The 72,089-nt window shown below is 45.7% G+C and overlaps 1 long non-coding RNA gene across 1 annotated transcript; it reads right to left on the minus strand.

The window, feature by feature from the left end:
• Positions 1-1,761: 1,761 nt before the first annotated feature.
• On the minus strand, positions 1,762-53,883 carry LOC144761476 (uncharacterized). The gene is made up of 4 exons (XR_013595738.1): positions 53,780-53,883; positions 38,694-38,845; positions 38,128-38,249; positions 1,762-2,377 (listed from the first exon to the last, which is right to left on the minus strand). It is a non-coding gene; the product is annotated as an uncharacterized LOC144761476 (long non-coding RNA).
• Positions 53,884-72,089: the final 18,206 nt, after the last annotated feature.

Below are 72,089 nucleotides of genomic sequence, written 5' to 3' on the forward strand. Positions count from 1 at the left end.
AAATACCACGTTTCAGGAGCATGTGGTAATCAGGAGGAGTCTATATAAACAGACCCAAAATGCATCAGTGTGAACACAATGGCAGGCCTCTATCTCATAGCAAGGCGGCTACGCCTGAGAGCAGCAGGAATGAGGATCTTGAGACGTGAGGAGCAGGTGTACAGAGTACGCATCAGTCTGTTCCAGTTGACAGACGCAGAAATACACGAGAGATACAGATTGCACCCACAAACCATCCTGGAGCTAATACGGGACCTAAGACCCTATCTGGAGCATCAGACGCCAAGGGCCCACGCAATCCCCACCCATGTCCAGGTACTCTGCTGCCTGCACCTCCTTGCATCAGGAAGTTTCCAGGGTGTGATAGCAGCAGTGGGTGGAGTATCACAGAGCTGCCTATCCCGGTTCTTCAACACCTTCCTAGACGCCATGATGGACAGAATGGAACATTACATATCCTTCCCCAGTACGCAGGCGGAGCTGCAGAGAACCAAGCTGGAGTTCTATCAACTTGCCCACTTCCCCCACGTGATCGGCTGCATCGATGGGACCCACATTCCCATCTGCCCACCTGCAGCAAGTGAATACATTTACAGGAACCGCAAATCCACCCACTCAATCAATGTGCAGGTGATCTGCAATGCCAAACACATAATAACAGACATCGTGGCAAAATACCCCGGGAGTACCCACGATGCTTACATCTTCAGGAACAGTGGCATACATACAAGTCTGCTTGCTGGTGAATTTGCCGACGGATACATACTAGGTAAGTAAATGTCACACACCCTGATGTACACCCTGGCACAAGCTGTTGGTCACACCAATCAATGCCACTTACTTCTCATCATAGGTGACAGCGCATATGCCCTCCGGCCTTTTATCCTCACACCATATCTGAACCCAACCACCCGAAGGGAGAGGAGATACAATGTGGCACATAGGAGCACACGCAACGTGGTGGAGCGCACTTTTGGTTTGCTCAAAAGCAGATTCCGTTGCCTCCACAAAACAGGAGGTGCGCGTCTGTACAGCCCCATCAAATGTTGCAAGATCATTGCTACGTGTGCAATGCTACACAATCTGGCCACTAAAAAAGGAACAGCAGTGGAACTAACTGAGTCAGAGGACGAGGACGAGGACAACCCTCAGCCAGAGCCCAGCGCGGCTGGTGCTGCTATTGAACATGATGGGAGACATAGACGGGCAGAGATTACATCACACTATTTCTGAGTGAGTAACGACACGGAGGCATTTCAAATTACATGTAGAGGTGTTTATTTGGCACACCTCCAGCATTGTGAGCATTGTCCAATTGGACATGGGTTACATCACCCATCACATGCATGTGGACAGCCAGTGTCCTTCACTTCTTGCGTCCCCGTGCTGCACGTGCATGTTCCCCATCGACACAGACTTGTGAGTCGGACCGTTCCTGTGCTGGGACATTACGTCCACTACGCCTCCTGCACTCGGTGGGTGAGGGTGTAATGCTACCACGGCTGGTAGCCTCCTCACTGTCCCCCCCCCCCTTCCATATTTGAGGCCTTAGCATTCTGCATGAGCTCTAGCACTGAGGTCATGGACACCATCCCCCTGGCCACATCCCTGCTGCAATGCGCCATCTCCTCCTGCATGGCGATGGACCGGCGACACATCAGTGATGTCGTGGTGGCCAGCCGGTTCACCGACTTGGTATAGTCCTGGAGTCTCTGTCTCTCCCGGCGCATGCCAACACGGTCCTGCTCCAGCTGGCTGCAGAGGTTGTCCACCGAGGTTGCTACCCTCTCCATCCCTGCAGACATATTCTCCCCCATGGCACTGATACCCTTCTCCATCTTGTGCATATGTCTGTTAATGTTTGCCACCTCCCTGTGTAATGACTTCATCTCCCTCCATTGCAGGCGCTGGACCTTCAGCATGTTGCCTTCCAGTCCAGCAAACACACTGTCACCCTGCTCAACTGCCACTGGACTGTCTGGCCTTGCCCTGCGGCGTCGTGATGAGATGTTCGCACCCTCGGATGCAGAACCAGCCCGCTCCCTGTTGGATCTCTCTACGATAGGACTTTGTGCGCGCTGGCTGCCCTCCTCCTCCGATGCCTCCATCTGCTGGAGGGTGTTCACGGCATGCCTCCTGCCTGACTGTGGTGGTGGTGGTGGTGGTGGTGCTGTTGGTGAACGTCGCAGTGGTGACTGAGTGAGAGGGGATTGCGGACCTCCCTGGCGCTGTGGTGATGGCTGTGGTGGAGGATTGGCTGGCTGCGATGGCGCAGAACTGGTGTTTCCTGCAGGCATGCTGTCTTCATCCTGTTCACTCCCCTCTGGCCTGGCTGACCTGCCTCTGCTGCCCTCAGCTGCACTGCGAGATGACTCGCCTGAAATGACACAAATGTAAATATTCTCAATGCTCTGTCTGCAATGCCATTGCATTAAAGTACATGCCAACAGTGCACAGTGGTTATCCTGACCTATCCAATTCTATTACCATGCTATTGTGTTAGCTGCCCTGACAGTCCTGATCATGATTTCACACTGACTACATCACCCAGAATGCATTGCAGGTAAGCAGTAAGACATGGTGTGGAGTGGGAGCACATTTACCACTATGGAGGTTGGGGTTGGGGAGGGGGTAGGGCAGCATGCTGGGCATGCTTCTTACCTTGTTTTCTAGCTGCTCTGGCGGAGCTGTCTGCGTCTCCTATGCCACTCACACTCTCCCGCTGGATGGTGGACTCTACCATCTGTTCCAGTGGTGTTGGCACTGGGGCTCGATTTTTTCCTCCTCCAGTTTTCCAAGCCAGCCTATGTCTCTCTGCCATCCTCTGTTTTGCTGTTTTTCTGAGGTCGTACCACCTCTTTCTGATGTCCTCTATGGTGCTCAGGGTCACACCTATGGCATTGATCTTGTCCCGAATGCCACTCCATATTTGCCTCTTCTGTGCGTCTGGCACTTGTTGGGACTGGGCTCCAAACAGCTTGTGGTACTCTTGGGTGACATCCTCGATCAGGATCTCAAGCTCCTTGTCGCTGAACTTGAGTTTTCTTTTTCTTTCACCTGCCTCCTTCTCCTTGTCCTGGCTTGCCATTGCAATGCTTGTTCAGTGGTTGTTTTTTTAATTTTCTTGGCTGTGTTGCTGCTGGCTCCTCAGCTCTCCTGCCTGCCTGCCTCACAGTGTGCTCCAGGCCCTGTGCACCTGGCTGGGTGTGGCAACTTCCTGTTTGGGGAGTAAATGGGTGTATCAGGATTGGCTGATTCACCAAAACGCTATTTTTTGAATTACCGAATCGGTAATTCCGATTTTGGGTGTGGATTCGGTAACACCGATTCGGTAATAGCCTTTCGGTATGTGTTTTTATTACCGATCAGTTCACAATCGGTATTTAATACCGATTTGCAACGAATCGGTAATGTTTAACGTTTTTTTACATACATCACGTTTACCTCATTCTTAATACCGATTCGGTATGAATCGGTATTAAGGATTCGGTATTGGCAATTTACCTACATATGGCCCTTCATCTCCAGCTCCCCCCTGAATTTCCTTGCTGTGAATTCTAACTGCAGAAGCCTGCGTGTCGCTGGGAGCTGGAAGCGCGACGCATCGAGAAGAAGCACGACGCCAACGCAGCTGAAATCATCGCACCACCGGAGAAGCGTGCTGCCGCCGCATCTCCCAGAAAGGGTGTTTTCGTCAAAGCTGCTGCTCTCACTTCACCGAAGAAGCGTGACGCCATCGAGAGTCGCCATTGCATCACTGGAGGAGCGTGTCGCAGGGCCTGTCGCGGCTCCAGAGTACAGAGTCATCACAAAGCTGCCAGGGCATCTACGCATCGTCATCGTTGCATCAAGGGCGCCATCTTCTCGCATCGCACCAGGATTATCGCATCGAGGTGCCATCTTGCGCATCGCATCCGGACCGCAAGCCGAGATTCTACGCATCCACCTCCCACCGGTAAGGATCACGATACATCCCATCTACTCTGCGCAAGCGTTGAGGTGCGATGCATAATCTCCACCGGATCATGGAACCGACGCATCTCACCTTTTGGAAGCCTTTAAATCATTTTGCGTTACGCATCCAGGTACTTTGTTGAGAACTTTGTCGCATTCATCACCAGCTTGAACTAAGTAACTTTTACCATCTTTAAGTGAATCTTAAGTACAGTATTGTGGATTGTTGTCGTTTGCGGCCTTGTGTTAAGCCTATATAAAGAATACTTATTTTTATAAAACCTGTGTTGTGTCCATCTGTAGTGTTTTCACTGTATTACTGTGTATATTCACAAATGCTTAACACACTGCCTCTGAGATAAGCTTGTCTGCTCGTGCCAAGCTACCAAGGGGGTGAGCAGGGGTTATTTAGGAGTGTAATCCCCTTATCCTAACTTAGAAGTAAGGGTCCCTATTTGGACAAAGCTAAATACCATTGCCAACTAGAAACCCCCAGATCTAACAGGTACCTTGAGCTCTTGAGCATGGCCATCGATCTTCCGATCAAACTACTTCTTTGGGGGGCTCTTCTGTCGCAACAACAGGGGCCGGTCCTCCACCCAAACCTGTCCAGCCTCCACCTCCTTGCTTGGGGATTGAGCAGCAACAGTTGACAGCTTTTGACCTTTCTCTCAAAGTCTGTAAAGTCATCTTGGCAGCCAGGCATCCCTCCACTAAAACGGTTTACGCGTGTAGATGAAACAAATTTGTGGCATTGTGCACAGCAAAGGATGTTGATCCCCTTTCTGTCCCTCTCTCAGAGGTTCTCCTCATCATTCTATCTTTGGCCCAGAAGGGCTCTGCTCTGGGCACACTTAAAGGCTACCATTCGGCCATCTCTGCCTTTCTGCACCTTCCTGATCAGCCTACTTTTTTCAAGTCCCCCATTGTAAATAGATTTCTAAAGGGCATTACTCATCTCTTTCCTCCTTCACCTTTCAAATGCCCAAGTGGGGCTTGAATCTTGTTCTTTCTTAACTCATGTGTGCTCCCTTTGAGCCACTACATAATTGTCTTCCTCGTCTTTTTACCGTAAAGACTGCTTTCCTGCTTGCCATCACATCTGCTCGCAGGGCGAGTGAGCTTCAGGCTCTTTCCTCTAAGCCTTCTTTTCTTCCAGTTCATCCGGGGAAAGTGGTCCTTCGAACTTGGCCCTCTTTTCTGCCCACTCTTTCCACATAGGTCAGACCATCACACTGCCCACCTTCTTCCCCCCTCCTCATCCTTCCAAAGAGGAGGAGAGACTCCACCATTGGACCCAAAACGTGCGCTATCCTTCTCCTTTGACCGCAATAAAGGTTTCTGGGTGGGCAAACAACTCTTCAAGGGTTATGTGGGCTCCAAGAAGGGTCGGGCCATGCAAATGTTTACCATCTCTCGCTGGGTTGTCCTATGCATCAAAATTTGCTATTCTTTGTCAAAAAAGGAACTTCCAGTAGGACTGTATGACCACTCTTCCTGGGCGACGGCAGTCTCTGCTGCTTTGGCACGTGGAATTCCGCTGATTGACATCTGCCAGGCAGCCATATAGGGATCCCTGCACACATTCACAAAACATTACTACCTGGATAGCCAAGTATGGCGAGATAGGTTTTTTGGCCGTTCTGTAGTCCAGGACTTTAGGGTGTGAACTTAGTTTGCAGACCCACCTCCAGGGTTGGCATTGCTGGGGTATCTATTCTAAGGTAAGGAATGTATAACTAATGGTCGTTTTCAGATGAACAAGTTACTTACCATCGGTAACGATGTATCTGTAAGAGACATACATTAGTAATAGATTCTTTACTGCCCCACCCATCCTCCCTGTTCTGCGAACTGACTTCTTGGGATAGGGACTCCCCTCCAGGGCCCTAGTTTTGTGTACTAGTGGTCAGTGTCTTCATGGCTCTGTGCTTCTGGTGTGGAAAGTCGTTTCAGAACTGACGCTTGCTCGTAGGGGCGGCGTCTATGTAGACACCACAATGTCATCCTGGCGACCACGATGCCAACAACAGACGCGGAGTCGACTGACGCCAACTATCGACGCGCATGGGTACTGCTACAAAAAATTATCCGGATCCAGTCGGACACCTAAGGGTAATTCTAAGGTAAGGAATCTGTAACTAATGTATGTCTCTTACAGATACATTGTTACCGAAGGTAAGTAACTTTTTCGTCTATGTCATCCCCTACTACATAGCTGGGCACCATATTTCTGGGTGTATGAACCTTTTTGTCCCCTTCAGGCACTGCAGGTAAGCTGCCACCATTGTTGCTCGACTCTGCTTCCCCAGCTCTTACGTTCAGCTCTCCGAGGTTCCCGTCATGAGCCATTTTCCTCTCCTCTGTCTCCTTGGCCAGTTTCTTCTTCTCCGTCTTCAGTTTGGCCATTAGCAGCTGAAACTCCATCACTGCCTTCCTGTCCGCCAGCTCTTCTGGGGACAGGCCATGTGAAGATACACTGCTTTCCATTCTGGCAGGGAGTTTGAACTCAGGAGATGAGTCGCCCCCATACTTGAGTGCTGCACCTCAGCTCCTGCTCATCCGTACCATCCTCCTCATTCCTATCCTCTGTTGATGTCAGTAACTGGTGGACCTCTTTCAAGGCGCTCAGCCCATTCTGAAGCTCAATCTCTTGGTATCCTTTTGGTTTGCAATCCCCATTCCTTACAGAACTGTTAGAGCTCAACCAAAGTGTAACTTTCCAGGTTGGCCAGCTCAAATTCCATTACTGCAGGTACGGTAACAGGCAGTCAGGTAGCAATGATAGTAGATTTGAAAAAAGCAAAAGAGACAAGGGAAATTACAAAACCTAAAATTTGAATCAAGGACCAGATGCGCCACCATTCCAAATTGCGAGTCGCAATTTGGGCTCAATTGCGAGTGGCAAATTGCAATTTGGAATGTACAACAGTATCAGAGACACTGATTGCGATTCCCAATGGGGTCGCAAAATCCGAGACTCATGAATATTAATCAGCCACTCGCAATTTGAGACCCCATTGGGAATGGCTGGCCCTCCCAGGGATGGTGGCCTGCTGGGCTCAGCAGACCTCCATGTCTGGGACTGCTTTTCAATAAAGCAGTTTTTTGTAACAAAATGCAGCCCGTTTTCCTTAAAGGAAAACCAGATATATATATATTTTTTAAATGAAACGTTTTCGTTTCAGTTTTTAAGGGCAGGTAGTGGTCCCTCGGACCACTGACTGCCCCTAAAAAAACATTTTCTGAGCCAGTCACAAAGGGGAAGGGGTCCCCTGGGGACCCCTTCCCATTTGCAACTCAATTCCCACCCTCTTGAAGAGGTACCTGCCTTTGCAGTCGCTATTAGGAAGGGAACGCCCCTTCTTAATAGTGAGTCGCTAAACACTATTTTGCGAGTCGCAAGTTATTTGCGACTCAATAAATGGTATTTGTACATTGGCCACAGGTTTTTAGCATGCGCAAATGGATCGCAAACCTTTTTGAGCATTCTAAATACCGTCGTACATCTGGCCCCAAATACTTTATCTGGGATTTTAGTGTAACGTGTAATCACTGTATGGCACTGCACAAACACAAGTCCCAATCTAAACGCTGAACACCATTGTTGGGTATTGGGTAATTGGTTGAGAGGGTGAAACCTTACTCAAGCAGCAATCACAATCTCTATCTGGGGGAAACACACATATACCACAAATTAACCTGCGCCTAAACCTCTGGTAGCTTGGCACAAAAGCAGTCAGGATTAACTTAGAGGCAATGTGTAAAGTATTTATGCCTACAAGCACAAAGCAGCACTCATGGTTAGCTGGTCAAGCAAGACCGTGTGATAGTCACAAGTTCAGGCCGCCTGTGGTGGAGTTTGGGCTGGATAGACGGACTAGGTTAGTCCAGCTGAAAGAGTTACCTTCAAAGTCCAGCACAAAGTTTTCTGTTTGCGGTGGAAGAGGCCATGAGGAGCAGGGAGAGCCTCACGGACAGTCGTCTCTGTACACAAAGGTCCTGTCAGCCATTAGCAATCATGCCTGCTGGGCGGTTGACCCACCCTACAGTGGAAATGTGTACTAAAAAGGAAGGTTTGGGCCTGGCAAATAGTTTATTTTCACAACACAATGTATAGAGGAGGGGACAGGGAGCTTCTAGAAAAGGATGAGGTCCAGTACCAATGCTCCCAAGAACTAACGTAGTACTCACTAGGTGGTAACTGTTCCTAAAAAGAATTAAGAGAAGAGGACAGACAACCTACTATGGTTAAGAGGATATCGAAGTGGTCTCTCAAGAGGTGATTTTGTTATGGATGAGGGGAGAGGAATCTCTCCTTCAGAATATAATGCCCTCACACACCCTTGCGAGTGTCATGCTTCATCATAGGGCGTTGCTCCTAATGGGGTGGCGCTGCTGTCCTCCTCGGTCCCCACGAGAGGGCTCTTTTTTTGAGATCTTTTATAGAGATGCCGCAGTTGTGCATGTGGGTGTGAGATCCTTAAAAGAGTGGGCGAGTGGATTAAAAGATACCCCGTGGTACCCAGGACCACATTTTATTCAGGAGTGCCAAAGGTAATGTATAAAAACAAGGGATAGGGAGCACCTCCAATCAACAAATATGTCGGAGGGACGAGTGTCTTCCTGCTGCTCTCAGTATCCGTGTACGTGTGTGAGAAGTGAAGTGTTAGGTCAACATGTTTCACGCTACAAGTTGGTCCCTATTGGATCTAAGCGCTTCGTCAGGACCCTGAAGTGACAAATAAAAAATTGTTCAATGAGAATAAGTGAGATTAGAAATCAGGAAAAAGTACCCTGTATTCCTAATATACCTATATTCAGGTCATAAGCGTCTCAGCGTTATTGGGAACGTCTGGATCATGTTCCTTCGCCACACCCCTCTAATCAGAAAGTGTGGCCTCGCCGGAGTCACCGCAGTAATTAGGATGAGTCTAGTAGCTCAACCCTGTGACGGCCAGATACTTTCCGCTCGTGAGTCGCCGGTGGTTTATTTTGCCAGGTTGAAATAGCAGTTTAAGACTGCAGACATAGGCTGCAATGCAAAGCCTGAGGCATGTTTAAAAGGTCTACATAAATGGGTGGTACAATAAGTGCTGCAGGCCCACTAGTGCAAAAAGAACAGATGATGGACGGAATGCTGAACAATACAAAACTTCATCCCCAGTCAACAGAGCTGGGTTTAATCCATCATTTTTTTGACTACCACGCCACTCCAGTTTGGACCCAGCCATATGCAAATCCGTCTTGACCCTGCTTCTCACTCATGGGAACAGTCCAGCTTGAGCTGCTAAGCCAGACCCTCCCTGGACCGGAAGCAAGCATCTTGGGACCAGTTTCAAGGTATCACCCCACATCAGCCAGGCTAGCTTGAATCCAGTGACTCAGTGAGCACGAGACCCATGTCTGGGCTCACCCTTTCCACTTAGTGTGACAAAAACAAAAAGAGCAGATGATGGACGGAATGCTGAACAATGCAAACATTCATCCCCAGTCAACAAATCTGGTTTTAATCCATTGTTTTTGTGCCCACCACGCCACCCCAATTTGGACCCAACCATATGCAAATCAGTCTTGACTCTGCTCCTCATCCTCATGGGAACAATCCAGTATGAACTGCCAAGTCAGATTCTCTCTGAACTGGAAACAAGCATCCTGGAACCGGTTTCAGAGTATCACCGCTCATCAGCCAGTCTAGCTTAAATCCAGTGACGCAGTGAGCACGAGGCCCACGTCTGGACTCACCCTTCCCACTTAGGGCGACAAAAGCAAAAAGAGCAGATGATGGACGGAATGCTGAACAATGCAAACTGCTCCTCATGGGAACAGTCCGGCCTGAACTGCCAAGCCAGGTCCTCCCTGAACCGGAAACAAACATCCTGGGAGCGGTTTCGGAGCATCACTGCTCATCAGGCAGGCTAGCTTGAATCCAGTGACGCAGTGAGCAAGAGACTGCCAGCTGGACAGCCCCTTCCCACTTAGGGTGAAAAAAGCAATAAAGAACGTATGATGGACTGTGTTAGAAATGGGGGTCTCTAGTTGGCAGAGGTAGGTACCTTTGTCCAATTGGGACTCTTCATCCTAGTCAGGGTAAGGGGGATACACTTCAAAAATAACCCCTGCTCACCCCCTTGGTAACTTGGCATGAACAAACAGGCTTATCTCAGAGGCAGTGTGTATAGCATTTGTGAACACATACAGTAATACAGTGAAAACACAAAAAATGGACACCACAGCAGTTTAGAAAAATATGTAATCTTTCTCTAAACCAAAACAAGACCAAAAGGACAAAAATCCACAATACAGTAAAAAAATATGATTCTTAAAAGGTAGAAATAGTATTGTTCAAAGAAAAAGGGGGGATGCAACACTTTTACTCAAAGTACCTGGGATGCGTCTAAAAAGGCAAGCAAAAAGGGTTGCAGGGAAGGTGATGCGTCAGTTCCTTACACTCAGGGAAGATGATGCATCAGTTCCTTGCTCCAGGAGAGGTGATGTGTTGGTTCCTTACTGCTGAGCAGGGGAGGCGATGCGTTGGTTCCTTACCGGAGGGGAGGTGATTCATCAGTTTCTTACTGCATGTGGAGGTGATGCGTTGACGTCTTACTGCGTTCCCCAACGATGCAACAGACTTCGCACTCCGATAGGATGCGTGACAATCCAGTGTGATGCGATGCGTGAAGACCCGGGATGCGCTGCAATGCCTTCAGCCGCGTCCCCTCGATGCATCGGTTCTTCTCCAACAGAACCTGCGGCAGAATTGGTGCGGTGATCTTGGACGTCGGAGATCAGTCACAGGATTCGTCACATGGCAGATACTTCTGCCACGAGCAGGCTCTGTCGATTCTATGCAAAAACAAAAGTTGATGGACAGAATGCAGAACAATGTCATACATTCACCCCAGTACAGAGATCTGGGCCTAAATCCATCGTTTTTTTGCTCACCACACCACCCCAGTTCAGTCATGACCATATGCAAATCAGCCTTGACCCTCTGCCTCATGGGAACAGTCCAGCCCGAACTGCCAAGCCATGTCTTCCCTGGACCGGAATCAAGCATCCTAGGACCGGTTTCTGGCTATCAGCCATCTTCAGCCAGGATAGCTTGACTCCAGTGGCGTGGAGAGCACGGGACTCACGTCTGAGCATACCCGTCCCACTCGGGGTGACAAATGCAAAAACAACAGTTGATGGACAGAATGCAGAACAATGTCATACATTCACCCCAGTACAGAGATATGGGCCTAAATCCATCGTTTCTTTGCTCACCACACCACCTCAGTTCAGACATGGCCATATGCAAATCAGCATTGACCATGTGCCTCATGGGAACAGATCAGCCCGAACTGCCAAGCTGTCGATTCTATGGCAGCGGCGATGCGTTGAAAAATTATCATCGCCCTGCTGCGATGCATCAGAAACAGGCGATGCTTGATTTTCACAGTTCTTGCAGTTTCCAGCTCTGACTCACCCAGGAAAGGCAGGGCACACCTTTACCCCCCAAGTGACTGTCTGAACAGAATGCACATTCCCAGTCCCTGTCACTCCAAAGCCAGACAGTCAATACACCACCTAGCAGAGGCACACTGGATGGTTAGGCAGAAAATACCTACTTTCTAAAAGTGGTATTTTCAAACCCAGAATGTAAAAATCACCATCCCTAAAAGATACATCTTAACATTCTGAGTTGAGGCATATCAAACTTTATTTTCCTATCTTTTTTCCATGGCCAATAATACTCATAAGATGTTATGAGCAAAAACCAAATTGGTAGTAATTCACTATCAGGACATTCAACACACATCAGGGCATGTCCTACCTTTTACATACACTGCACCCTTCCCACGGGGGTTCCTTGGGCCTTCCTTAGGGGACTCACATGTAAGAAAAGGTAAGATTAGGGCCTGGCAAGTGGGTGCACTTGCTGGGTCGACATGGCAGTACTGGACTGCACACAGGCACTGCAATGGCAGGCCTGAGACCTTTTGCAAGGCTATTTGTGTAGGTGGTACAATCAGTGCTGCAAGCCTACTAGCAGCATTTGGCTTACAGGCCCTGGGCACACACAGTGCAGTGTACTAGGGACTTAACAGTAAACCAAATAAACCAACCATGGAAACACCAATCTATAATAACAATGTACAAAGGTGGCACTTACACTTTGGCATTGATCATCAGTGGCAAAGTGCCCAAAGCATCTAAAACAGCAAAAACGAACTCCTTCACACGCTACAAATACAGGAGGCAAAAGAAAAAAATGCACGGGAAACCCACGCCAAGGATGCCAGGTCTAACACATGTCCCCTCCAGCTGAAATGTGGGGAGAACTACCCACCCTCTTGGGAGTTCTCTTCACTAAGGTGGAAAAATCTGGACAGACTATCAACATTGGCGTGTTCTGTACCAGGGTGGTTTTTCCACCATGAAGTTTATCCCCTGTAGAGAAATTGACCACCTCAACAACTTTGGATTCTCACCCCTCATCTGCATCAGCCATCTGAGGGGTCTGTGGTCGGTCGGAACCCGGAAGTGAGTACCAAACAAGTATGGTCTCAGCTTCTTCTGCTCCCAGACCTCAGCAAATGCCTCATGCTTAATCGCACTCCACCTCTATTCCTGTGGAAGTAACCTCCTACTAATAAAGGCTACAGGTTAGTCTAGGCCCTCCTTATTTAGTTGTGAGAGCACTGCTCCCCCGCCATGCTCTGAAGCATCAGTCTGCACGATGAATTCCTGTGAGAAGTTGGGTGCATTGAGCGCTGGTGCTGTGCACATGGCAGATTTCAGGGCATCAAAATCTTTCTGACAGGCGTCAGTCAAGTTCACTTTCCTGTGCTGCTTCCTGACAGTCAGCTCAGTCAAGGGGACAACAATGGAGCCATAAACCTAGTAGAATCTCCTCTAATAACCGGTGACTCCTAGGAAGGCTCTCACCTCTTTCTGGGTCTTAGGGAGTTCCCAAACCAGAATTATATCAATATTGGGCTGTAGGGGCGTCACCTGGCCGCTCCCTACCTGGTGTCCCAAGTTTACCACAGAACCCTGCCTTTCAAAGGTCTTTTTTTGCTCCAGATGTTCTGCCAAAGGGACATCATGAGCCAGACCTAGTAGTAATGATCTGAAGCACGTGGGTACCGCCAGCACATGGGCTGACCCAGGCTTAGCAACCTTAGGCTCACTATACAGGAGATCATCCCCCCAGTAAATCCAGTGTGACCCAGACTGATTACCTGCAGCCTGGCCTGCAGCCTGCTGCCGCAAGCCAACAAGAGAGGGGCATTCCTGCTGCTCCTTGCAGAAAGCTTCCCTGGAGGGGCCTCATTCCTGCTGCCACTGTGTCAGCTCAGGCAGGTGCCCCAGTTCAGCCACTTTTTCCCTTGTAGCTCCAGGGCATCTCCCTCAAGTAACGGAATCCTCCTGGACCGTGGGATCTTCAAGGGCTGGTTTCCCCCGCCCCCTGCCTCCCGCCTCCTGCCTCCTCCCTTTTTGGCAGGCACCTGGGCCATTTTGTAAAGCTCCAGGTCCCCTCGATTGCCCCTACCGGCTGCCATAGACCGAGTGGTCACACATGACCACTCAGGAAGACCCAACCTCTCCAAATGACACTTCCGTTCCACGTTCTCCCAAGGGGAACTCTCCCAATCATTTCCAAGCTGACAGCCAACAGGCATGGCTTGCCTCACAACTACTTTTAAGGTACCTGAGTGCCCCTCCAACCCACTCAAAGGGAACCTGTGCCACTTTGCAGAGGCTGTACTGTTCCCAAGAGGAGCAGGGTCAAGACTAATTTGCATATGACTGGGTCCAAATTGGGGTGGCGAGGTGAGCAAAATTAACCCAGATCTGTGACTGAGGGTGAATGTTTGAATTGTTCAGCATTCTGTCCATCATCTGTTCCAGACGTGGGTTCTGTGCTAACTGTGTGGGGAATTTATTTCAATCACTTCTACCTCATTGCGCCATATTTTAAAAGTTGTTTGCACTGTTGCTGCCCTTGGGGACCCACTGCTCGCGGCAAGGGAGGGAGTGTGTCCGCCATCTTGGAGGAGGAACGACGAGGTCGCAGACTAGTGTTTGCTGACTCGCCTGCCTGGCCACCTCCTGGGCTCCTATAAATGACGTCACTCAGGCGCCCGCACAGCCAAAGGCAAGCCTGTCTGTGCCCATCTGCGCCGGGTCCACGCCAGACGCCAGGACCCCTGCATCTCCCAAAGGCGACTTTCTCAGGTACACCCGCGAAAAACTTTTGGGTCTGAACTCTAGGTGCCCATCAGCACCGTAGACATTTCAAGAGTCGTCTTTTGTGTGTAAACTCTGAGTCTTTAAGGTCAACTCTAAGGTGCAGTCTATCTGTCCATCTAGTTACACCAAATTTAAGTTCCTCAGCTTAAATTGTCGTTCTTTGGTGAGTCACTACGCTGACGTATTTGATCTTTTAATGGCTGAGGCCCCTGATGTCCTTTTCCTTACAGAAACTTGGCTGACCCAGGATACAGTGGCGGAGCCAGGGCTTGCACTCCCGGACGGCTATACTATATATCACATCAACAGAGAGGGGGGAAGAGGGAGTGGCATTGCGGTGATAGCTAAAGTTGCATTTGATGTCAATCTGTCGAAGGAAGAAGTTGCGGGCTGTGAGAGTGCTCTCTTTAAAATAAAGCTTAGCTGCAACCTGACCATGTCCGGTCTTTTAATCTATAGACCTCCTGGGCCTTCCAGGAATTTTTTTGAAGATCTAGCGAATAAAATCGGACTTATGGCTAGCAAAGCGGCTAATTTTACCATCTTGGGGGATCTTAATCTGCACCTCGAGCTGGATGGAAAGGCTGAGATCGCTAACTTTCTAGCGGATCTAGAAGCTTTTCAGTTGCCGCAGCTGGTCTCGGAGGGCACACATGTGGCTGGGCATCTGCTTGACCTCATGTTTTCCAATCTTGGCTGCTTAAAAATTCTTTCCCCGGTTCCGCAGACATGGACTGACCATTCAGTAATTCCATTCTCTCTACTGCGGCAGGGTGGAGTTGATGTGGTTCGTCCTGTCGTGGTGGCAAAACGGCCCTGGCATAAGCTTGACCGGGAGCTGCTCGCCACTGGGTTAGCGGAACACAGACCCCAGCTTCCCTCAGATATCGAGGAGGCGCATGTGTGCTTTCATGAATGGCTGGTAACTGGTCTGGATAGCTGCATTCCAGCAAAGCGGGGAGGTAAGGGACGTGGGCCATCTAATCCATGGTTCACAGATCTACTAACACAGGCAAAGAAGGGGTGCAAGCAGCTGGAACGTGCCTGGCGCCGCTCCTATGAGCCGTCTGCCAAAGCCGTATATCGAGGGGCAGTCAAGGATTATCACAAGCTCATCTGTAAAACACGGGCAGAGTTTGTTGCCAATCAAATCTTGACGAGCTCCAATCCCACCAAGACCATCTTCAAGTTGCTTAAAAATATGAAGAGTGCAGGTTCGACCAGTATTTCCCCTGTAGCGTCAAATCATCATTGCGAGGCTCTAGCACTCCACTTTAGGAAAAAAGTGGAGTTGATTTACCAGGACCTCTCTACAGGGAGCACCCTTATTGAAAACGCTGTGCTGGCTGGGACAGACAATCGGGTGAAAAATGGCCTGTTATCTTTGCCATTGTTGTCGCCCCAGGAGTTCGAGATCTTAAGTGCTAAAATTAAGTAGGGCTCGCAAGATGTCCCGGTGGCAGCGAGTCATTTTCGCCAGCTACAACCACTTATTTCCCCTGTGGCCCTCGAACTGGTCAACCTTTCACTGAAATCAGCCTCCGTCCCAAGGGCGTGGAAGCATGCTAAAATCATTCCACTGTTAAAAAAGCCATCACTTGACCTGGACGACCCAGGTAATTACCGCCCCATATCTCAGCTCCCTTTCATGGTGAAAGTGGTGGAGGCACATGTAAATTCTATCTTGTCTAAATTCATCGATGAGCATAACATCTTTGACCCATCCCAACATGGGTTTCGCCCCCGCCACAGCACGGAATCAGCTCTTCTTGCGGTCACGGAATCCATCCGAAGTAGGTTGGATGTAGGTGACTCTGCGGCCTTGATCCTATTGGATCTAAGCGCTGCTTTTGATACGGTGTCTCATGCGATCCTTCTTCAATGTCTTTGGACGTTCGGAATTAGGGACGATGCCCTGGAGTGGATCCGCTCCTTCCTGGCTGGGCGGTCGTTCCAAGTGTCCGTTCCGCCTTTCCATTATCAATAACACGCCCTGTGCCGGGGTGTACCTCAAGGTTCCATCTTGAGCCCACTTTTATTCAATCTGTATGTGGGACCTTTGGCGGAGGTGGCCAGAGGCAGGGGGTTGTCCTTGGTGTCATATGCAGACGACACCCAGCTGGTGATCGCTTTTTCTAAAAAATGTTGTGCCAATCTGGAGAATTTCAAGGAGAATCTATCGATTATCTCGGACTGGATGAAGGCTAACTGCCTCCAATTAAACGCCAGTAAATCCGTGTTTCTACTGTATGGGAAGGACCAGGAGCTCTGGTCAGAGCAGTGGTGGCCTGATCATCTGAAACCCGCGCCGTCACCGAAGGAGACAGTAAAGAACTTGGGTGTCTGGTTCGACACCGGACTAACTTTTGAGAAGCAGACAAGAGCTGTTGCCGCAGTTTGCTTTGGGCTCTTGAGAGGACTGAGGCCCTTGCTTGGTTTCTTTCCTCCCAGAGTACGCCAAACCATCTTGCAGGCCTCCATTCTTGCGAGGCTTGATTATGGCAATGCCTTATATCTAGGTGCCAATAAAGCTAGCATCAAACGACTGCAGAGGGTCCAGACCGCGGCAGCACGTATGCTAGTGGCACTCCCAACATCTCAATCAGTGGCCCGGGTGCTTTTGAAGCTGCACTGGCTGCCAATTCAAGCCTTCATTCAGTTTAAGGTGCTATGCATCGCGCACAAAATTCTGAGGCATCAAGCCCCTATGGGGTTATCGGGTTTACTGAAGCCCTATTTGCCCAGGCGCGCTTTGCGTTCTGCCAACCATGGTCTCGTTTGTGTCCCTCGAGTAAGGAAAGCGAGGGCAGGGGGTCGCTCGTTTGGCCTTTTGGCAGCCAAACTGTGGAACTCCCTTCCAGTAAGCATCCGAGCCACCCCTAATCTTCTGTTGTTTCGGAAGTCCCTAAAACATGGTTGCTCCCCACTATCTGATATTTGTCGCTTGTTGAGTTTCCCTGCCTCTCTTCTGGTTTGTGGCTGCGCTGGGACGCCTCGTCGCTGAGGCAGCCATGCGCATTACAAATCCTGTATAAATAAATAAATAAATTAAATTAAAAGCAACTGTGCCACTGGATTCAAGCTAGCCTGGCTGATGAGAGGGGATACTCCAAAACCAGTCTCAGCATGCATGTTTCCTTTCCAGTGAGTACCTGGCCTGGCAGTTTGGGCTGGGCTGTTCCCATGAGGAGCAGGGTCAAGATTGATTTGCATATAGCTGGGTCCAAATTGGGGTGGCATGGCTGCCACAATAACGATGGATTAAACTTATATCTGTTGACTGGGGTGTATGTTTGCATTGTCAGCATTCCCTCCATCATCAGATCTTTTTGCTTTTGTCGCCCTAAGTGAGAAGGGTATGCCCAGACATGGGTCTTGTACTCATTGTGTAACTGGATTCAAGCTAGCCTGGTTGCTATGGGCTGGTACCTTGAATCTGGTCCCAGGCGGCTTGTTTCCAGTCCAAGGAGGACCTGGCCTAGCAGTTCGGGCTGGACTGTTCCCATGAGGAGCAGGGTCAAGATTGATTTGCATATAGCTGGGTCCAAATTGGGGTGGCATGGCTGCCACAATAACGATGGATTAAACTTATATCTGTTGACTGGGGTGTATGTTTGCATTGTCAGCATTCCCTCCATCATCAGATCTTTTTGCTTTTGTCGCCCTAAGTGAGAAGGGTATGCCCAGACATGGGTCTTGTACTCATTGTGTAACTGGATTCAAGCTAGCCTGGTTGGTATGGGCTGGTACCTTGAATCTGGTCCCAGGCGGCTTGTTTCCAGTCCAAGGAGGACCTGGCCTAGCAGTTCGGGCTGGACTGTTCCCATGAGGAGCAGGGTCAAGACTGATTTTCATATGGCTGGGCCCAAACTGAGGTGGTGGGCAAAAAAATGATGGATTAAATCCAGCTCTGTTGACTGTAGATGAAGATTAGCATTGTTCAGCATTCCATCCATCATCTGCTCTGTTTGGACTAGTAGGCCTCCAGCACTTATTGTGACACCCACTTATGTATCCTTTTTTGAACATACTTCAGGCCTGCCATTGCAGCATATGTGTGTGGTCTTAAGCTGCCATTTGTATCTGTATTACGTACTTCTTCTAGTTGCATAGCACTGTAGCCCTTGCGGCAGACCAGCGAAGCCTGTAGGCATTACTGTATGCTTTAAGGCCAAGGGGGGGTCACTAGTGGGGTACCTGTTCTACAGCACCGAAGTCAGAGCCGGTCTTGGAGTTACAAAAGACTGGCAGGCTTTCAGACATGGCCAGAGTGCTGTTTGAATCACACAGACCATAGACCGCAAAGGGATCTCTGTAGGTAATCAAAAGATGTCTGTAGCTGAGGTAGTCAGTTGGTAGAATGAGAGATATCTAAAATGGTGGAGAAGATGCTGTTTTTATGAAAGTAGAGATTTGGCTGTTTAAGAAGATGATACATTCGAAAATAGGATGCATTTTACTTTGTTTAAAAAGAATGTTTCTTATTGGCTAATAAAAAATGTTTGAAAGGTACAGCGGAAAGGATAAGGGCATGTTTTGCAAAGGCAACCACACTTGCTGTTCTTATTTGAAGCATTCTGTGGTGAACTTGTGACCTGTCAGTTAAGTTGAATGTTGCATGACCTGTTGCTATGGAAACTGGCATTAAGCAGAAGGAGTAAAGAAGTCAGTTGAAAATGGTTATTATCTACAACCAATGTAAATGTGTTTTTCAATTTGAAAATCTCTGGGAAGCAATGTCATTTGTTGCTTATGTGTATTTGTATGGAAAATAGATGGAAACCTTGACATTACTGGTTTCACCTTGCAGAGTCTGGTGATCCATATTGACTGTTATTTGAAAGGTGAGTTATATAATTTTGATGTTTATTTAAAAAAGATTTGACATTATTGTAAAACTGTGTTGTTTGAAATATATTATTAAATGTAGTACCAGGTAGTACCCATGCAGTCGATCAATCACACTCTCACTCCCCATGCACTCCTCCAATCATCCAGCCAGTACCATGTCCTTATCTAAGCACTGCGCCAAAACCCAAGCACTTCTAAATTCACCATGCTGTCAACTTGCAGCACTCTAAATATCCAGTCACTATCCATGTACTTGTACAATGACTCAGGCATTAACACATGCAGTGCTACAATCAAATGTGCACTATCCATGCAGTCTTCTGACCACCTCCACACTTCTGATTCACTCCTACAATTACCCAGGTAGTACCCATGCCGTCCAGCAATCACACTGTCACTCTCCGTCCACTCCTCCAATCATGCAGCCAGTACTATGTCCTTATCTAATCGCGCCAAAACCCAAGCACTTAAAAGTTCATCATGCTGTCAACTTGCAGCACTCTAAATATCCAGTCACTATCCATGTACTTGTACAATGACTCAGGCATTAACACATGCAGTGCTACAATCAAATGTGCACTACTGATTCACTCCTCCAATTACCCAGGTAATACCCATGCAGTACAGCAATCACACTGTCACATGCAGTGCTACAATCAAATGTGCACTATCCATGCAATCCTCTAACCACTTCCACATTACTTATTCACTCCTCTAATTACCCAAGTAGTATCCATTCAGTCCAGCAATCACGCTGTCACTCTCCGTGCACTCCTCCAATCATCCAGCCAGTACCATATCCTTATCTAAGCACTGCGCCAAAACCCAAGCTCTTATACATTCACCATGCTGTCATCTTGCAGCACTTTAAATATCCAGACACTATCCATGTATTTGTACAATGACTCAGGCATTAACACATGCAGTGCTACAATCAAATATGCACTATCCATTGAGTCCTCTAACCACCTCCACACTACTGATTCACTCCTCCAATTACCCAGGTAATACCCATGCAGTCCAGCAATCACACTGTCACTCTCCATGCACTCCTCCAATCATCCAGCAAGTACCATGTCCTTATCTAATCACTGCGCTAGAACCCAACCACTTATAAATTCACCATGCTGTCAACTTGCAGTACTCTAAGTATCAAGTCACTATCCATGTACTTGTGCAATGACTCAGGCATTAACACATGCAGTGCTACAATCAAATGTGCACTATTTATGTAGTCCCCTAATCACCTCCACACTTCTAGTTAACTCCTCTAATTACCTAGGTAGTACCCATGCAGTCCAGCAATCACACTGTCACTCTCCGTCCACTCCTCCAAACATCCATCCAGTACCATGTCCTTATCTTATCACTGTGCCAATACCAAGCACTTATAAAATCACCATGCACTCACATTGCAGTACTCCCCAAAGACATCCTTGGTGTCTAGTGGGGATTCCTGGCCGTGGATCGCAGCGCTGCCGCAATCCATGGCCAGGAAACCCTTTCAAGAAGGCCTCGTTTGAAACGGGAGACTCTCCCCTTTCAAATGAGTCCTCCCTGAAAGCTGGGGATGCCGTTTTCAGCCTGTTATCCCCATCGGAGTCGAGCGTGGCCTTACCTGCTGCTTTCTCAGCTCAGATGGGGAAAACTATGACGTCAGAGCACCCCGCGGTGCGCTGACGTCACAGATGGGGCAGGAGGGGGGGGCGGTGAGAGATGGGGAAAGCCTTCTGCATCTCCCCCAGGGATAAAAAAGAAACCTGGGGTGCTTTGCACCGAGGATTAAAGGGGGCCCTCCCTGATGTTGGCCAATGGACGTGCACCGCAAAAGGGTTAACGTGAATTCCTTCACTTTTACGGGACATGGTGTGCTGTGCATGGATCAAACAAAGCTTGACCATTAAAAGAGCTACCTTACCCCAGAGTTTCTTTTACCGATTTACCCTTTGAATCTCTTAACCCATTTAAACACCAATGTTGTAAATCTATTTTATAGCCCTGTACACAAAATGATGAATACGAAACAATGAGTGCAGCAACTGATGCTTCAGCCTCCTAGCACAAATTAATACCCTCCAAGAGCTTGTAGGAGGGCATTAATTTGTGCTAAATGTGCAGTGGAGTCGCCTAAAACATTATATGTGTACATAGTACCTTGAAGTCATTTTTTTTAAAACATATTTTTATTGGCATTTGAATAGAATGATACAAACATATATATAAGAGCAAGAGTCAATACATGATATGCATATAGGATCATATCAGAGTACACCTTCAACCCTTCTTCAAATCCACTACCAGAACTGAACAAATGGTTACATAAGATGACTTCCAAGTAATCAAAGACCATTTTATGATAATAGATTAATACAGTTACTCAGGTCTCAGTGGGTCTCAAAGTGAGTATGGTAGCGAACCTTAACATAGTCCAGTAATTTGTATGGCGATTCTATGGGATTAAGGGCCAGATGTAGGTAATTCTATTTTACCCACTCATAAATACCGAATTTTACCGATTCGGTATTTATGAATCGGTAAAATAGAATGTGGGAGATGTAGGTAAAAATCGGTATTTGAAATACCGATTCTGTAAAAATCGGTATTTACCGATTCTGTAATTACCGAATTGGTATTTCCCATTGATTCCTATGGGCTTTGAAGCCCATAGGAATCAATGGGAAATACCGATTCTGTAATTACAGAATCGGTAAATACCGAATCCTGCAAGGGTGCAGGGGGTGTCACTTTGACACCCTCTAGCACCCCAAATACAGGCATGTGTGCCATGTGGCACACAGACATGCCCTAAGGGCACGTCTGTCTGTCACATGGCATAGGTGTGCATGCACACATGTGCATGCACACCTGGATTCGGTATTTTACCACCCAATTGGATTGGGTGGTAAAATACCGAATCTATAAGGCCTTTGGGACTCAGAAGAGTCCCACCTACATCTGGCAGTTTCAGAATCGGTAAAAATACCGATTCTGTATTTTACCGATTCGGTAAATTTACCGATTCGGTAAATTTGGCCCCCTACATCCCAAATACCCATTTACCGGTCGGTAACGGCCGAAATCGGCCGTTACCGGTCGGTAAATGGCCTCCTACATCTGGCCCATAGCTCTTTAGTGCTCTATGCATATATTGAGACTTGGAAGTTGTAATTGTTGTCTCAAAACCTCCTGAAACAATAGCCATCTTAGTCAAAGAAAAGAGCTGTGTCAATGAAATAAAAACCAAGAACAAGGCTATCCAGAGGGTCTGAATACCAAAAAAAAGTGTAGTGGAACCTACTTTAGATAGAGTGCTTCCAAAAACATTCACATCATTTTGCTAGAGACCGGGTAGGAATGGAAGGCTCTCAGTGATAGCTCCCCTCAGTCTAACTGTTTCTTGTTAAACAAGTATGCCTAATCAAGGGGGATCTGTGATACTCTCATCTTGCTGTGTACCATCAACCATTTCTCTGGCTGAGCCATCATTTCTGTTGTCCCAGGCTCCAAGCACCTCCAACCAAAGGCCTGCTAATGGACAATGCTTTATTCCTCGTGCATCTTCCCTAATCAGTGCTCTCCATTCAGCTCTTGCTTATGTAGCAACATTAGTGCTTTGAAGTTATTTTCTTCAAAAACTCTCTGTATTGCAGCACAAGCTGCTAAGTATTTCTTTTTAGAGCCAACCAGAGGCTATACAGAGCTACCTGCATAGAGATAGCATATTTGAAGTTTACTGAATATTTTGTATGTACTGTAAAACATTCCTGAGTCTAAAGTGTTGAATCTTATTCAAATTTGACATCAGTGGCATTTAACAACATTATATACTGCACCCAACGAACGTGTAGAGCAAACACATTGGGCATATACGCTTACATTGCTGCTTCAAGTGTGAGTATAAGGGGAACTATAATGATTTGCTTCCCCTTTGCACATGGAGTCTCCTTCAGTATAATTGTCTGAAATGCAATGCGAATGTAAATCATTCCTCAGGCATATAAATGATATCTGTGTGCTATAGGAGTAATTTGTCCATCAATATAAACTACATATAAACTACATATGTGTAACCTGAAGTGCTTAGAAAAACTCTAATTACTAGACTTGTTTTACTGTTACGTATCTGTAAATATTTTGTCTGTAACAAGCCTATTGTAGTTCATTTAAGATATCTTTGTGTGTGTTTTATCCAGTTCTGTTCAGAAAATGTGGGAATAATTAATTTGGAAAAAGGCTACACCAGCTCAGCAGAATGTGGCAAGTAGCTTTTCTAAAGTAAAGAAACTCCATCATGACTTGTAACTTCCTTAATGTGTTTAGAGGTAATAAAGTAGCACAGTTCTACAGGAAGTTAGGTGCCAATACTTTATCCGCACTTGATCATTCATATGAAAAATGACATGGAGATAAGTTAATTTTATACCCATGTTCGGGTAAGAGTGTCTATCCTTTCCAACCTATGTAGGTCTTCAGTCAAGTCATCATCTGTAACGTACATGACATCAATGTATGATAGCACCTCAGGATCTTCTTTGAAGATTACCATAATCCTTGCTGTAAAGCATCCAGGGCTATTCTTATACCCCACAGGCCATATTGTATAAGCATTCAGAAAGCCGCTGGAAGAATAAGTGGTAGATACTGGGATTCAAGCTCTATATTTTGACAAACAAATCCCTTAGATAAATCTAATGTAGTTTTATATTTTTTCCTGGCTAAGGGCCAGATGTATAACAGTTTTTTTTAGCATGTGCAAACGGGTTTTAGACCCGTTTGTTCATGCTAAAATCTTGGGCCCATGTACAAAACCTGTTTTGTAAGTCGCTAATCAATTAGCGATTTGCAAAATAGGTTTTGCGACTCCCTATTAGGAAGGAGCATTCCCTTCCCAATAGCGACTCATGAGGCATGTATGAATGTTTTGCATCCGCAATTGCGGTTGCAAAACACTCACAAATTACCACCTACTTCAAGTAGGTGGTAATGCAATCGCAAATGGGAAGGTCACCTTTGCAAATGCATGTGAAAATATTTTTTAAGGGCAGGCAGTGGTCACAGGGACCACTGCCTGCCCTTCAAAAATTAAACAAAAACGTTGAATATTTCTTTTTTTAAATGCATCCCATTTTCCTTTAAGGAAAACGGGATGCATTTAAAAAAAAAAAAATGCTTTATTTAAAAGCAGTCCCAGATATGGTGGTCTGCTGATCCCAGCAGGCCACCATCCCTGGGAGGGCCAGCCATTCCCAATGGGGTTGCAAAATGCTAGTGCCTCATTAAAATTAATGAGCCTCACATGTTGCGACTCATTGGGAATTGCAATCAGTGTCTCTGACACTGTAGTACATAGTAAATTGCGACTCGCACTTTGTGACTCGCAATTGAGCGCAAATTGCGAGTCGCAATTTACTATGGTCGTACATCTGGGCCTACTTTTTTTCATAAGTCCAGTGCTGTGAACATTTTGCACCACATGTGTGGATATATGTGCATCTATTCGAATGGTCAGGTTTTAATGCTGGAAAAAAGGTGTGTTCATGGCGGAATGAGAAGGCACCTTGATATTGTAATTGATATAAAATATTTTTTATATTTCACTTAGCTCCTGGTCTAAGATTATGTTGAACTTGAACCTGGGGCTTGCTCCTTTAAGGAATTGCATATGTAACAGGTTCTTTGTTCATCCATTCTTAGTTTCCATACAAAACCCTCTATCCTCCCGCCCAATCTGCATGTCACCAGAGGTTGAACCTCACCATGATGTCGAAGGCGCAGTCCAAATCAATAAAAGTCAGGCAAACTGAGCCCTGCTTTGCGATGGTATATTTGCTTATCAGCAGGTACAGATTCAAACCTTAAAGATTGCTCCGATGTGCCTAGTCCCTCACGGAATCCATACTGCACCTCTAACAGAGAGCCAGTGGCCCCAACCCAGTCTAAGAGGCAGGCCAGAACTATTCCACCCACCAACTTGACAGCAGGGTCCAGTAACAAAATTAGGTGATAACAATCCGGGGACTGGGGATGCCCTTTATTCGAAGACAGGAACAATAGCAGCAGAATGTCAGTAATGTGGTAGGCCCATTTTGCAGAAGGTATTAAAACTGTTACAAAGTAACGGGGTCCAGAGGTACGGGCGGGTTTGTAAAGGTCCATTGGCACCCCATCTAGACCAGGAGCCTTTCTATTTGGGTTTTTAGCAATTGAATCCATTACTTCTTCAACAGGAAATTCCACTGGTAAGCGGTAGACTTCCTCCTCCTGCATAGCCCCAGAGACACTTGAAGAGTCATAGCTTTCTAATAAAGGCTCAACCCAGGCTTCTTCACTTATGGTAGTGACGACAGAATTTAATATTACCCCCAATTACTTGATGTCTCCTAAGTCTGCCCAGAAGGCTCTGTTATCGTTCAACCCACAGGCCTTTACAGAAATCTCCCCACGACTCATCTTGTAGTTCCTTTTGCCTAGTTATTATTATTTCCCTGTAGGCCTGCCTACAATAACGTACTTTCAGCCCATCCCTTTGGTTGGCCTTTAAAGCCTCGTGCAGACATTTGGAGGTCTTTCTGCAAGCCTGGTGGAATCATTTCAATACAGCAGACCTTGGTCTTCTGGGTTTAGTCAATGGGCCCCTCACCACTAGACCTAATTCTACAAAGTGGGTAGATACTACATGAAGGCAATCGGGGGCTTAATACAAGCCAGAATCAAGGGTAGATAATTGGAGCATAGTTTCTCTAGAATAGTAGCCATATCCACATTCTTCCACACCAAACGCAGTCCTTTGCGTCTTGGTTTCTAGGCCCACCCTCTCTCTTTGGGATTCGTAGTTACATACACAGGGGGTTGTGATCACTATGAGATCTTTTGTGTATTTTGGCACCCATGACCCAGGTGTCAAGCTCCTGATTAGCAAAAAGTGGAACACCCCCCCACCCTCAAAAGTTATCTTGGTTGGGTATAGGGGGTCATATTGCTGTTAAAAATATCTAAAATTCCACGCAAAAATAATGTATAAGTAAATAACAATATAGACAAAAAAATATAATTTAAAGAAATTAATTAAATTAACCAATTAATTTTCATATAATAATAAATTAGTTAATTGTAAACCCAAAAATGAACAAAACACAAATAAACATTTACCCCCATATTCATCAAGAACACATTTTGCTATTCCTTAATAGCGAAAAATACCGATTCCCTATTTAGGAATAGCAAAATGCTATGCATCAAGAAATCACTACAAAAATAGCGATTTCTAATAATTCCTTAATTGCGACTCGCAAATTGCGAGTCGCAATTAAGGAATATCTCCCCATTCATTCCTACGGGCCTAGAGGCCCATAGGAATGAATGGGAAGACAATCTCAATTTGCTAAATCGCAATTAGCGATGCGCAAATTGAGATTGCGATTTCAAGGGTGCAGGGGTGTCCAAAGGACACCCTGTTGCACCCCTGAGATTGATGTGTACACATATGTTGCGCACACACATGCCCTTAGGGCATGTGTGTGCGCAACATGAAACTTTGAAAAACGCACTTTAGTGCATTTTTCAACGTTTTTGCAAATTACCACAAAGATGTACTTCATGGTAATTTGCGTGCCCTAATAGCGAATTCACTATTTATTTCACTTTCATGCATTGCATTTAAGGAATATCAATTTGAGATTCCTTAAATGCAAAGAATCGCAATTTAGCGAATTCTTAATTAGCAATTTTTGCATTTGGGATGATGCATCCCAAATGCAAAAATACCGCTCGCTAAGGGCCAGATTCTCAGAATCTGGCCCTTTGTGAGCGGATTTAAACTTGATGAATCTGGCCCTTAGTGGCACATGCATCAACCAAAATACCGGCCGCAAACGGGCCGATTCGCAGCATCGGCCCCTTTGCGACCAGTATATTGGCATTTAGGATGCATCAACCCAAGTGCAAATTCGCAAAATAGGTAATCGCAAAATTTGCGATTACCTAAATTGCGAATGCATTTAGGGAATCGCACATTGCGATTCCCTATTTGGGATGCAACAAGCCTTTCCTAAATACGACTTCGCATTTAGGAAACACTAATTACTATCAACTGCAAGTTGATGGTAATTTGCAAAAACTTTGGAAAAATCAAAGTGCCATGTGGCACACACACATGTCCTTGGGGCATGTGTGTGTGCCACAAGTGCACACATGACAATTTCGGGGGGTCCATCAGGGTGGCCTTTGGCCCCCTTGCACCCTTAAAATTGCATGCGCAATTTGCGAGTACCTATTTGGTACCCGCAAATTGCGCATGCAATTCCCATTCATTCCTATGGGCCTCAAAGGCCCATAGGAATGAATAGGAAACTTTTTCTTAATTGCGAATCACAATTTGCTATTAGCAATTAAGGAACATGTAGGAATCGCTAATATTTTAGCGAAACCTACATGCATAGGCAATTGAAATTCCATAATTGCGATTCCTTAATAATCACAATTATGGAATCACAATTGCCTACCTTGATGCATGTGCCCCTAAGAGTATGTTAAAGTAATCAAATAAACATAATATAAAACATTAAAATTATATGGTAATATAAAAATATTTAATCAATAAACAATTTGACTAATTACACAACAATTTTAATTAAACACATAAAAATAATATAATGCTTGGCGTTCGTATTCTTCAAACAACTGCATGAGATATTCTCTGTTCATAAATCTCTCTTTTTGTTCTGCAATTTTGTTTTACATGTGGTGATATTAGATGATATTCTCCTTGTCCTTAGGAATTGCGAGTATGACAATTTACGAACTAGACGGGGCGGATGGAAACTTTGGAATAACTAGGAATTGCTCCTATCCTTGGGCTACTTATGCATCTTCGTTTTCATGCCATCCTTTGATAATTCAATCCACACATCAGTGTAGTTAGTCTTCACTTGGAGAAGTGACCGAACCTGTACACAATGTGGGACATCACACTGATTTGGCACTTTAAACACACATGGACACAGTCACACACCTTGATGTGATAGGAATACACAAAAGAATAAAAGGAACTGTAACGTTTAAGTTGGTGTTAATTTTTGGGGCATGTATGTACATGAAATTTACTTTATTCTGTTTTCATTGAGGATTTGCCCCTCACGAAAGGACTTGGGTCCCGAAATGCACTGGGCACCGAAATGCACTGGGCACAGATTTTGATTGTGATTATCAAAATCGTTGAACAAAGATTGTTTACATAATTGCATTTGAGTACAGCTCATTGATGTAAAGAGCACATATGGAAAATATATTAATCACTGGTTAAAATAAATGTGATGTATTGTGTAATAATCATTTTGTGAAATATTGCCAAACTGTTGACATATTGGTTTTAAGCTGTGCACGCCTTGCCCAAGTTGCCGGTTGGAACTTGGCCCCTTCGCATATATATCTAATGCTAGGCAGCAATGTGAAGACGTAGCACGCATATTGTATTTTTTCGATTTCTGATCATAACATATGATAGTAAAAATTGGTGTGCACAATCTACACATCTTTCTCACGAATATCATAATAGTAACATAGCCTTCATTTATGCTCTGCTTCTCAACAAGCAAAGTGCTACCTACTACTACTACTAAGCCATGAGTGTGACTGTGTCCCCGCTGGTGATGAAGAAGAGCCGCAGATAGCATCAGCAGAGCTGCACTATCACTGCTGCCGAAATGTATCCACCGCCGGCCCGGACTGGCCGTTGCGGGCACCGGGCAATTCCCCGGTCGGCCGCAAGGGTGGGGGCCGTTTTTGGGCCCCCTGATCCACCGCCCGCAGCTGCCGGCCCCTCCCCATACTACACACGATGAGCGTGCGTGGTCTCAGAAACCCCCAGCACTCCAGCGAGCCTCGCCTAGCCACTCATGGTGCAGGAGATCAGAGCGGAGTTGGCGGCTGTCAATGTGCTTATTGAGGGGAGAACGCGGCGCTGAATGCATGAGGTCTCTGTAGTGTGCCGGTCTAGTGTTCACGCTATGTCATCATGTAGCGTGAACGCCGGCCATCTTGCGGTTCGCGCGAAGAGCGTGCATTTGGGTGCCGGAGCTCGTAGATAGCAGAGCTTGCCCGGAGCTCTCCACAGAGAGGTTTATAAGTGAATAAAACCAAGTAAACCCATACCTTGCCTCCTATCATCATTACCCCAAGAGGCAACATCACAGTGGCGACGAGGCTGGGGCTTGAGACAGGCAAGGACCCACAGGAGGAGCAAGCAGCAGTGGGCAACAGAGACTGGCACCCAAGCCCCACGTGGAGGGAAACAAGAGGGCCAGAACGTCAAGGAGAGCGTGGCAGTGGCAAAGAGACTCACCAGCAGGGTTGGAGGACCCCAATACAAGGTACCACCTGACATTGAACCAAGACACCTGGGGTGGCACCAGTGGGAAGCCGCAAAGGCGTGCAGCTAGTGGGAAGACCAGAACCCGACAAACCACACACGGGACACGCACGAGGGGGCCCAGAGTAGGAAGAAGGAACCCCCAAAAGAGCGGTGGCCCTGGCGGAACCAAGGAGTAGTGGGACAAGGGGTGCAGGAAGTCCCCAGCCACATCCAAAACAAGGTGAAGGGAGCAGTGCACCAGGCAGCCCCAAGAACCCGATCACAGAACTGGAAAAGCGCGCAAACATGTGCACACAGGCGTCGTCGGCGACAGCCCCTATACCGTTCCTGCCCAAACCAGGGGAGCCCTTAATGAAGTGGGATGACTGGAGAGAGTACATCCTCAATTACATTGAAGTTCTTTAAGGTGAGAATGAAGAACCATTCACAAAAGAAAGGAAAAGGAGGATGTTACTGCACAATCTAGGCCCAGAAGGGATAGGGGTATTCAAGAACCTAGTACCCAATTCCAGGCGTGACAGTGACAATGATGTATTTGCGCACACTATAGAAGACCTCAACAAACATTACCGGCCAGCAGTATGCGTGTCCATTGATAGATACAACTTCCAACAGCGGAAACAGGAACCAGGAGAATCCATTGATGAATACGTGGCGGCGCTAAAAAGGTTAGCTTCGACATGCAAATATGGTGCTTTCCACGACGAATTTATCAAGGACCAGATAGTTATGCACACAACCAACAAGACGGTGCAAGACAAACGGATGTATGACATTACAACGCATGCTTTTACCACGCATGCTTTTACATCGCAAGTTTTACAACGCATACCATTACAACGCATAGTGCTTTGGGGTGCTGGATAGTGAATAGTTTAATTTACTATTCCAACTCCAGTCCCCGTGGATAGTAGGGAAGGTGTTGGATAGTACATTAAACCTATTCCCTATCCTAGAGCGCCCCCCAGCGCAATGCGTTGTAAGGGTTTGCGTTGTAAAAGTTGCGTCATAAAGGCACTGCGTGGTAAAAGTTGCGTTGTAAAGGATGTTTCCCAAGACAAACTATGGGCGAATGGCGACGCCACGTTAAAAGAGGTCATAGCAATAGTTAAAAAGACTGAGCTAGCAAAAAGATGCGAAGACGCAGCTAAGAGGGAACCGACGGTGAGACAGATGGTGAGCAAAGTCGGCGATGAAGGGCCCAAGGGTTGGAACAAGAGCACAGGAACACCCAACACAGGACCCAACAAATGGACAGGGAAAGCGGGACCACAAAGGAAGCAGACCAGAGGAGCCAAGAACCCGTGTTACCGATGTGGGAGCACCGCCCATGAAGCACATGACAAGAAATGCCCGGCGTTTCGCGCCAAGTGCCTATTTTGCGGAGGGCATTATGAGAAGGTTTGCCGGAGGAAGGCAGGCCGCAACATGAGAAAATATGTGAATCAAGACCAGGAAGAAGTAGCAGAAAGAGAACAGGAAGAAGAAGAAGACTCGGTGCTATGCGTAGAGGATCAAGTACTGGGAGTAGACATTCGGAGATCGAACAAACTGCTACTGCACATGCGTATAGGAGGAGTGCCAATCAGCATTGTGGCGGACTCAGGTTCACCATACACAATTGTACAAAGAGCGGTGTGGGAGGAGAAATTCAAGCCGTGTTTGGGACCAAGATTGGAACCACCAGACATAAGGCTGGTCTCGTATACAGGTGACCGCATCCCGATGGTGGGATATCGACAGCTGAAATTTGAATTCAGTGGGCGGAGTGCAGAATGCAAACTATGCGTGGCAGAAAAGGGCCCCTCCATCTTGGATTGGATGGACCAAGGAGACCTGGGCATAAAACTGGACCTGGGTGGGACCACACAGGTGTTGTTGACGGCACCGGAACAATCGCCGGACCTAGTGAAACTGAGGAAGGACTTCCCAAGAGTGTTCGGCTGGAAAGTAGGGAAGCTGGAAAAGTTCTCGCACAAGATAATCCTCAAGAATGACGCCACACCAGTATCACACAGAGTGAGGAACGTCCCCATTGCAGTGAGGGAGGCGGTACAACAGGAATTGCAGGCACTGGAAAAGAACGGAATAATTGAACCAATAACGTGTGCCGAATGGCTAGCACCACTGGTGGTGGTAAGGAAGCCAAACGGCAAGATCCGGTTGTGTGAGGACCTGCGCAAATTGAACAAAAACATTGTGGTGGAAAAGTTCCCATTACCCCGCATAGAAGAGATGCTGGCCAAGACGAAGGGCATAAAATGGTATTCAACCATCGATTTAGCATCGGCATACCATCAGATAGCACTGCACCCGGAGAGCAAGAAGCTGACGTCCATCATAACACCTTTTGGGCGTTATCAATTTTGTAGAATGCCTTTTGGGCTGGCCTCGGCAGCAGCCGTCTTCCAAAAACTCATGCACCGCCTCTTTAAAGACATGGAAGAGATTCAGTACTTCCAGGACGATATTCTGGTGATGGGTAAAGACCGGGTAGACCACGACGTCAAGTTAGCCAAAGTATTGAAGGTACTGGAAGAAAAGGGCCTTAACGGCTGAGTGGGAAAAGTGCCGTCTAGGATTGGAGTCCGTTACACATCTTGGACACGAGATAGGGGAACAGGGCATCACTCCGAAAAAGGATAACGTGAAGGCCATATGCGACGCTCCGCCCCCCTCCAGCAAAGAAGAAGTCAGGTCCTTCCTGGGAATGTCTGAATATTATAGCAAATTAGTGGAACACTTTGCCACGAAAATCCACCACATGAGACAACTAACGAGAGAAAAGACAGCATTTTGTTGGACTGAAGACACGCAGAAAGAGCTTGAGAGCATAAAGAGGGATGTCAGCAAGGCCATTCCACTGCAGGGGTATGATCCACAAGGACAAACGATATTGACGACGGATGCAAGCGACAAGGGATTGGGAGCAGTCCTAATGCAAGAAAGGAGCAGTGGGGAAATGGAAACCCTAAGCTTCACATCCAGAGCCTTGACCGACACGGAAAAGAAGTTCAGTGTCATTGAAAAAGAAATGTTAGCAGTGGTATGGGCGATGGGAAAATTCCGCCAGTTTTTGTGGGGAACAAGGTTCCATTTGAAGACAGACCACAAACCGTTGGTACGTGTACTCACATCCAGCGGGCATGCTAGTGCCTCCCCGAGAATAGCCAAGATGACTTTGAAACTGTTGGAGTACCGATACGATGTGGAATACATCCCGGGAAGCAAGAACAAGGTAGAAGATTACCTGAGCAGAGCTGCCGCCATGGAGGAGGCCATTGATGGGATGGAAGCGAGTGAAGAGATGGTGGCCTTAATGGAAGACCCGGAAAAAGTAATAAGTAATTAAGAATGGAGAGAAGCGTACAGGGTGGATCAGAATATTCAAGAAGTGAAGGACTATGTAGTAGGCGGATGGCCTGAGAAAAGACATCTATGAGGGGACAGCAAGAAGTTCTTTGAAGTGAGAGAGGAATTGACGTTTGATGATGAAGGAGTGTTTGTCTACAGAGGAGACAAAGTGGTGCCTCCGGAGGGGCTAATTCCCAGGCTCCTGGCAATATTACATGAGGGTCACCTAGGCATCGTAAAAACGAAGCTGAGGGCAAAACAAGGGTACTGGTGGCCAGGCATGGACATTCAAACAGAGTGACACGTGAGAGAATGTGGTCAATGCCAGCAAGCTGATAAAATGTTGACGCCATTGAGACCAGCGTTGGGGAAGTTCGCCACTCATAAGAACCCCTGGGAGGAACTCTCCATCGACATTTTAGGACCAATATTGGATGACCAAGGAACTCCCAAATACATATGTGTAATAGTGGACAGATACTCCAAATGGCCTGAGGTATACATCCAAGAGGAAATGGACACTGAAACAATACTTCAGTTCCTCACAGCGACCTTCTTCAGAGAGGGAATCCCCAAGTCCATCCTAAGCAACAATGATCCCCAGTTTGTTTCAGAAAAGTGGCTAAGGTACATGGAGAGAAATGGGATCACGTCCAAGCACACGTCCATATACCACCCACCGGGGAATGGGCAAGTGGAACGCTTCAACAGAGTTTTGATGGAATCTATACAAGCTGCCATCATGATGGGGAAAGACTGGGAGAAGGAAATCGTACACATGATTTGGGCTTATCGAATCACACCCACGGGCACGGGGTACAGCCCCTTCCAGATCCTCAGGAGCAGGGATCCCTTCACAAAGGACAATGTCGCATGGAAGGAGAAAACGGTGACAAGTAAATGGTCGCCTGCGGTTGTGCAAAAGAACTTGGAAAAAGCTCAAAACATATTTACAGAGAACTATAATAAAAGGAAGAATGTGAAGGACACGGTCCTGGAGGAAGGAGAATGGGTGAGGGTCAAGCTGGCAAGGTTACAAAAAAAAGGTGACAGCAAATACAGCAGGCCCCTACAAGTAAAGGAGGTGTATGACCGAGCAGCGCGGCTGAGTGATGGGAACGTATGGTCCCAGGACCGCATGGCCCGGTGTAACAAGATTGTACAATGGTTCCCTGCAGATCGGGAATCAATGGTGGAGGACCAAAGCACGCTGGAGAATGGACACACTGTACTTGAAGAAGACACAGGAGATGCGGGCACAGAGTGGGACCAAGGAGGTAACGAAAGCCCTTGGGCAGAGACTCCAGGTCAGGAGGCGAAATATTCGTCCAGCAGGATGAATTCCAGCACCTGTAGGAGCCAGGAGATGAGGTCCCCGGAGGCCAGTGAGAGAGAAGTGACTTCCACCCCGGTAAGGCGAACCAGGGGGGGCAGAGTGATTATGAAACCTGTCAAGTTTCGGGACTATGAGATGAGTGATGGAATGTGACTATTGTGCACACTTTCCCCTGCCGATAAAAGGGGGAAATATGTAGTGTGCCGGTCTAGTGTTCACGCTACGTCATCACGTAGCGTGAACGCCGGCCATCTTGCGGTTCGCGCGAAGAGCGCGCATTCGGGTGCCGTAGCTCGTAGATAGCAGAGCTCACCCGGCGCTCTCCACAGAGAGGTTTATAAGTGAATAAAACCAAGTAAACCCATACCTTGCCTCCTGTCATCATTACCCCAAGGGGCAACATCACAGTCTCCACTGTTTGCTGTCACGCACCACAGGATAATAGACGGTGAGCGAGGGTACTGCTGATGACCATGGGTTCTCCTGATGTTCCGGTATCGACGGTAGGGTGTTCCAATGACATGTACCCCTACCAGCCTTAAACTCTCCAGGTCATATACACGCTTGCTGAGCACAAGATGGCGGAGTGCTCCTCGGTGGTGCTTGCTGTTTGACAGTAGCTTCGGTTTCCCTCCTCGTGCATGGATTTTGGCCTGAATTCATCACTATTCCCAACAAGGCAAGCAGCATACTAGACCCCTATTTGTTCAGAGGTTCGCTACAGTTCTCATATCTCCACGATGCGCTGATCGTCAACCCTGATGCCCTTGCGGTACTGTGCCTGTGCACGCAAAAGAACAGATTTTCTACTGCTCTCCTCCCTCCCTTGGTGCTGTGGCTGCGTCCCCCCCACCGACCCTACTTAATGGAACTGTGCTCTCCTGTTTTTTTGGGACTTGACATGGGTGCATCTTTCCATTTTGATATGGTTTTCTTCGATGCCCATGACCCGGATCCGCCATTTTGTTGATTCTTGTCCTTTTCTTCGGTCGGTTGGACTCCATCCTGCCGACCTTCAGACATTGCTTTTTTGCTGAACTGCCTTATCTCTTTCTCCCCCTCAGGTCCACCTCTATCCTCTCACCTATCTCAGCCTCCGACTCTTCTCCCCCCACCTCTCTCTACCCCTTTTGATGATTTATTTCTCTGTTCTCTCTGTAAATATGTAATATATAATTGTCCAAGCCTAATCGCTGTTAAAATGTAATCCTGCGTGAATTTACTATTCGTATATATATATATAACTCTAACCACTAGTATATGTAGTAGACCTTTGTACTTACTGCCATTCCTATGTGATTTTAGAGTTTATCCGTTTGTATCTCTTCCTTGAGTGACTTTACAACTTGTACATTTGCAATTTTTTCTTTTTGTATCTCTGCCTAACTTATACATTTGCAATTTTTTCTGTTTGTATCTCTTATGTAACTCATGTAATCTAAAGTCCTTATGTAACGCAACTGTTTCTTTTGTAAAGCGCTCTGACACCTTCGGGTAATATTCGCGCTATATAAAATTGCATTAAATAAAAAAGAAAGAAAGAAAAAAAAGAAAAGAAAAACTAACTATTACTACCCTCACAAAATCATAATAAACTTTGAACAAGCAATGAAACAAATGCTTTTGAAAGTATAGCCCTACACAGCCATACAAGGCTGATATTACCATTCTGTTAAAGCATTTGAGAACTCCTGCAAGACTCTACACTGAGGGGCTGATTAAGAGTTTGGTGGTCCGGGGACCGATGTGCCGTCAATGGTGGGAACACTGCTGCTGAGTAGTGGGTCGGACTGCCTGATTATGATGCAGGCGGTTATATATATGAGAACCCGCCACTGCACTGCCACCAGCGCTAATAAATCTTGACTGCTGCGGTCAAGCGAAAAGCTCTGTTGGAGGGTGGACCGCTAAGTCAAAGCGCCTACCCAAACATGATGTGCTTAACTGCTGATGTTCCTGTGGTGTAAAACCATCACATCCGAGCTGGCGGAAAGGGAGGGATAAAAAGCTGAAACTGACCTGCCCCCAACTAAACATTTCCTGTGCTGCTATGGAGCCTACCTTAAATGTCATGCCGCTGCTGTACCTGATGGACTACATCCAAATCAGAGGCTGTGAGCTACACACGTACCTGATTCTATCAATTACACAGCAATTAGATGGTCCACCGTGGACCTGGCAAGAGGTATGGGGTCCCTGTGCCAAACATATTTTGTGGGCCCCCCTTTGGAAATATTCACAACGTACGGTCCAATTACAGCTACATGATGCCCTCCTTAGCTAGGTCCCTGAAACTGCACAGGCACGCATCACAAAAGTTGCAATGTGTTCACAAATAATAATCGGATATTGTGATGTTGGGTGTGGTGTCTGGGGAAATGCTGGGTGTGGTGGACAGGTCTGTGTGTGCAGGTGTGGTGCTTGGGGGAATGCTGGGTGTGGTGGATGGGTCTGTGTGTGCGGGTGTGGTGCTTGGGAGTGTCCTGGGTGTGGTGGATGGGTCTATCTGTGCAAGTATGGTGCTAGGAGGAATGCTGGGTGTGGTGAATGGGTCTGCATGTCAGCATTGAAGTACACAGCAATTGGACCGCGACCGTCAAAACAATAACGTTAGCCTATGGCTGTGTGCGCCATGGATGTTACCTCATACCGCCCGGTCGACTTCTGTCGGCAGTCTTAGCTTCAGCATATCCTACAATCACGGTCAGGCATCGCTATTTTAGCAGTTACAGGTGAATGCCAATTGGGTCGGCACCACTAGAAATTAGTGCACAATTGTTAATAGGGTTATAAAACATTTTCTCTGCACTTGTATTTGCAGCAAAAAGACACCGTGTTACATTACTGGGAAGAAACCCGATCTTAATGCAGTGCACTGAACACTGCAGGTGAGTAACTTAACTTTGGGAGAACCATATAACATCATAAGAGTAATCATGATACATGTTTGAAGGTATGATTGGCACATTTCTGTGACAGACACATGTGAAGAGTACAATAGATTGGAGGTGTATGTTGGACTATACACACTCAATATGTGTAGTATCATGGTTTCACAAAGACATTTTTTTTCCAGCTTAACTTTACCCACTGTACCCAATGTTAACACTGTTTGTAAATCCACACATAGGTACCCTGGGAGAGGGAGAAGGAGGCAGCCTCCTGTGTACCGTCCATTTCCAGACCTTCAAACCATGGAAAAGAGAGATGTGATATACAATTTTTGGCTGAATAGGCAAACAATCAATGATGGAGCCTGATCTCCTGCCGCAGAAAACACATCGAACATGTTTCATTCCAATAGTTAAACTGATGGCAGCACTGCATTTTTTTGCCACAGGTTCCTTCCAGTGCACTGTGGCAATTTCTTGTGGAATGTCTCAACCAATGTTCAGTCGTGTGCTGGGAGAAGTCCTTTCTTCTTTAGTGAGACACATTGACAGCTACATTCAGTTCCGCAGATGGCAAGCTTTGGCAAATGTGGAGGCAGAGTTATGTGGAATAGCTTACATGCCACATGTGATTGGATCGATTTATGGTACCCATTTTGCATTGCTACCACCGCGCAACAGGGAACAAGCTTACTGAAACCGCAAACACTTCTATTCAAGCAACATGCAAGCTGTCTGCATTGCTGATTTATACATTTCGAGTGTCTGTACAGGTTCTAGGATTCGTACTAAGGAACAGCAGCATACCCCAGCTGATGTCACAGTTCCAAACAGAGGACCTGGTTTGTTGGTGAGTATGAATTGTCCTAATTCTGTATGGGAAATATCAAGGCAGGTCAATGCAGAATGTGTGACCAATTTTGCACTTATGTCTGACTTACATCTAGGGGACTCTGAGTATCCCAACCGACCATGGTTGTTGACACCACTGAGGAACCCAACAACGTTGGGGAAAGTCTGCTTCAATGATGCCCAGGGGAGAACATGGCACACTGTAGAGAGAGATTTTGGGCTTCGGAAGGCCAGATTCAGATGTCTGGACAAGACAGGGGGAGCCTTTCTCTACTCACCTGGGAAGGCGTGCCAAATCGCTGTGGCCTGCTGCATGCTGCACAACATCACCCTGTCATTGCAGAGGATGACGACCACAGCAACCCACCAGGTGAAGACCATGAAATTTCAAATGAAGATGCTAGAGATGAAAAAGAAAGAGGGGACTTTCGTCAGTATCTCATCAACAACTTCTTCTCCTGGGTGTAAGTACGTTTATGACTTTACATTACTAGGACTACCACAGCACCTCATGTTGTGATGATAACAGAGGTCTGTTAAGATGATTTATAAGTAAAACTAGAATTGGGCAAGTTGTGGTTAAAGATATATTTGGAACAAGATTATGACACATGACTCTTGTTTCTGTTGCAGTGTTCCTGTTACCTTGTAGGGCAAGTCTAGGTTCTCCAGATATTGACTATGTGGAATATTGTATATGTTTGAATTCTAATGTACTCTTTAAATGTTGTCCTGTTCTAGATACCTACACCTAACTGACAGGCACAGAGTTTGGGAGTACACATCTGGAAGATGGTGGCTGAGTAATTGCGTGGGGTAGTGTTGTGGGTACAGTGACACTCACTGTTGGGGTCTTCCTAGTCAGACCAGATGGATCAGCCGCTTAGTCCACATCAGGCTGTCCTGCACTGTTGTCCTCACTGTTGGCGTGCTGCTGGAGTGTAGTGGTGGTCTCTTCATTGGCAGAGCACTGGCCACTTGGTATGAGTGATAGACCTGTTGGGTAATGGAGAACATTGTTATAGTTTGATGTTTGATATGTACCTTCTAATCTTGTAACACAGTTAGTGAGGCCTAGAGGAGAAAAGCAATAGATAGAGATTAACATGTTGATAGTTTCAGATTTCATGCACATTTTATTCTGACAATTAGAGATTACATACTCATGTACTTCGGATACGCAGCTCATAGCATGTCCAGAGTTGTAGGGTGTTTGTAAATGTAGTATGCGTGACATTTAACATCTATTCTATACAACACATTAGAGATGTGTTTGGTAATGCTACAGTTTACAGGGCCCAGCGGAGTACAAGACAGTTGTTTTGTCTTTGCCATTTGTGCCCATGTGAGCAGTACTGAGTCAAAGGGTCACCTGCCACTTCACATCTTTAGACTTTTGTTACTGGCTTTCTATGTTGGCCCAACACACTTGTTGTGTCATACATCATACCATGTTATATTCCAGTTGATTTGACCAGGGCTACATACAGGACAGTATAGTGACATATATCTGAGGAGTGCATTGGATGTAGCCTGCTCACTCAATGGGAGTTGTGGATCAGATTTTGTTTGTGTAACAATTGGCAGTGTGCACATAGAAACGTCAATCTTGTTTTGGATGACTAACAAAGGACATCAAGGTAGTTGTAATTTCAATACCATATTGCCTGCCATATCTAGATGGTGTGTGTCTTAACTGTAGACATTGATCTGTTGGTATGAGCTATACCTTTGCATTGGGTGAGATCAGATGTATAAGGGGATATTTTCATTTCTAATATACTTACAGGTATCATGGCATGGTGTGAGACCTGCTGCAACTCAGCCAATATGCGACACGGCACATTTACACAGGAATAATTTCACCTCTGACACTGATAGTTAACAGTTTGTAAATTAGGGAAATGTTTGCTACACACATTGTTGAGATCTGGTTTGTGACTGAAGTGGATATTTAGGTATGAATGAGTTTGTGAAGTGACTCTTACTAGATTGTGCTCCCCCATGTAGTTCATGCAGGCTTTCAGAGTGGATGATGGCTAAGACCTTTTCCTCCAGGGTAGTAACTGCACAAGTGTGCTGGGAGGGCCACCACCAGTCCTCAGGGCCTCTAGGTGTTGCCTAAAGGCCAGGTTACGTTCCAGCGCTTCCTAATATCTCCATGTGTGCATGGAATGGTGCCTATAGCATTCACTTAGCGGATTATTATGTCCCCCATTTCCTTTTTCCTACTAAGAGGAGCATGTTGGACTTGGGCTCCAAACAAATGTGGCTCTACTCTGATAATGTTATCCACTAGGACTGAAAACGTTTGCTCTGAAAACTTAGGATTTTTTTACGTGACATAATGAAATGGTGAAGGGACTAACACTACAAAATGAAGACACGAGGTGGAAAGGAAAAATGGTGGAGCAAGAAAAGTATGTGGAGTGTGACCAATGAGGGATAGGAATAGCCTGCCTTCATTCTGTCCACAATTTACCTTACAGACTGCTCTGGTGCTGTGGAGTGGCAAAGGATCATGGTCTGAAATGGGGTGTGTTTTATAGTGTGCTATGCAAGTCTCCAGGTAGCCAAGGAACACCAGATGTGTTGTATTTGTGTCCCTCCAATAGCCACTGTTCTGTTGCTGTGCTGCGTGTGAAGCATGACGGCTTCCCGCCGCTGGAGTACTGCCATGAGGGGACCGCCAGAACTGCAGTATTTTCATAATTGGGCGGGCAGGAGACCACTACAGTGACGGCGAGGGTGCACTAATATCCAGCATTTCAGTCCGCTGCATCACTGGTTAGGAGCACTCCATCATGGCGTTCTGCTGCTCAACCTCCATTCATCGTAATATGGCTGGCGGGAGACGCTGCTGCATCGGTGAGGAGTTGGACCACCAAACTCGTAATCAGGCCCTAAATGTAGAATATGCAACAGACAGCCTATGTGCTTACTACATTTAAAAATACCAGCCACAGCATATTTACCAGTATCAGAAATAGCTAACCACTACAACCGCCTTATAGAATCCCTCTACTACCAAACCCACAAGCAAAAACTAATGGACTTTTTGAAGATAGTTGGTTTGGAAGACTGCATTATTCTGGCCACAGGTGCCAATTTAAGTTTCAAATATAATGTTTGAATGTCTATGACATCAGCTTTGCTCAACAAGAAAAAAGAAATAATGAAGTTGAATGGCACAATCTCTTCCTCACCACAATATGACAAAAGACATCCTACCCTATACCAATTCCTAGTAATCCTAACAATAAAAACTACCAAGAACTAAGAACAATATTTAGAACACATTTCAAAATTTAATATCTAAACAGACCAAAGAAATTCACAAAATGCCACAAATCAAAGTAAAACTCTTTATAAGAATCAAATGCCTCCATTACTCGGAGAGCATAGCAAGAACACTACTTTGAGTAATTGGGGGGTTGGTAGAGGCAGGTGTAACCCAACTCGAGCAACAGCCGCCACAATCCGTGTCAGGATGAACCACAATAGTCAATGAACATGTGCTTAACCCTCTGGTAGCTTGGCAGAAAAACAGTCAGACTTAACTTAGAGGCAATGGGTATAGTATTTAAGCAGCACACAAACAGTAGTAAAAACAAAAAACCACACAAGAAAACTCTCACGCCAATTTAGAAATGTAGGGTACAATTTAATAAATTATTTGACAAAAAAACAACAAATATCCAATTATTAGAACCTGAGTTATGAATTAAGTAAAAATAACTCCTAAAAGATCAAATTGCCAACCGTGGACTTCAAGTCCCACAAGACCAGGTAACAAATATGGCCGACCGTGATGGAGCATGAGTCAGGCCCTTTCCTTTGAATTTAGAAGAAATTTAAAAGAAAAGGGTTCTGAGAGAGTAAAGTTCAGCAGGGCATGGCTGCAGGTGGTGACTGTGGATGGAGTGTCTTCGCCGGGCAGCTGCTGGACAAAGTCGCTTTGAAGATTTCTACATCTGGACTTTTTTGGAAGTCAAATATCTCCATTGGGACAAGGATGGTAGCTGTAGCCAATTAGAGTTTCACAAAGATGGGTACTCCTTTTGTGAAGGACCACTGAACAGAATTTACTGCTGAGGAGAAGATCGTAGCGGAAGCTGCTGTGAAGTTAGGCCGATTGGCAATGCACCTTGAGTGAATAGACAAGCAATTTGGTCCCTGTATTCTCTCATTTTTCAGAGAAGTCCAAGTTTTGAATATTGGCTACCTGAGCACTTTTGACAGAACAGCCAAGGTTTCAGGACTGGGGGAGCACCACTTGGGGGATTAGGACTAACTCAGGATGGGTCAAGATGTGGGTTCAAGATGGTTGGAGCCTCGTCTGTGCCTGAGGCTCTGATCAGGAGGCCAGCCAAATAGCCCTGAAAGTCATTCTGGTAGTTCTGTGTCCATGAGATGAAACGGGCATCCAGCAGCTGAGCAGGCCTCTGAGGCTTCAAGGCAGGCTTGAGGCAGCAAAGTAGTCCTTCCCAGTGCTGCAAAGCAGTGTTGTGAAGTACACAGCAGGCCACAGCAGCAGGCAGTCCTCTGAGTATTTTTCTTTCGGACAGGAAAGTGAACTGAAGAGTGAGTCTAATTGTCCAATATTTATACCTGGTGCCAGCTTTGAAATAGAAGAAGGTTCTAGAGAATTCCTTTGAAGTGCTTGAAAATTCTTAACTCCCCTGCCCTGGCTCCAAGCTGCTTGCATGTACAATGCTTGGGTGACAAGTCCTTTGTGTTAAGGCAAAGCACAGCCTATTCAGTTGCAACTGGGGCTGTGCCCTGCTCTGTCCCGCTGACTCTGCCACTTGATGGCCAAAACAGGTCCATCTATTGTGTGGCTTTCTGGGAGGAATAAACAAAGTCTAACTGCCAATTACACCCAGTCATGTGACCCTAATAACAGGCTGCAGACCCCAAATAGTTAGGGCAGGAAAATGCCAACTTTCTAAAAGTGGTATTTTCTAAATTGTAACTTACAATCCAACTTTACCATTAAAGAGGATTTTTAATTGCAATTGCCAGACCTATGAATAAATTAAATATGCCAATCATGTGTAAGCCAATTTTACCATGTTTAAAGGAGACAAAACAAGCACTTTAGCACTGATTAGCAGTGGTAAAGTGAACAGAGTCCCAGAGCCAACAAAAGAAATTTTAGCAAAAGGTGGAGGTTAAAGACAAAATGTTTGAGGAAGACCACTCCAAGGCTGACCGGACTAAAAACTACTATAAACCACCTAACCTTCCAATTTAAATGCACATCCAACATAAACCTACAGGAACAACACAAAATAATTATTTATAAATATTTTTTCAATTATTTGTATTAATCATTGTAAATTAAAATGCATCATTAAACAATATCCCAAACTGTACAATATAGTTTGAAAATAAATACATTTGTACAGTAGCACATATTTAAAATAAATCCAAAGCAGCAAACATGAAATGAAAAATGCATAAAATACTCAACATCTTTTAACAAATGACGGACTAATACAAAAACCAACCATAGAGATCATTTCCCACCCATAGACATTTTAATCAACTTCCATTTCTTTAGTTGATGTCCATGATACTTCTTTTAGCCACCAAAAACAAATCCACAAAAATAAAAGGAAATTCAACCCAAAACAATAACCAAAAAGTAAATCCATAAAATTATTTCAGATTCCAACAAAACCTTACAAGCCTTGAAACAATAATTTAAAAACACTTCTAAAAAAAAAAAAAAGAATTAAAAAAGTAATCTTAGTTAAAATAGAACTGTTGCGTTAGAAAGTATGCCACTTCAGATGGCATGCTTTATTTTCATCATCATCATCATCATTAAAAATCTTTATTTCGTTCAATGGCAGCCCAACTGCAATGAATAGCCTGCTGACTCGCAGACAGAAATCGCGCCACCACACAGCCACCATACTCCCTAGCACAAATTGTCAAGCTCTTTCACCCTGCTGTTATGTCAAAGACTCCAAAGCCACTGCTGCTGGCGGTGGCATACAAATGTTTTCGCAGGTTCCTCTTCATCACCAGAGGCATTGTACCCTAAGCACCGGCGATACCGCTGGAGGGGTCTCCAAGCGGGCTCACAGTACTCACATCACAGTCGATTGCGGAATGGTTAGAGAGTGACATTCAGACACTAGGGGATCTATATTGCGACGGAACACACATATCCTATACGACTCTGGTGGAAGAAGAAGGGTTGCCACTGGGCCAATTCCTTACGCATCGCTTACTGCTGGCTACCCTAGCGACCAGATGGGGAGACATGACTACGGAGCCACATTCCCACCTTACCATACAATATCTAAATGTTATGGGGTGTGGCTGACATCTTATACGATGGTTCCCCGCCTCTCTCAGGACACATGCAGCGATAAACCTTGACCCTCTCCTTCGCAAATGGGAACTAGACCTGGGGCGGCAACTAGTAGATAAGGAGTGAACTTGGATACTTGAGAGTCCGATAGGAATACCCAGGAATATGCGGTTTAGGTAAATTCAATTGTATATCATTCACAGGGCCTACCTCACACCTCCCATGATCAATCAATATTTTAACCGTATGGACGCGGCATGCCTGAGGTGTGCTGCACCATGAGCTGAACTAGTACACATGTTATTGAGCTGCTCCCGAATAGGAGTGTACTGGAACGCGATAACCAGGATATTACACACATGCACAGGTCGAGCACTACCTTATGAATAGTCTGTATACCTCATGCATCAATTCAGGATGACGCCTGCCACCAAAGTAGTGTCTAGGTTCCTAGACTTGGGGATAATAGTAGCTAAAAGGCTCCTAACTAGACGGTGGAAAGCAGCGGTCCCACCGCATGTACGGGCATGGCGTCACTCATTGTTAGCATGGGTCAAGGCAGAAAGCATCTCCATCAAGTGTGAAGAAAAGTTAGGACTGCGTCGAGAACCCATAGCAGCATGTTGGGGCAACCTCTTAAATGAGCTGCAACAGATAGAGGGAGATGACCCCGAGGATTCGCCTGGTCGAAACGTGGGCGAATATATGTAGCGAACTATACATAGCGCTAACGGGCGTTCCATGATATTCCATGGTTGTACACAGACCACTTAATAATGGGAATAAGCGTGGACACTATGCAAAGGAGACGTTGAGTAACAACTGCAAGGAAACATTATGCAAACATGCGCGAAGATAGAGAGATAAGTTACTACGGGCAGGTCATTATTTTTATTGTTCTTGTTTATTCTTGATTCATCTGTTCATAGGCCCAATGAGTCAAAACTGGAAGGGCTCTTATAGAGCACTGCATTTGTTTCATTTAAAACTCACTATACATTATTGTAGCGCTACATATTGCCTAGAGACAATTGGAAGTCTGCAAATGTATATGTTTCTCTTCTTTTGCAGGAGTATCTGTCAAGACTCGCTAGATATTCATGTTGTGAAATGTGTAGATAATATCTGCTGTTATACTAAAGCGATGAGTAGCATATATGCATATACTGCTCCAGATGTCTTAACTGTATGAAAAGATGTTACTAATAATTGTTTCCTTACATACTGCTGCTCCAGGAAACCGCGTCACCGGTCAAGCGCCAGGAGGCGCTTAAGACCACTAGCGGCCTCCCGCAGCGCGGGACGCTCTACTCACCAGTTGCTTTTCACGCTTGTTGGCCGCCGCACACCCTCCCGCTTTCAGGGTATAAGGAGGGGGACTGCCTGCTGCCTTACCGCTGCCGCTGCTGCCCGCATTACCCACGCCGCATCTCCAGAAGGTACTACACTCCCCAGAGTGCCCCGGTGGCGCCAGGAAACCGCGTCACCGGTCAAGCGCCAGGAGGCCCTTAAGACTACTAGCGGCCTCCCACAGCGCGGGACGCTCTACTTACCAGTTGCTTTTCATGCTTGTTGGCCGCCGCACACCCTCCCGCTTCCAGGGTATAAGGAGGGGGACTGCCTGCTGCCTTACCGCCGCCGCTGCTGCCCGCATTACCCACGCCGCATCTCCAGAAGGGACTACACTCCCCAGAGTGCCCCGGTGGTGCCAGGAAACTGCGTCACCGGTCAAGCGCCAGGAGGCCCTTAAGACTACTAGCGGCCTCCCACAGCGCGGGACGCTCTACTTACCAGTTGCTTTTCATGCTTGTTGGCCGCCGCACACCCTCCCGCTTCCAGGGTATAAGGAGGGGGACTGCCTGCTGCCTTACCGCCGCCGCTGCTGCCCGCATTACCCACGCCGCATCTCCAGAAGGGACTACACTCCCCAGAGTGCCCCGGTGGTGCCAGGAAACTGCGTCACCGGTCAAGCGCCAGGAGGCGCTTAAGACCACTAGCGGCCTCCCGCAGCGTGATACGCGCGCGGGCGAAGCCCGGGCCAAGGGCGGGCCCGTCCAAGCCCGTCAGAGCCAAGGAAGAGACAGGGCAGGGCCTGGTCCCTTTGATTTTGCTCAGGACTCCTAAAAGAGAGAGGTACTGTTTCGTGGTGAACTTGTTCCGTTTCATGATCATACCTAGGTTGTCCATTTCCATGGTTTCGAGTTGATATTCGGGAGTAAAATTGTGGTCCTTAGATTTCTACTTAAAGTATACTTGTTTCTGTCGTCTCTCCTTAACAGTACTCTTTTTGCACTTTGGGGAAAAGGAAAGTGATGGAGGGAGCGGGGAGCAACAATGGGCAGATAATAGAGCAAAGGAAAAGGAAAAGGCTGAAGAAAATTGGTAAACATGCAGCTGCTAACTGTGTAATGGACAGGATAGATACTCTGATCGAAGAATGCGAGGATATGTTAGCCGGGGACTCTATCGCCCCCGCAGATGAAGCTTTACTTACCTCGCCTAGGAGTCCAGCACCACCTTAGAAAAAGACAGTAATTCCTTCTATCGTCCAAAAAACTACTCGTGGGAAAAGAAAGGGGTCTGTGAGCTCAAACTGTCTAGAAGCGATTCCTGTTTGCGACCCTACAGCCCCGCACAATGCTTCCCATAATATTAGCGGGGCGACACCTAGGGCGATCCCTTCTGTTCCATACTCCAATAGATTTGCCCTGCTTGCGTCGCCTAGCGAATCCGCTGATCCAATTACACCCTCCTCTAATCCTGACACACTTAGGATACCACCTAGCTGCCCTTGCAGCCATACGAATGAGGATCTGTTGGTGGTAATAAGGGCACTTAGAGATGAAATTGACCAGATGAAAGGAATGATATCTGAGCTTGGCGCAACAGTCACCTCGGCACTAAATACTAATAACTGTTCTGTGAGAGCGATTTCTCATCCTGCTAAGGACTATAGATTAATCAGGGGGGGCCAACTACGAACACCCTAGATAGTAAAAGAGCTACGCATGGTGCAATCCAGGCGATAGGATGTCCCCGCGAGTCAACACATTATACTCCCCGCCAATCATGCACGAGTGCTGGCAGACCGAGCTCTCCAGTACTGAATCCTCCTCCATTACCTAAAATTTGTACAAGTAGAGACTTGGCCCCTGTAACACTTAAGGATCAAAGAAACTTCAGGAATGAAAACATACCCCTAAATGTAGTCCATATGGTTAATGTCCCCAAAATTATCGATGCTAGAAATTCCGAATCTAAGGAATCTCTGATTAATAAATCGATTCATTGCCTCCGCCATGTACGGGGATGTCGTTCTATCATTAGGGAAGACATAGTTAATGTCAGAAGATGCATATCCCTTAACTCTGCTTTAGATAATATTGAATTAACCTTAGCAGATGCTAGAGTATCGTACGTCCTCCCCCGATTCCCTGCGCATTCAAATCAGGTGCTTCCCTATTGTACTAGCAAGAAGAGGGGGGAATGACTGTGTTCAGAGAACTACTGGGGCCACTTCAACTCTGGATGCAAATGATTGACTGCACCAGAAACCAGTAGTAGAAGGTGCAAGGAGTGGTAACTTACTCAGTCTCAGCTCCCACAAATCATCTCCCCAGTTGCTCCCCTCGGTCCCTTCTATGCCCAACTTCCCAGAAAATGTTCTCTATACAGATACAGATAATTCCATCCCAATTTCAAATGGCCTGGTCCCACTAAAAATCCTTTCATGGAACATAGCTGGGTTAAAGAAAAATGTGTCTTTACCATCCTGGAACAGGCTTGTGGAGGCTTACGACATATGTTTGTTCCAGGAGACTTGGAGTTTAACAATGTTGTCTAAATCCGGATACAATACTTTTCATATTCCAGCAGTTCATAAGGGTAAGGGTAGACCGTCAGGAGGTATAACCACATGGATTAGATTAGATCTGGGCTGTTCAGCCTTGCAACATGATACATATAGTCCCGATATCATGTGGCTGTCAGTAAAAGGCCCGAGGGGGTAGACTCACTGGAGCTTTTGAATGTTTACATAAGAGGGACTGCAAATGGCAAGTCCTCATCCATCGTCAGGCAGTTGGAAGAATGTTTATTCAAGTGTCACCCCTCCGCAAAGCTCATCGTTGCTGGTGACTTTAATTGCACGTTCGAGCCGTTAGGCTGTGAAGACCCGGTAGGGACTTTGGAAGAGGATTCTTCTTGGAAAGTGCCCCCTTTGTTACTCCCCCCAATAAAAAGGTGGTCCGAGATTGTAATACAGATTAAAGCTCTGGTCTTAGAATAAGGCCTTAGAGCCGTAAATGGCAGATCTACTTCTGATACACAGGGGGCTAATACTTTTAACAAACTTGCTTGCCCATCCCGAATAGATTATCTATTGGTGGACCTACGCCTTTGGCCGGCTGTTATAGATATGGAACTGGGAAAGACCATTGATAGTGACCACAATCCTCTATTGTTAAAAATAGAGAACTGGTGGGCCCCAAGTGATTACAACATAACTAATGCCCCCCTTGTTACCAAGGAGCTAATCCTCTCTCATTGTGGTAGGCGCTTAAGGTGGTCCAAGGTGGTAGTGGAGAATTCTAAACTCCCACATATTGCTGCAATTTTGGAGGCCAAGACACTAGAACTAGAGAAAGCCTCGGGGCAGGAGAAGATTCTTTTAATTCACCAAGACACAATTGGGCTGATAATTTCCCATTTTATCTCTAAACCCCATAAAGCACACAGAAAAAGCCAAACAAGAAGTACAAATTCATGGTTTACAGAGACTTGTAGGGAGAAAAGGAACGCATTAATTCTAGCAGTAAAGGAAAGGAATATAATTCTTCCCTGAAACAAGCTAAGCGTGACAGGGATGAGGCACACTGGGAGGAACTAAAGGAGGCTACCTCAAAGAGAGATTCTACCGCCTTTTGGGCCCTACTAAAGAATAGAGAAAGGCAAGATAATATTCCCATTCCGAACCACATTGATAATAAAGTCTGGTGGGAACATTTTTCCAAACTGTATTTGGAGGAAGTAGTAGTAGGGTCCGATCCAACACAGCCCTATGAAATCCAGGACATAGCGGTACCTCAAGTTCTATATCCCTTCGAGCTGGGTGAGATTGTAAATGCAATCAAGTCTATTATACCTGCAAAAGCGGCAGGCCCGGATGGTATCCCGTGCGATTTGTTTTTAAAGGAACCCCAGAAGTGGGCCTACTATATATTGTTCTTAATTAACAACATACTGAAAGGAATGGACGTCCCAAAGTCATGGAAAGAAGCAGAGGCCATACCCATATACAAAAAGGGAGACCGTCAAGACCCTGCTAATTACAGGCCTATAAGTTTACTAGTTTCCATGCAGAAAGTTGGTAGATCTATCTTAAATAGGATTCAAACGTGGATGGGAGAAGAAGGCATCCTTTCCAAGTACCAGGCAGGCTTTAGAAAAGCCACTAGCACAATAGATCAAGTGTTTAGGCTACTTCTCCTTCATTGGAAAGTTGTCACCTTAGGGAAGGGTAGTCACTACTTAGCATTCATAGATCTTAAGACCGCTTTTGATCTAGTTCCCCGAGAAAAGTTATGGTCAGTACTACACGAAATGGGCATACCCTCCTATATTTTATATTTCCTAATACGTCTCCATGAGGACACTTTTGCACGAGTTAGATGGGGGCATCAAGGGCAAACTGCTGAGAAGATAAGGGTTAACAGGGGGGTCCACCAGGGATGTGTAATGGCTCCTACCCTCTTTTCACTTTTTGTGAATGGAGTGGTTAGCTTTCTGAGCCAAGATCCAGCTGATGCCCCATCCCTGGCGGGCGAAAAAATAGTAACCCTCCTATTTGCAGACGACACCCTTTTAATCTCCAAATCCCCGATGGGATTGCAAAAACTCCTCACCCGCTTTCAAGAGTTCTGCACATCAAGAGGCCTAGTAATAAACATTTCAAAAACCAAGTTTATGGCTTTTAACCCCGGGAAACATTTTAGAAATAACCTAACTCTTAATGGCTCTCCACTAGAGAGAGTCCATTCTTTTGACTACTTGGGCATTAGATTAACGGACAAAATGCACTGGGGGGCCCATCTGAATAAGATTCTATTGAACCATAAGCGGGTGGTGGGAGCTATTGCTAGAGATCAGCGCTCTTCATACTCAAGATTGATAGGCCTGGCATTGGCAGTTTATGAAGGAAACGCAGTGAGCTCCGCAATGTATGGAGCGGAACTATGGGGCTTTGAAAAGACAACAGAAATAGGAAGATCTGAGAACAAATTCTTAAGGGAACTTGCATCCGTCCCTACCAACACACCACTCAAGCCTTTGTTCTGTGATATGGGTAGACGCACATTTAGCGATGTGGCTAGACTTCGTCCTCTCCTCTATTGGGCAAGATTAAGACGCACCCCAGAACTTCATGACTATGAGACTGGCCTCGCTGAACTGATTGTCTTGGACACCAACAAAAGGATCAAATGGATCAGGGACATGAAAGGTCTGTTGTCCGAATTGGGATTGGCCGAATCTTGCGCAACTCAGATCCCCCTGCCCAAGAATGAGTTAAAAAAGATCTATTGGAATTGGGTCTCCCTTCAGTCCCTAGTTAATATCAGACAAGGGAGACTAACTGAGGAATTCCTTCAACATAAGCCAGCTTGCTCTTTGGAACCCTATTTGGACTTCATTAGGAAACCCAGAGATAGGGCACTATATATGCAGTTTAGATTTGGTTCCCTTAGGGTAAACGAGACCAGGGCAAAATGGGACCCCACAAATTCCTTCCCATTAAACTGTCCTTGCTGTGATGCTGAGCGGGAAACTTTATTACATCTATTGTTTGTCTGATCAGCATACAGACAGGCCAGATTTCAATGGCTTAAGCCAATATGCACACATTTGGGTACAAGAAACCATCTAGAGGCTTTACGTATTTTGAAAACAGATTCCTCTAGGCCTCTGTTTGTTTGCGGTGTTGCCAAGTTTCTGGGCTGTGCGTGGATTATCCGCACTAAAGCAATAAATAAGGAAGTTGTGTAAAAACTAGCTACTGAGGCTCCAGAGCGCATATATAGATACAGGAATGCTTTTTTAAAAAAATTAGAAAAAAGGAAAAAAGCAAAACATTGTTGTAAATCCCCATCTTGGAGACATTTGTAATAGCAAATCAATAACGTTTACCTGATGGTGTAGTGTCGCCCCGGATGTACTGTCTGTACCTTTTTATATTTTTAACCATGCCATTATCGATAGCAAGGTTTTTATCTCTTTTTGTAATACTCTTTTTAACTCTAATATTATGATGAATTGATGATTTTTTGCTTGCTGTGAATTGCTTTTATGATACTTGCTGTCGAATAAAGCTAACTTGAATACTGAAAATCAAAACAGATTTGAACAAAAAATCAAAAATCTTTATTTCGTTCAATATGACGTAAAAGCACACATAAAAATACAATGCATTTCATTCAATTCAATTTTTCTTTCTAAAAGATAAAAACTATCATTGCTCTGGGTAAGGGGCAGAGTAAGTCAAAATGTTCATGTGCATTGCATAGATATTACATAAAATACTCTACTATCCAGCATGCTACCATCCAAGGTCCTAAAGTTGTACTATGGGTATAAGATCCAATAAAGTGTGTGTGCAATACATGGGCAGTTTTAAAGCCCTAGCAATTTTCCAGAAACCAGAGTTAATTTTGCTAACATCACTGCCATCATGTGATCACATTAAAAAGGATATGCAGATAATGAGGTACAAAAAACAAAGTATACAACATAATTTGATTAAGAGATACTAATTTAAAAGTCATAAACTACTTTCATACTTGTTAAAAATGTACCAGGCCCAGTTATTAAAATATGATAAAATGGTCAAACAGAGCCTAGAGGCTCGTCTTTAGGAAAGCTCTACATACACACCACATATAAAATAAGAAACGTGATATTGAAAATACAATGGGCATGTGGGTGTCATATTTCAGTATCCTAAAAACCTCAGTGCAGCACTTACGGCCTGATTCATGAACCGAAAATCGGCTCGCAAAGGGCCAGATTCTGAGAATCTGGCCCTTTGTGACCGCAATTATTGCATTTGGGATTCATCATCCCAAATGCAATAATCGCTATTATAGAATTCGCTATTGTGCGAGGAATTGCATTTAAGGAATCTCTATTAGAGATTCCTTAAATGCAATTCATCAACCAATTTTAAATTGCGAATTCGCTATATTTGGCCGCTATTTACCACGAAGTCTGACTTCGTGGTAAATAGCGAAAAAATAGATTAAAGCACTTTAGTGCATTTTTTTCTTTTGCATGTTACACACACACATGTCCTTTGGACATGTGTGCGCGCAACACCTGTGTAATGTTGCATTTCAGGGGTGCTACAGGGTGTCCTTTGGACACCCCTGGCACCCTTGAAATCGCATCCTTATTTGCGATTAGCAAATTGCTAATCGCAAATAAGGAATAACTCCCCATTCATTCCTATGGGCCTTAGGCCCATAGGGATGAATGGGGAGTTATTCCTTATTTGCGATTAGCAATTAGCTAATCGCAAATAAGGAATGTGTAGGAATCGCTATTTATTTAGCAATTCCTACATGAATCCCGTTTTGCAAGTCCTTAATAGCGATTCCTTATGAATTGCTATTAGGGGCTCGCAAAACGGGAGAATGATGAATCAGGCTGTTAGATCCCAGGTTTCTGCGTAGCTGTAAGAGCCATTGGTGTCTCGCCTTCTTGTACACTTGGCTGAAAAATATTACATGATATTCCGTCTCCGCTGCATTGCTACAGGTCAAGCACCCCAAATTGAATGGACTCACCAATTTGTGTGTAAAAGCATGCAACGGGAGTACCCCATGCCTAAACTGCAGATATAACTTCTTGGCAAGGGCTGGCTGGATATCATCCAGGGCAGGCTCTAGTCTGTACTGATCTTTTATTTCTAAAAAAACACTGTAGTCAGTGAGACAGACATAGAGGTCCCCTGTAACTGGTCCTGTTTATGCTCCCTATAGCTCTCTATCAGGTGCTTCCTAGATGTTATCAAACAAGTTTCTTCTATATTATTCTACAAGTTGCCCCTTCCCATGGCCAAAAAAGTGTTCCTGATGAAAGCCAACCATAATAATTTGCTCACACCATGGAAGCTCAACATCTCACTCAGCTCTTCCCTATATGCCTCCAATTCTGGGGTACTCCACAGTCGTTGCCAGAATAAAAGAGTTCTAAGAGCGGCTTCGTCTGCAATTGGTCTAATCTCAAGGTCCATGCGAAGCTGTGTAAGCGGTAGCTTGAGGGAAGGCCCACTAGTTGCCTGGCAAACAAATTCTCAATTTTTGTTATTGAGCCAAATGGACGGTGACCCCAAATTTCAGCTCCATACAGGGCAGCATCCCTTGCTTGAGCTTTATAAATTTCCACTACCGGACCAACAGACTTATGGGTACAACTCCTGCCAGTCCTGGGCCAGCTTTATACTGACAGACGCAGCTCTGAGCATTCATTTGCATGTTTGTTATCGAATTTTAAAGTTTCAGCATTTTAATACAAAGCCGCTTTTGTTCTATTTTGTATTTTGCACTTACCTTCGGCCTTCGCTCCTGCGCTGCTCCCCGGTCCACCACAGGTGTTACCCGATAGCTCTGGAGGGAGTAGCCGGCATTTTTCTCTTCCCTCTCACTTCTGACAAGGTGATCGGAGGGGGTGGAGTCTTAGGGGATATTTTAGCAATGTCAGTTTCTCCACACAGAGGACGCGCGCTATACTGACAGATGAAGCTCTGAGCATTCATTTGCATTTTCGTTATAGAAAGTTCAGCTATTTTAATACAGCACCGCGTTTGTTTTATTTTGCATTTTGCACTTACCTTCAGCCTTCACTCCCGTGCTGCTTCCTGGTCCACCACGGATTTTACCTGATTGCTGTGGAGGGAGTAGCCAGCATCTTTCTCTCCCGTCTCACTTCCGGGCAGGTGATCGGAGAGGGTGGCGTCTTAGGGGATATTTTAGCAATGTCAGTTTCTCCGTGCAGCGGACGTGCGCTATACTGACAGACGCAGCTCTGAGCATTCATTTGCATGTTCGTTATAGAATTTTAAAGTTTCAGCTATTTTAATACAGCACCGCTTTTGTTTTATTTTGCATTTTGCACTTACCTTGTTATGTTATTTTAATATAGAAAGCACGCGTATACCCTGAGGTTTCTTGGCGCTAGGGACGGCGGGGAGTCTGCACTGACAACTAGTTCTGGAACAGCCAGGTTTTCAAGCCTTTTCTAAAGGAAGTGAGGGTGGTTGTGCTTCTAAGCTCGAACGGAAGGGAGTTTCAGAGCTTGGAGGTGTAATAGTGGAAGCTGCGACCGCCCCATTGTAAAATGTGGATTTTCGGCACCTGCAGAAGTTTGGTACCGGAGGAGCCAAGGTGTCTGGATGGTTCATTCTAGGCAAAAAGATTTTGCAGAAAAACCAGACCCTTTTGGCTCAGGGTTTCGTAGGCCAGAGAAAGTGCCTTGAATTTGATCCATTGTTCCACTGGAAGCCAATGCAACCTTCGAATTTCCGCTGTAACCAATTTATTCCTAGGAATGTTAGATAGTAGCCGTGCCGCTGAGTTCTGTACACTTTGAAGTTTTTTCAGGCATTGCTTCTTCACGTTTACCAGAAGTCCATTACAGTAGTCCAATGTTGACTGGATTAAGGATGCGACTATGGTGTTTCTAGTATCCTCAGGGAGGTAAGGAAGAATCTTCCTCACCTTTTTAATAAGAAAGTGACTGGCCGAAACTGTTGCATAGGTGTGTTGGGTAAGAGAGAATTTGTGGTCCAGCCACACCCCCGGGTTCTTGGCTTTCACCACAGGTTTAGGGGGCTCACTCATCTCTGTTGGCCACCACAGATTACCCCAGCTTGGTTGCAGATTGCCAAAAATCTAAATCTCTGTTTTGTAAGAGTTTAGCTTAAGGCAATGTGTATTCATCCATTGAATAATGGTACCAGGCCCGGTTCTAGCGGGTGGGCCGGGTGGGCCAGGCCCACCCAAACATGAGCCTGGCCCACCCAAACAGGATCCTTGGCCCTAGCAGTGAGGGCTTGAAGGCAGGCGGGAAATGCCTTTGGGATCAAAGTGCTTCAACCCTCCTCCATCGTGTGTGCGCCCGGGCCGAGACAGCTTCCTGGCGCGCACACACAGACACAGTTTTAGAGATTATCGCAGCCGCATCAGGACCATGTATATGTTAACGAGGCTTTGTTTACTTTTTCCACCCCTTCCTCTCTGCATGGCGAAAGGCAATAAATCATTTCTTTGACAAAGGTAACCTTTGGTAACCTTTGCCTACTGTCCTGCTGCTGTGAGATTTCTTTTTCTGAACGCACTGTAAGGGGGAGTGTTTCCACCCCTCGCCGGGTGCACTGCTTAACTAGGCATCACAAAATATGCCACCAAATTAGTCATTTGTTTTTTCTTCTTTTATTTTTCTTCAAAGTAATCAACATTTAGTTTCATTCTTCTTCTTTTTACATGTATTTACTTCTGTCACAAGGAGGAACGCTCTCACTTTGGCTGTATTCTAAATGAGGCAGAAATGCTAATCCAAGCTTTATTCTGCGCCACGAAAGCCCATGTGAAATTTGTTCATGTCCATTAGAATTTATATACACCCAATGCATTTCGGGCCTTTTTATTTGGCCCTTCGTCAGGGGTTATCTACAATACAAAAATACATGATTCAGTCTGTGTTTTACTCAATGCTATAGCACCTCAAGTACTAAACAAACATTTCACCAAGCAGAGTTGTTACATAGTCTAACGTTTTCCCACTAACAAACATCGCCTAATGCTACACGTTTTCATGAGTTTACTCTATCCCCTAATCTGCCATTCCATCTTTACTTCCTTCCCAAATGCCAAAGAAATATCCGCACCATCATTCAATCTCCCCTTCATCCCCCTCCTCTCTAGCGCGCCTATTCCCACATACTACTGTTCCGTTGTGCAATACTCGCTCACCCACTCTTTTTCACCATTTCTAACTCCTGCGTACCTGTTTACATGAAACCTCCGTTCTCGTTCTTCCGTCCGCTACCACATTGTTGTGGCATTAAACTCTTTCACTCTGTACTCTGTGTGAACCCGCCTCCTTAAGCCTGTGGTTTTTCCCTCCCTCTATTGCACCTGTGTATAATTAGTCAGTTTTTTTCGCGCTGCTTTTTCATACTCCCAATCAATCACCACCTACATGCCCCATAATGCACTTCATATGGCACTCTAAATATCCGACTTCCTTGAGCCTCATTTGACCTTTCCGATATTCAACAATCAAAAGTATACTGATTGATTGGGAGTATGAAAAAGCAGCGCGAAAAAAACTGACTAATTATACACAGGTGCAATAGAGGGAGGGAAAAACGACAGGCTTAAGGAGGCGGGTTCACACAGAGTACAGAGTGAAAGAGTTTAATGCCACAACAATGTGGTAGCGGACGGAAGAACGAGAACGGAGGTTTCATGTAAACAGGTACGCAGGAGTTAGAAATGGTGAAAAAGAGTGGGTGAGCGAGTATTGCACAACGGAACAGTAGTATGTGGGAATAGGCGCGCTAGAGAGGAGGGGGATGAAGGGGAGATTGAATGATGGTGCGGATATTTCTTTGGCATTTGGGAAGGAAGTAAAGATGGAATGGCAGATTAGGGGATAGAGTAAACTCATGAAAACGTGTAGCATTAGGCGATGTTTGTTAGTGGGAAAACATTAGACTATGTAACAACTCTGCTTGGTGAAATGTTTGTTTAGTACTTGAGGTGCTATAGCATTGAGTAAAACACAGACTGAATCATGTATTTTTGTATTGTAGATAACCCCTGACGAAGGGCCAAATAAAAAGGCCCGAAATGCATTGGGTGTATATAAATTCTAATGGACATGAACAAATTTCACATGGGCTTTCGTGGCGCAGAATAAAGCTTGGATTAGCATTTCTGCCTCATTTAGAATACAGCCAAAGTGAGAGCGTTCCTCCTTGTGACAGAAGTAAATACATGTAAAAAGAAGAAGAATGAAACTAAATGTTGATTACTTTGAAGAAAAATAAAAGAAGAAAAAACAAATGACTAATTTGGTGGCATATTTTGTGATGCCTAGGTAAGCAGTGCACCCGGCGAGGGGTGGAAACACTCCCCCTTACAGTGCGTTCATTCAATCAACGTGGCAGGGCTGTCCACGCAACCGGGGCAGCACGCGATAGAGAGAACAACAGGATAAATATAACAGGAATGTAAAGAAAAGAAGGTGTGCACCGTGACCCTCCTACAGAGATTTCTTTTTCTACCAGCACAGGAGCAAAGAAGGTTGTTTAATTCTATTCACCTTTCCTGACCCCTGCAAACTTTGACTAATGGAGTAGGTAAGAGAATGTGTTACTACATTTTTTTTAAATCTGCACAGGCCCAGCAGAACACACACTTGTGTGTGCTTCATTTAAACAGTTTTTATCATGGCCAATGCAGGACAACAATAATAACACAGAATGCCCAGATAACGCCGGTGATCCTGCTGGAGAGCAATCATTTATCTGTTGGTAGTTTTTAAATGCTGATGAACTGTATTTTATGTGGATAACACCAGGGCTTTAAGTGGGATGAAAAAACTGGGGGGGTCTCTCAAAGGGGCGTGACCAATGTATTTGAGGACGTGGCTTAAAAACAGTATGTTAAAAATCTGTGTTTAGCAGTGTGCAGCCCGACTTGTATTTTGCTGTTTCTGTCATTGCATCCAGGTATATGATGCAACAAGTAACATCCTACCTACAAGTCAGGACTATTGGCTTTGTCAATGGTTGTTAGTTGCATAAGATAACAGCAACTATGGCTTGTATATAATATTCCAAAAGCTTCCACTTAAAGCACTGGTAACAGCACAACAATGTTGCTGCTCCCAAGTTTCAAATGGAGAAGGAAAATCCAGAGAGAAAATGACTCTCTTTAAAGGATTTCCCTTCCCCCTACAATGCTCACCTGGCATGACGTCATGCCGTAACTTTACACATGTGAGTAGTGTGAACTGGGTACACCGATGTGCCTGCGGTCTCAAAACGGGTCTCTATCAGGCTCTGTTTTGTGCCCTGGCACTTTTATCTGGACTGCAGTGACAGCAGACTGCTGTCACTGCAGTTCGGAAAAAAACGGACTACCTGTGCCAGGGCTCAAAACAGAGCTCGATAGAGACCCGTTTCGAGACCCCCTTAAAAAAACTGCTGGTGCTCAGACCCAGTGAAACCCGGCCAACGTAAAGCCCTGGATAGCTCAGTGCATTACTGCCTTTGTCACAGAGATCCTTGTGTTACTTGCAGTTCAGAAGTTACAATCCTAACATGGGACAGTAACCAATGAACTGTCTTCAAAGAGTTGAATACAAACATGAATGGTAGAGTTAGAACTTCGCTTTTTTTGTTTTGTGATATAGTTAGAACTTCCCAAGTCTTTCATTATTCTAATGTTGCTAAAATTAGTATGTTTGGGCAGATATACATTTTCATCAGTAAAGCTGACCCCATGGAATACTCTTTAAATCCTAAGGTTGTGTTTCCCCAGACCAAACCCTTTTAAAATATCCTGCCCACCAGTATGAATGACATGTGATTCATACACCTTGTAATCCTCATTGGCTTATGTGACATTCCCTGTAGACTGATTTACATACTAGTATGATTCATTGTCTCTGTATAATGTGTGCGCGGTGTAAAGTACTGACACACACTACACTGATATGAGTAGCGCTATACAACAAATGAAATGCATAAGAGAGAGGGGCTACGTAAAGATAAGGGGCACTGTTGGACGGTGGCAGTGAGGGAATCCGAGGAGGAAGTAGTGGGAGGGGCTACGGAGAGATGAGGGGCACTGTTGGAGGGTGGCAGTGAGGGAATCCGAGGAGGAGGTAGTGGGAGGGGCTACGGAGAGATGAGGTGCACTGGTGGAGGGTGGTAGAGAGGGAATCCGAGGAAGAGGTCATGGGGTGGAGGGGGGTGTTAGGGAAAGATGAGGGGTACTGATGGAGGGTGGGAGTGAAGGTATTTACGGAAAAAGAGGTTACGGGTGCGGCGCCAAAAAAGACTTTCGCATCAGCGCTGAAACCGGCATTTCTGTTTTTGTTTATTTAATTAACAGTTGGGTCATAAGGTCTACTGTGGAACATACTTTAAAGTGTGTGCTAATTATATTTACTACTATAATCAATGTTTTAAGTTTGAAGGTGATTTTACTAATGTTTTTACCAGGAAAAATGAAAGTGGAGCCCGATGGTGCCTGATATGGGGCTTGGGCCCAAGGTCAGCTGTGAGATAAGGTGCACTGGAGAGGAGTAGTGGATAATCAAGCCTGTAAGGGAGTTCTCAGTAGAGTCCGTGGCTGGGTGGTGGTAGTAATGAAGAGGGATTCTCCCTGACGGCTCGCACAGAGGGAGCCAGAGAAGTGTCACTTGGCTCCCACCTCAGAAACCTTCTCTTCCCATCAAAGGGACATTATATGGAAATAACACTTTTTGAGAGTGATCACATTTAGAAAGAGATTTGGGAAAGAGTGCGTTTTACTGGGCCTTGTAAGACTAAGAAGAGATAAAGGAGGGCCCTGAAGCAGGCCTGCCTAGACATATATGCGACAAAATCGAGCCCGCAGTGGCCCACCCGAATGCACCCTTGGCCCACCCAAATACAAATTCCTGGAACCGGGCCTGAATGGTACGCATGCAATTGTGATATTGAAGGGTAGGGGGGTCTCATTTTTGTATGCTGTTACCACAATCTGAGTGTCGTCGGCATAAGATGTAAGGGTAAAGCCAAAACTCTGAATTAGTGGAGCCAGTTCCGATACGTACACATTGAAGAGTGACGGACTCAATGAAGAGCCCTGTGGCACTCCACATGGAAGGGTATAAGATTCAGAATGGTATGTGTCGACCGAAACCGTTAGCCTCCTATCCTTAAGAAAGGAGGATAACAGGGCCAGCGCATTACCCCGAGCCCTAAACTCTCGAGCCACTTATGCAAGAGAGAGTGGTCGACAGTATCAAAGGCGGCTGACAGATAGAGGAGTATCAGCACCGCTGTGCCTTCCCGAACCATCACCGCCCTGATCTCTTCTGTGGCTTTGATGAGTGCTGTTTCGTTACTATGTTCACGACGGAAGCCAAACTGTGAGGGATCCAGCAAGTTATTCTCGTTGATGAAGTGGGTCAGCTGAGAATTCATAATTTAATCGATTATTTTAGCCGGCAGTGGTAGCCGGGCAATGGGCCGATAATTATTCAGCCTTCGCTCCCGCGCTGCTCCCCGGTCCACCACGGGTGTTACTTGATTACTGTGGAGGGAGTAGCCGGCATCTTTCTCTCGCCTCTCACTTCCGGGCAGGTGATCAGAGGGGGTGGGGTCTTAGGGGATATTTTAGCAATGTCAGTTTCTCCGCGCAGGGGATGAGCACAGCAGGCGCAGGTGGCGCGCCAAAGGCAAGCCAGTCCGCGCCCGTCTGCGGCCGACCGGGCCCAGGGGTCACTACCCTGCATGTTTTTCTGGAACTTTTAGATCTTATAGCTCCTTAGCACTACATATGCTGAGAATGAACTGTAACGCAAACTGCTCGCACTCTCAATGTGGCAAATAAAGTCTCCCACAGTCCTCACTGTGAATTTTCCTTCCAGCCATGCTCTAAAGCTTAAAAGCACGTTGCTACCCCATCTCTGTTAAGGGTGTTCCTTCTAAATTGTAGATCACTTCCTTAACACTCCACTGAACTTGCAATCCTGCTGGAAATTTAAAACCTGATGCTCTCTTTCTAACAGAGACATGGCTTTACACAGAGGCAGATTCTGTCCTTATTCAAACCCTCCCTCCCGGATATCTTTCACTCACGGCTGATCGTAAGATGGGTAGAGGAGGGCGTATAGCCATTGTGTTTAAGGACATTTTTAACTGCCGTATTACAACAGACCCTCTACAGGACTGCGAATGCCTGGCCTTTTCAATTGATTTTTCTCCTACCAACAACTTTTCTGGCCTACTAATATACTGCCCCCCAGGCCCACTAGGGCAATTCCTTACTGCCCTGCCTACTACTGTTGCCTCCTTAGCCTGCATGCTCTCTAATTTTACGGTGCTTGGTGATCTTAATCTCCACATAGATAACCCCTCCGACCATTTAGCCAATTAACTCATATCTAATCTCTCTGCACTTTAGCTCACCCAGAGAGTCTCTAATATTAAAAGTCATTTACTCGACCCTGTTTTCAGTAATTTACAAGATCTTACATTAGGCAACCCCACACCACTTCCTTGGTCGGATCACTTTTTAATTCCCTTGAGCTGGGAAATCCATGGATCTACTTTCTCCCCCAATATAATTTTAACTTTGGATCGGAACTGGTCCAAGCTCCCCATTGAGCACTGGATCTCTGTTCTTGAGGCCACTAAACCAGCCAGTGATCCGAACTCCATTTTGGCCAATGAAAAGTTCAACAAATGGATCCAAAGCTCCCACGATGTAGTCCTGCCAAAAAAACACCTACAAACAAGCTAGGCCATAAACTTCTCCCTGGTTTTCTCCCAGGCTGAGAGAACTTAAACAATCGTGTAGAAGGCTGGAACGCGCCTGGAGACACAATTATTCTGATTCCAGGAAACTTAAATATACATAGGCAATTAGATCATACGAAGCAGAAATTAAATCCGCCCAAGCTGCTTTTTATGAGGAGAAAATCATCTTAGCGACAAACTCCCCTAAATAAATTTTTTTAATCACCAAGTCCCTTTCCAATTTGCCTCAGAAGCATCCAACATCAGAGAGGGCACTTATAAGGTGTAATAACCTGGCGGAGTTTTTCCAACAGAAAATTCACAACAGTTATATGTCTCTCCCGGCTTTTCAGAATCAACAATCTATGTCACTGACTTTGGAGCCACTTGACGGAACCCAAATTACGCTAAGGCAATTCCCCCTTCTGGATCTCGCCACATTGCACCTGGTCATGGCAAAAATAAAGTCGGGCTCCCCTGTTGATCCTGCCCCTCCTTTGCCCCTGTCTCTAGCTGCCGACACCATCTTTCCGGTAATTCGTGACTTGGTCCACTCCTCCATTTCTTCTGGAATTGTTCCCCCCGCATAGAAGTGTGCACTGGTAAAGGCCCTCTTAAAGAAACCTAATCTTGATAAGTCCAACCTAGCTAACTTTCGTCCCATTTCGCTCCTCCCTTGGATGAGTGAGATTCTGGAAAAGCATATAATTTCTACCCTAGTAGATGTTCTAGAATCCAACAAGCTTCTTCACTATTCCCAAACTGGCTTTCGCCCTCAACAAGGGACCGAAACTGCCCTTCTAGCAGTAATCGAGGAGACGAGGCGAATATTGGATCAGGGAGGCAAGGCAGCGATCATCCTACTTGACCTTAGTGCCACTTTTGACACTGTTAACATCGCACCCTGATCCACCCGCTAAAAAGTGTGGGAGTTACAGGGATGGCTATAACTTGGCTACAATCCTTTCCCCAGTGATCGGTTCTTTGAGGGTGATGTTGTCTCTAACCGGTTGTCTCTCAACTGTGGGGCTCCTCAGGGCTCCTCCCTGAGCCCCACACTGTTTAACATCTATATGAGACCTTTGCCTGAGATTGTCCCTCCATTTGGTATTACAGTAATAACATATGCAGATGACAGGCAGCTTGTGCTGGCATTAAACCACCCCGAGAGGTCGTCTAACACCCTCTGCCCATGCCTAGAGGAAGTTGCCAAGTGTATGGAACACTTGTGCCTTAAGTTGAATGAGGATAAGACCGAGCTTATGCTCCTGGGCAACTCACCCTCATTCAACCCTGTTTTGCTCTGGCCGAACTGCCTCGGTCCCGCACCAGATCCTAAGACTCAGATCAAGAGCCTTGGTGTGTGGCTTGATTGCTCGATCAGCTTCAATCACCAGGCTGCTAAAATCTCAGACACTTGCTACGGCCTCCTGAGGATGCTCCGCAAGATCCTTCCCCTTCTCCCTTTTCAGGCAAGAAGGATTAAGGTTCAAGCCCTCATCCTCTCTCGCCTGGAGTATGGGAATTCCCTCTACTTGGGAGCCCCTCAGGCCACCATCCATAAGCTCCAGGTCATCCAGAACTGTGCTGCTCGCATGCTTTTGCAGGTCCCCCATCGACAATCTGCAAAACCTGCACTAAGGAGCCTCCATTGGCTACCAATAAAGGCAAGGATCCAGTTGAAGGACATGTGCCTGACTCATAGGACCTTCTGGAAGAAGGGCCCAGTCTCAATCCAATCTATGATCACTCCTTATCAACCTCTCAGAGATCTACGCTCTTTGTTTGCCTCCCTAGTCACCACATGCAGAATAAGGAAGGCTAGATGGGACGGGCGTTCCTTTTCTCATAACGCTGCTAACTTATGGAACTCCCTTCCACTCCATCTGTGGAAGGAACAAAATTTGCTCACTTTTCGAAAGCTTTTAAAAACCTTTCTTTTCAATGAATGCATCTAATTTGCTCCTCTCCTATTATTTTGCGTTAGTCCACAGCGCTAGGAGGCCTGAGGGTAGCCATTGTGCTATATACATTTTCATTTCATTTCATTTCATTTCTTTCTTAATTTGAGCACCCCTGTCCATTTTTTCTGTGATCATGATTCCAAGACATCCAAAAACGGACACCCTCTCTAGGGGTTTCCCATCTAAACGAGGATTTGGCCAGGTGCTAATACTCGCATTGAATACGATGTATTTGGTTTTCTGCAAATTAATCTCCAGCCCCCTATTTTTACAAAAAACATAAAAGTTGTCTAGGGCCCTCTGGATTCATATGGTCGACTTTGAGAACAAAAGGGTGTTGTCTGCGAACATCATGGCAGGTTGTTTACTGTTCGCCAACTTGTTCGCCAACTTGGGGGCATCAATATCCTTCCCTGAAATCATAGCCTTAACTAGGTCAATAATGAAAAGGCAGAAAAGGGTCAGGTCCAGGACGCAGCCTTGATGTACAGCTCAGTCTACAGGTATGAGGGCGGTAAGTTCACCATTTTTGCCATACCTGATTTGGCCAAATTACCTTCATGCAGTCATTTCAGCTGATGGCAAAGATTGGCTGTGGCCCCCAATTCCAATAAAATAGCCCACAGTTTATCCCTCGGCACCAGGTCAAATTTGGATTTTAAGTTCACAAATATCAAATAGAGATTGCCACCCTCTATGCACACTGTTTTCCAATGTAAGAGTTGTTACCTAAAGACTTGGTCTATTGTGGACATCTTTGCTCTGAATATGGCTTGGAGATGACTAAGGACATTGTACTCCTCCATCCGGCTCGGGAGTCGTCCCAACAGTACGAGGACAAATTGTTTTTGGCTAATGTCAAAAAGGCTATTAGGTTGATAGTTAACAGGAAGGAGTGGTGATCCCTTTTTATAAATTGGTATAATTTCCTCCTCTTCCCAGATGGTGGGGATCGACATTCCCTGCAGAATAAAATTAAACAAGGTCCACAGGTAGGGGATCCAAATAGAAGGTTCACTATGGAAGAGGTCCCCAGGGATATTATCTAACCCTGAAGCCTTAGGTGGTGCCACCCTGCTCAAGGCATCAGTTATCTCCTTAAGGGAAATTGTGGGCGGATCAGAGCAGATTCTCTGGGAAGGGGAGAACTCATTTCCAGCTAGCCCATCCTCGTCCTCTACCCTTAGATATAGAGATTCAAAATGGGCCTTCCATGCATGCGTCCCTGTATTAGGTTCTATAGCCAGTTTACCTTCTGAGCAGCCCGTATTTACCACATTCCAGAAGGTCCTCATGTCATGGGTACTTAAGGCGCTTCTCAGGGTGTCCTACTTATCACATTCCCATCTTCTTTTTTTCTTGTCAATGATGCTTTTGTAGGCTGCTGTTTTTTTGCTTATTAGCAGTCTATCCTTAAGTTTAATAGCAGAAATGAGAGCTGACTTGGCCATACCGCAGCTATCGCTATACCAGGGATGTTGTGATCTTATAATTTCCCTTGTTCTTTTATTAGGATGAAAAATATTAGCCGTGGTAGATATTAAGACTTGATGGTTATCAAAAATTTTAGAGAAGGAGATGTAGATGCTGTCGGTCAAAATAGATTGATTTGCGGCCATAAGGAATGGAATAATGGTTTGATATAGAGAGGACAGCTTTACTTGAGATTGACAGATTACCCCCCATTGAACTCTCCTCCTGCAATTAGTCAATGTAAATCTGGAGTCAGGTGGAGGTATTGATTGGGATGCACTCTTGTCACAAAGCAAGATCGCCTCTAAAATAAAAGCTTTATGGTCACTATCATGACAGGGCATAATCTTAAAATCTATCACCCTATGCCAGGATTTTGTATCTACCAGAACATAATCTAAGATAGAGGCATTTCCTATTCTATTAAAGGTGTGATTCCCCGGTGAGTCAGATTTTGTGCGACCATTACATGCCCTTAATGAATGATTCAATGTGAGGGTGTTCATCTAAAGCACCAATGGGTCCACGCCCTAGTTGGCAAAATATTGGGCTCTGGAATGGCCCAGTGTAAATCCTCATCACTGGGGTTACCTGCATTCAGGCCATTCAGTGGGCTCGAACTGACAATTAAAATAACCACCGAGAATCACCAAGAAATTATCAGGAATGGTGAGCAGAAAGGTTATCAACCGTTCAAGAGTTGTTGACTCTTGACTATAGCCAACCGGTCGGGAATAGACATCTATCAAGGCAATTCTGACCTGTGTAGGAAAGATCAGAAAAATACAAAGGATATTATATGACGATGTCTGTATCGGTTTGGCTACAGAACCCAAATGCACACCAACCCAGGTACAAAGTCCCTCTGAGGGCCTTCCCCTACCCCCGAAGGTGGCTGCTAAGCTAAATGACGCATAGCCTAGTCTATGCGTATCCACCCTAGCCGAGGTTTCCTGGAACATGCAGATATCATGTTGTTCTATAAATGCCCCTCACTCCGGGTTGTCCAGTTTAGTAGTGAGACCAGCAATGATTCAAGATAATACCTGCAGCCTAGATGGGCCCGCACAGTTATCTAAGTTTTGAGACTAGCCACCAGTCGCTAGTATGCCATGAGCTTGTTGAAGAGGGCTGATCGTCTCAACCTCCATTGGTCTTAAACCGTTGCTGATAGCACAATGGTCAAATGTGGGGATGGGGATTTTGAAGTCACCTACAGTTTGCAATTAAGTGCCTGCATGGACTCATGAGGTGGATAAGGCAAGGGTTGGCTAATAGAAGCCCTGTACCATCCGTCACTTTTGACACCTCCTACTACATCAGCACACACCTTCGCCTGTTCCCCTTCCTGCCTAAGAGGCCCATTCCGCTGAGAGAACTCACCCCATTGTGAGTTAGGCTCCCAAAGGGCTCCTTTTGATGATCGTATTTCTCAATCGGGAGCCATGCTGGATCGAGTCAATTTACTGACTCTAAGGCGGCAAATCTATTTGATAATGGTAGATTGAAAAATAACTGGCTGAGTTGACCCTGGCCCAAAAGAGTGTGTTGGTTGTTCTGATTTCATATCCTCACCTCATGGCCTCCCCGCTTCTGTATTGTGGGTCAAACCCTATGGAGTAAAAATGACCCAGCAGAAGAGACCTTATGCCCCCCTCCTGTCTGTGGTGGTTCCAGTCTAGGAGGGCTTGTACAACCAATGGGTTTCTGAAATTGATGACAATGCAATCCCCTGGCACATCTTTCGGCCTCCAACCCACCCTACCAACCCTGCATGTCAGAAGGATTTCCCCTGCATCTTTGTAAGAAAATTGCTGCTGCTTGGCCAGCCAAAATATACAATTATTCTTCAGTTCGAAGTCTGATTCCCTTTGCCCCTTTTCAGCTCTGGTACTCCAGTTAAAATAAGGACATATGGGATTGAGCCCGTGGGAAAATTGATACATGGCAAGGCTGGCCTCTCTTCACTGGCTTCTGCTCATAAAACAGACCCCTCATCAGCCCTGTGACTGGTCCCCTGTCAGGGCAAGTTATCATATACTGCTGGCATTACTGGGTAGGCCCTGTGTTTATTTCCAGTTTCCACCCCATTACTAGGCCCCTGACGATGTGTGATATCATTTGCTTTCGGCTTTGCTGAATTATTCATACTGTTATTTACAACCTCCTGATTGGTCTGGTTTAGGGATATAATGGGGGTTGGATTGTTTGTAGGTATGGGTTCCAACCTAGTATTGGGATGAACAGCTTGCAATACCTGGTAATTTAAAGACTCTACCCCCCCTTAGGAATTCTTCTGTCTTGCCTGCCCTGGTCTCACCAAGGATAGAAGCTTGTTTACCCGTGCCATCAGAATGTTGATTTCATCCTTAACAATAGCCCATACTTGTACCTGTAGATCCACCACCAGGTTAGTCACCCAAACAGGCTGCTCTATGACTACGGGTGAACAGCCACCTGACCCTCCCTCCCCAAAATAACCATTAGCTGAAGTTTCTCTGGCACACTTATTGCCTTTAGTCCTCACTCTCACTGCAGGTTTGGATTTCCCTTTTTTGGCGGGGCTCGGATGAGCGACCTCCGGATGTAAGTCAGCTTTGGATATTTTACATACCATTCCACAAGTCCTTGGCTGGAGCTTAAGACAGTCTTTATCCGAAACTGGTAATGTGCATGATACATCATGATTGGTCAAGGGTAAGTCTAGATCCGGGGTTACAAATAAACGCCTTTCGGTTAGTTCAATTTCGGTGGCCATCACACCTATAGCCCTCTGAAGCATCCTGCCGATCGAGGTTGGTTGAAAAGTTGTTGTGGATTGTGAGGGTAGCATTTGTTTTTTCCCAGCACAGGTTTGCTTCCCCATTTTTGGATTTAAGAATAACACGTTAGGGTAAATCAAGAATCCTTAACGTCTATTGGCCACGTTCTGCCCTGCCGCTAGCTATAGATGAAAGTGGCAACCCAGTACAAACAGGGAAAAGTTAGCAGGGACCAAAGTACAACAAGGCTTGCACAAGCCACAGGAGAATAAAAGACAGCTGCATGGTCTCGACAGCAATATGTATGTTCTCAAGGTGTAGTGGCACTAACCTTGTGTCCCGCGATTGCTTATTAGATCAGGTACAGGAGTCTCCACAGGCAGGCCGCAGAGGGGTAGCCCAGCCCAGCCTCCTCCAGACTCTGATGGGCGCAGATTGGACCGCCCTTGGCCGGACCTGCACTTCACCACCAGAGCCCGATGCTGCTTTTCAGCGCCTCCTGGTATGACGGAAGAGGGTGGGCGGTGTGCCGCAATGTCTGATGGGGCTGTGATTCCCCCAATGAAAAGTGCAGAGTGCAAGGTGGGTTCTGCAATGATGGGCTCCTACATCGCGGGAGCTCTGAGCAGCTTTTCAGCACCTCCTGGCACGACAGAAGAGTGTGGGCGGTTCCTGCCGCGATGCCTGATGGGGGCTGTGGTCCTCCCAATGAAAAGTGCAGAGTGCGAGTTGGGTTCTGCAATGATGGGTACCTCCACCACTGGAGCTTTGAGCAGCTTTTCAGTGCCTCCTGGCACGACGGAAGAGGGTGGGCAGCTCCAGCCATGATGCCTGATGTCCCCCCAACGAAAAGTGCAGGGTGGGTTCTGCAATGACAGGTTTTATTTTGAAGAAATGTAAGAGATTTAAGAGCCCACGACCGCTCAAGTGCCCTTGGTGCTTTTGTTCAACAGTAACTGTTCAAACAGACCACCCTGGACAGAGGAAGCAAAATGCGAGCCATGCACTGAAAATACACATTTGGTGTCCTGACGAAGAGCACAGGATATCGACAAGTTGTCCTTCCTCAATGTTAAAAACAACTTGTCAATGTCATGTGCTTTTCTGTCGGGACACCAAATGTTTATTTTCAGTGTTTGGCTTGCATTCTGCTTCCCCTTACAAACAAAACTAAAAGTTAATACATTGTACAGAAGAAAAAGCAACAATAAAATGCAACAACAAAATGAATTAACAACAGTATCAAATCAAATAATAATCTTTACATTTTAGGGGAAATAAAGCATTTAGAGATTCTCTGTGGAAATCCATTGCAAATGAAGGACTTGATTCTCTATTAGATATAATCAAACTCTCCATACTGGAACTAGAGGTAAAACTTTCATAATTGGGGGACATGTCAGAATAGGTACCATCAGAAAATTGAGATACCTCACTGGATGAACTAGTACCATCAGCATCACAGGAAGTACCAAGTGCAGAATGAATAGCACTTTCTTGCTGAGAAACTTCCCACATAACTCTCAGCAGAAACAATTCCTTTGTTTTTGCCAGTTGTAATTTTTGAAGCTTGGTCCTGGGTAATTTTGACCAGACTCTTTCTGATCCACCACCCTTTCCCTTCCAAAAGAAGGGCACCTTTAGACACTTTGACCACCTTGACAGGTAGAATACATGTAGACTCTCCCTTCCTGACCCTATTAGGGTTTTTTAATGATAACCCACTCTCTAACCAAATACTTAATCACCTTGGTATTGTTTTTATCACTAAAATATTTAGTAATTGCTTCTTCTTTCTCAGACACTTTGTTTCTCATATTCCCAGAGTTAGCTTTTACCTCAGTATCTTAGGAATACTCATTGACCCACTCAGGACCCAATTTTCGTTTAGGCTGTCTGTTGCATAATAATTTGAACAGAGATACACCAGTAGTACTATGTGGTGTAGTGTGGTAACTCCTTACTTTCTCTCTAAGAAACTTCTCAACCTGCATGCCAGTTGACAAAGCAGTTTGTACCCATTCCTTCAAAAATGTTTGACACGTTCTGCCAGGCCATTAGAAGTTGGAGAGTACAAAACCACCTACAGATGTTTGATGCCCAAGTCCTTAATAAATTGTGACATTTGGTGAGACTAGAAGAGAGTGCCATTGTCAGTTACTCATTCGTTTGGTGGTCCTTCGACCTCAAAAACTTTTTAAAGAAAGGTAATGACAGATGTGGTGTCAGGCATGGTAACAAAACTAAAATAAATCCATTTCGAAAGATAATCCACAAGAACTATCAAATACTTCTTATTACTTGGGGGCAGTTCAAAGGGACCAGCAAAACTGAGTACAAATATCGCAAGGTGCATCTGGTAGGGGAACTATATGTAAATTGGACTGAGTTGTCTTCCAGTGTTTGTTAGAGACCAAGCATGTACTACACCCTGTCACCCATCTATTTACGTATGCATCAGGTCCTGGCCACCAATAATATTGTGTAAACATTTGGATGGTAGCTGTGATCCCCAAGTGACCCTCATGTGCATTTTGAAACAACAATTCTCTCAATTTGGTGGGTGGTTCCAGTAACTAATGGCATAGTGAAAATCCCTCACCCACCGATAATTCAGCTGAAGCTTGTGAAAAAAATTTGAGCCCAGATTCCAGGATCCTTTCCTGAGGCCACCCGTACTTAACATGTTTAATGATATGTTAAAAGATAAGATCCTCATTGAATGCACTCAACCAAACCTTTCTTAAAATAAAATCTTGTTTTCTGCAAAATCTCCAATGAGGGCCATAACACACTCAACCTCCTCTTCAGATCCACACAATTGATCATCACCAACAGGCATCCTAGATAGGCAGTCAACCCTGGCATTCTTTACACCAGGTATATAGTGTATTGAAAAACGTTATTTTTGTAACTTAGATAATATGAAAACTAGTCGGGCGGAGGCCTTACCAGTACCGTTGCCATAAAGTAAGTAAAAATGGGGTTTGTGGTCTGTGAAACCTTGAAAGTGGGCCAACCACAAAAACGTCTTACATTTTTCAATTGCCCATGCACACGCTAGAGCCTCATTTTTACTGTGCTATAGTTAAGTTCTGCTGAACTTAACTATCGTGAGGCAAATGCAATCATGTGCTCCTTTTTTCCACCCATTGGGACAGAATTGCACTTAACCCTAATTGGCTGGCGTCCACAGTCCAAAAACATGGGTGCCCAGCTGTGAATGCAGATAAAATGGGTGCTGAAGTAATGAGTGACTTGATTGTAATCAATGTCTTATTGGCTGCATTGGACCATTCAAAGATTTGAACTTTTGTTAAAAGATTTCATAGCGGTTGTACGATCGGAGCGTACCAATGCAAGCGTGAGTACTATTCGCATAAGCTTAAAAATGAGCAAAGTGTCTCTTTGTTGCGTTTTGCTCTGGAGTCTTGTATGAACAAAAAACAAATGGAGGAGTACTCCCTGGAGGCACCTCAATGCCTCCACCAAAGAGATAGAGGTGCACAAAAGAATGAAAAGGACAGATTAATCCTTTGTTAGAAGACCCCTCACTCACCAACCTAGTTGGTGACATGCTTCATCATCGGGGTACCACCCGGATAGCCGAGTGCCATCCGGGTGTGCTGAGACACCTGACTACAGTGGAGTGGTTTGTTTTGTGTAGGTGAAAAAATGGTGATTAAAAATTGTCCAGTTTAATGCTCACTACAAGAAAATGTTTATGATGGAGTAACTGGGCAATATTAAAAATACTGAGTTGGACACCATGCCAAATTAGATTGGCCTGCGGTGTCGCAGGTTAAGTTGTGAGATAAAAAATTGGTCTACATATTTCAACCTCTATTGTAATTGTAAGGTTTTTGTCAGGACCAGTGATAGTAGCCCGGGCGGTATACACTCGCTAAGGTGTACCCTACCCTTGACTACGTGCAAAAACCCCACTTAGTACTCACAGTGGTGGTAAATGGTTCTTTTCCGGGTTCCTAGAAAAGAAAACCTGCAAAGAAAAAACAATTGCAAAGTATAATAAATTAGAAACAGGGCGTGTTAAAAGTGCTCCTCATGTTCGATATCCAAAAATGAGATAAGATACCGGTGGATGTTATTGCACGGCTAACAAGTGGCCATGTGGTAC

The sequence above is a fragment of the Lissotriton helveticus genome, chromosome 6 (genome assembly GCF_964261635.1).
Source record: "Lissotriton helveticus chromosome 6, aLisHel1.1, whole genome shotgun sequence".
Lineage (NCBI taxonomy): Eukaryota > Metazoa > Chordata > Amphibia > Caudata > Salamandridae > Lissotriton > Lissotriton helveticus.